Source organism: Lynx canadensis, chromosome F2 (genome assembly GCF_007474595.2).
Source record: "Lynx canadensis isolate LIC74 chromosome F2, mLynCan4.pri.v2, whole genome shotgun sequence".
Classification (NCBI taxonomy): Eukaryota; Metazoa; Chordata; class Mammalia; order Carnivora; family Felidae; genus Lynx; species Lynx canadensis.
The window spans coordinates 36,424,702-36,486,846 of NC_044320.2; the positions used below are offsets into that span (position 1 = coordinate 36,424,702).

General features: G+C 46.7%; 1 long non-coding RNA gene across 1 annotated transcript; it reads left to right on the plus strand.

Annotated features, from left to right (window-relative positions):
- The first annotated feature begins 8,170 nt into the window (after positions 1–8,170).
- LOC115506368 lies at positions 8,171–28,809 on the plus strand. The gene is made up of 3 exons (XR_003966338.1): positions 8,171–8,204; positions 9,407–9,409; positions 28,715–28,809. It is a non-coding gene; the product is annotated as an uncharacterized LOC115506368 (long non-coding RNA).
- The last annotated feature ends 33,336 nt before the right edge of the window (positions 28,810–62,145 follow it).

The following is a 62,145-nucleotide window of genomic DNA, read 5'->3' on the forward strand; positions in this document are numbered from 1 at the left end:
CTTCGAGAAGACATGACCTCCAGTTAACCCGGGAGCTGGACCCTGGCCATCAGGGGCTCCTCACTCCCTCCCCTGTCGCTGGAACGCGGGCTCCTCTTGCCTTTATCCACTCCCAGAGGATGCTTCAAGGACATAGCCTTGAGATAGTGCTGTGATATTGAGAACACCTGCAGGTATACGTGACTGAACCTAAAGCTTCTATATAAACTTGGAAACTTAGGTGGCAGGTGTGGGAATCTACTCTTCAGGCTGCTACCCAAGACACTCCTTAAATGTAAGTTCCCTTTGCTTATTAATGCTGCCAGCCACCAACCTGCAGTGGCCTGCCTCTCGTCTTCTCTCTGTGTCCTTTGTTTGTTCTTTAGTTGGTGCGTGGGGCCAGTCTCAGATTACACCGGGGAGAAGCTCTCTTTGCTATTTAGTTGTGGGGTCCCCACAGGACATACATTTTGCCGGGTTGGGGAAGGCATATCCAGTTTGGTTTCCCCTCGTTGATTTATCTAAAAGGAACATCCAAAGATTAATCCCTTGTCTTAATCTAAGGCTCCCGTAACTTTTAAATCGAGACTTAGTTAACAGCTCCTTAAGTGAGCCATCAGTATGCAGTTTCTCTTTTCTGGCTTCTAATTTCCTTCACATCTCCTGGGGATCCTCCGAAGGGAATTAACTTCCTTTATCTCCTATTGCTTAAGATTGACTATAGAACTCCACAAAGCAAGAGACCCCCCACCCCCACCCCACAAAATACACTTTTAGGCCAAAGAGGAAGATAATTGGCTGCATGAGGACCTCAAATCCTACATGTCTTAACTCTTGTCCCCCAACAACCTGCCCAAAGGAAGCAGCCACTTCTCCGTTAAGCAGACAGCTCCAGATCTGGTTGCCAGCCTCTCAACACCACACGTTATAGAGACTGTGGAATGCAAACCTAAGAAGAGGAAAAAGACTCTCAAAAGTACCTGAAAACGTCCAACAGCTGCCTTCCCCACAATGTGCTACACGAGTACATTTCAGAGAATGATGGCCCGTCAATGGACGGAAGGGACCTCAGAGATCTTCAAGTTCAACCCCTTCGTTCTACAAATGAGGAAACTGAGAACCAGAGAATGGAGGTGATTTGCTCAGGGCCATGCCGCTGATGGACAGAGTGGGAGAAAGTATCCAAAGGTGAGATGAGAATTTTCTGAGGACTGGAATATAGTTTCAGGTATATTCCCGCTCCCCCTAGGCCTATGTTGTCTTTGTGAAGACAACTGCCTTCCAGCTCACACACGAACCCTAGATGTCTTGAGCTGCCTTCATTTCTTGGTCATATTCCTTTACTTCTAAGGAGAGAGTCACAACCTCTCTGTTGTGTTTAATATGTTTAATATTAATATCACAACTGTTTAATACGGCAGCCACTCACCACGAGTGACTTCTAAAACTTGAAATGTAGCTGGTCCAAACTGAGACGTGCTAGATTTTTGGAGAATGCAAAAAGAATGTAAAACATTTCATTCATAATGTTTTAATTTTGATTACATGTAGAAATGATAATATTTGGGGCATATCGAGATAGACAACATACACTTTTAAAATTAATTTCACTTACAAAAACTCAAAAAAAAATTTATTTTAAGTAGGCTCCACACCCAACGTGGGGCTCGAACTCACAACCCTGAGATCAAGAGTCACATGCCTTACCCACTGAGCCAGCCAGGCACCCGTAATTTTACATTTTAATGTGACTCCTAGAAAAGTTTGAGTTACATGTGTAGCTTGCATTCTGTTTCTATTGATGCTGTTCTAAAAGGTAAAAATCACAAATCTCAGATAAATGGAAAGCGAACATGTATCAAGAAGTTTTGAAGACTCAATTAATGAAGGAACCAGTAAGATATTATGACCAGTACAAGGAACATGTGAGAAGCTAAGATATTTAGGGGCAAATTAACAACAATATATTCAAATACATTTGCTTGGTTAGATATGAAACTGATTAATCCAACAGGCTATAAATCTTAGGGGTTTTCTGTTCCTGTCAACAGAAATGATCTGCATCTTTAGTGGACAAACATATACAAATTGGGGCGCCCGGGTGGCTCAGTCGGTTAAGCGTCCGACTTCGGCTCAGGTCATGATCTCACAGTCTGTGAGTTCGAGCCCCGCGTGGGGCTCTGTGCTGACAGCTCAGAGCCTGGAGCCTGTTTCAGATTCTGTGTCTCCCTCTCTCTCTGCCCCTCCCCCGTTCATGCTCTGTCTCTCTGTCTCAAAAATAAATAAACGTTAAAAAAAAAAATTAAAAAAACATACACAAATTAACAAGTGACGTCACTCTAAGGCTGGGACTTTTGGGTCAATAGGAAACAATGAGATGTACTAGGTACATTCCATTGGACCAGTGTTTCCAATAGAATATAATGCAAGCCACACTGGAATGTTAGATTTTCTAATAGCCACATTTTAAAAAAGAAATAAAAAGAAACAGGTGAAATTAATTTTTTTATCCTTTTTAAAAAAATTTTTATACACTTTTTAAAATTTACATCCAAGTTAGTTAGCATATAGTGCAACAATGATTTCAGGAGGAGATTCCTTAGTGCCCCTTCCCCATTTAGCCCATCCCCCCTCCCCAACCCCCTGCAGTAACCCTGTTTGTTCTCCATATTTCAAAGTCTCTTATGCTTTGTCCCCCTCCCTGTTTTTTATATTATTTTTGCTTCCCTTCCCTTGTGTTCATCTGTTCTGTGTCTTAAAGTCCTCATATGAGTGAAGTCATAGGATTTTTGTCTTTCTCAGACTAATTTCACTTAGCATAATACCCTCCAGTTCCATCCACGTAGTTGCAAATGGCAAGATTTCATTCTTTTTGATTGCCGAGTAATACTCCATTGTGTGTGTGTGTGTGTGTGTGTGTGTGTGTGTGTGTGTGTATCACATTGTCTTTATCCATTCATCCATCGATGGACATTTGGGCTCTTTCCATACTTTGGCTATTGTCGATAGTGCTGCTATAAACATGGGGGTGCCTGTGTCCCTTTGAAACAGCACACCTGTATCCTGTGGATAAATGCCTAGTAGTGCAATTGCTGGGTCGTAAGGTAGTTCGATGTCTAGTTTTTCGAGGAAACTCCATCCTGTTTTCCAGAGTGGCAGCACCAGCTTGCATTGCCACCCACAATGCAAAAGAGATCCTCTTACCCCGCATCCTCGCCAACAACTGTTGTTGCCTGAGTTGTTCATGTTAGCCGTTCTGAGAAACAGGTGAAATTAATTTTAATAATGTATCTTATCTCACCCAATATATCCAAAATATTATCGCTTCAACATGTCATCAGCATAACATTCTTACTCAGATATATTACAATTTTTTTTTCCATTCTAAGTCTCTGAAATCCAGTATAGAGTTTTCACTACATCTCAATTCAGACCAGCCACATTTTAGGAGCTCGATAGCCACACAGGGTTATTGCACAGGACGGCACAGTTCTAGATAATCCTCCGATGGTCTTTTACCCGCTATGATATGGAAAGGATGTGCCGTCCGCCTTTTCTGCCTCGTTTCCAGGCGTTGGATGTTTTTTCTGACAGTCCCCAGAGCCTCCTGTGAATTAGGTGGGCTCTGGGAATGTTAGGAATGGAAGAGTTCGTGTCGTGGATCTGAATGTGGGCTGTGGGGCCAGAGCATCGGACCCGAGTCCTCACTGGGTGTTTGGTCGAATAAGCTGATGCACTTTGCAGCTCACACGGTGTCTGGAGCATAGGAAATGCTCCGCAGGTACCCTTTGCCTCTCCCCTCGCCCCCACCCCTCTTCACACCGCGGCAGAGAGGCAGCCCCCCCCCCCCCCCCCCCCCCCCCCCCCCGCTGCCCCAGTTGGCAGGGAGGCGCTCTGATGAGTCATCTGTACACGCAGAATGGCAGTGACTCACCCCCAGGCGGGGCTAGACGCCGAGAAGCCTCATCAGAATCTTCCCACGCGTGTGGTCCTTCCTCACGCACAACGCACAACTCCCTGCAGCCTCCAGTGTGACTCCAACACCAGCTTCCTCCTCCTCTTTCTTCCCGGAAAGGCCGAGAACGGGAAGAGCGGCTTCTGAACTCCCGGGGACAGACCCCGGCAGCAGCCAGAAGGCACAGCCGCGCCGACCACTCCACGGGCGACCTGGAGGTGACACAGGGCCCTGGACGAGCCCCGCAGAGCTCACGCTTGGCCCCGTCGTAGAGCCGTGCGTTGGGTAAAGGAGGAAGTGAGGCCGCAGCCTCCAGTAAAAACACACACGAGGAGGTTTTATCGTCCAGGCAGGCCTGACCTTGAGGCATTTCTGTCACCCCAGATGTTCACAGCCGGTGCCCGTTGGGCTCGGCGGGCGCCCCTGGTGGACCAGTTGAGGCGTATGCTCCTGGTTGGGATCGCACCCCGGGATGAAGGCGGCCCCCGTTGGAGCCTCTCCAGGCGCCTCCAGCGGCCATGAACTCTCCCTCCTCTTCTAGGCTTTCCCGCCTGCTACTTTCTCGCCAGGCATGCCTCCCTCCCTTTCCGACTCTCTTCTTGTCCCTGGTGGAGAACCAGATTAAGTGACAGACCAGCCGCGCACGCCTCTGTAGCCCGCCTGGCTCATGGCCCTTGGAAGCGGGAGCCCCCAAGACGACGTCACTCCGCCAGTGGGACTCCAGGGGGTGACTGAGCCCCCAAATGCGAGCCACCCGCTGGCGAGTGACTTGGGGGCCCTGGACTGAAGAGCTCAGCTGGATCAATCGGGTGGCTGTTTCTTTCTGGCAGTGGAACTGATTCTGCAAATTGTGGCCAGGCAGTGATAAAACAAAGACAAAGCAAAACGGAATACGGTACTAGAAGTGTATCTGGAGTCTAGGCTTGAAGTCTGTGGGTCCTTTACAAGCTGATGAACGGGTGGAAGAAGCTGATGTGCAAAGAAAAAGGAGGAGACACAGAGAGGAGAAAAGAGAGAGGAGGGGAAGGAGGAGAAGGAGGGCTGGGGGGGGCCACTGAGCCTCTAGTCTTTCCAGCGTCCTGTTCGAGTTCAATAACCCGGGGCTCCCTAACTCACTTCCTGAGCTTGGGTTCCGTGAGATTCCAGCTGTCACGGCACTTGTCTTCCTCTCTCAGTTCCAGGCTCCTCCAAGGAGGGGGCTTGTCCTCGTTTCTTTGTACCCTCAGCACCCAGCACCCGTCTCACTAAAGGTCTGTTGCCTCATACGTGATGGTTGACTGACCGAGTTTTCAAGCTCCAGTAAAAACGCCTTCCCTTTGCATGTATTTTCTAGCTTGTGAAACATGCTCATCCCCAGGCTTCTAGCTTATAGATGACCCGAACACCCTCGCCGTCTGCTTGTTGGAACGGTACGAACGTGGCACTGGCTGCCGGTGAGGGCTTTTGGGGGCTGCCCTCGCTTGACAGAAGTGAGCAGTGGAGAAGGTCAGTGACTTGCCTGACATTGAACGGTTGGTGACCTTGCTGGGGCTGTGAGTCAGGTCCCCTGACCCTGAGCTGGCATATTCCTGGACCCAGAGCCTGTATCCTTGCATTTACCTCCGCCTTTATGAATTAGGTTGCGTGATCCCCAAAATACCAAGGCAATCCTCAAAGAAGACTTTTGGTCCCACCTCTGAGAGCCCTCGCCTCACTCTAGGGACTGATCAGCGAATCTAGGGCAAGGTTTTAAAGGACATCGGCTCTCTGGAATTAGGGCAGCACTGTCCTCTCAAAGCTTTGCACCAGCCCTTGGCTCTCTGCTGCTCTCCCCGGGCCTGTATCCCCTCACAAAACCATGGGGCCGGGCCTCAGAACTCCACGGTGTCCTCATTCCCTAGAATTTCCCCTCAGCTCACGAAAGCATTCCCAGTGACTCCCCCCAACTCACAATTTCTTAGCACCGCCGCAGACGCTGAATGCAACATGCAGTCCCCAGAAGCAAACTTCGTTCCTTCCCTGCTTCTATTAGCCACTTGTCTGCACAAAGCATTAACGTGTGGGATGTCTCCTCCTCAAAATGTTATCCTAGGCTCCTAATAAGAGAACAATTCTCTGCAGAACTGTAAGTGGAATCCCCAAATTCTAAGTGTTCACAAAGAATGGATTTTTTCTATGTTTAAGATACTGTTTTTTAATAATTTTTTAACGTTTATTTATTATTGAGAGACAGAGAGATGCAGGGGAGGGGGCATAGACAGAGGGGGCAGAGAGAGGGGGAGACACAGAGAAGCAGGCTCCAGGCTCTAAGCTGTCAGCACAGAGCCTGACGTGGGGCTCGAACTCACAGACCGTGAGATCATGACCTGAGCCGAAGTCGGTCGCCTAACCACCTGAGCCACCCAGGCGCCCCCACATATAAGATACTTAAAACTACTGGGACTATATATATATATATATATATAACCAATATTATTCTGAGTACCTCCCAATAATGAATATGATAAAAATCATTTTTAGCATTCTGGTAACACTTAGAAAGCTATTGAGTTTGTCCAACAACATGGCTTATTCTCTTATTCTTCACTCAGTCCTGTGACGGGCCGGCAAGTGTCATTTTTGACAAATGCAAAATGTTTTTGGAAGCCCTGGATGAGGGGAGAGAAGATCCCCGAATTATGAGAAGAACTTTGTCACGCTCCACAAAAGCAACTACATTTACCTTTTGTGGTTGGCATGAAATTCGCGTAACATGGAATCAACCATTTTTAAATGAACAGCTCAGTGTTTGAAGCGAACAGCCCAGTGGCGTTGAGTACATTTACAGTGATGTGCAAATACCACCTCTATGGAGTTCTGAAGCGTTCTCATCACCCCCAAAACAAATCGCAAGCCCATCAAGCCGTTGTCTCCGTTTCCCTTGGTAACCACCAACCTGCTTTTCGTCCCTGGGGATTTGCCTACTCTGTAAATCACGTGTATGTGGAATCCTAGAACACGTGGCCGTTTCTGTCTGGCTTCTTCCACGTCGAATGATGTCTTCAAGGTCCATCCACATGTAGCATGTGTCAATGCTTCGCTCCTTTTAGGCTGAACGACATTCCATTGTGTGGATGCGCAGAGCCTGTGAAACTCAAGGGGGAGGGGACCCAGAACCCACCCACCTATGGGAGGAGTGTCCAAGAATATGTGGCCATCCTTAAAACACCACGATAAGTAAACTCCAATCCTTTTTTCCTCTTGTGCTTTTTTTTTGGTGGGAGAGGCTGCGCACAGATCGTTGAACTTAATCTCCGGGTGACTAAGTGGGTCTCCCCTGCCCAGCTAGTCATGGCTTCTGTGCATCGAGGGCCTCCTATAAGCCAGGCACCTGCGTGATTTCCCCTAATGACTTCACCTTGAAGTGCAGATTCTATTATGCCCATTTCACAGGAGAGACCCAGAGAGACTGAGGAACTTGTCCAGTGACCAGGTACCACCAAGCCCCTGACCTCCACCTTGCCATGCCGCTTCTAGATCTGCATTCTCTTCTTGGCTCTTGTCTCAGTCCAGTTGGGTTGCTACAATAAAATACTATATGCTGGGTAGATTAGAAACAACAGAAGTTCATTTCTCACGGTTCTGGAAGCTGGAAGTCTTAGATCGGGGTGCTGGCATGATCGGGTGAGGGCCTTCTTCTGGGTGGCAGATTTCTCCTTGTGTCTTTATTCGGTGGAAGGGGCAAGGGAGCTCTGTAGGGTCTTTCACACTAATCCCACTTACGAGGGCTCCACCTTTATGCCCTAAGCGCCTCCTAATACCATCACGTTGGGCAATAGGATTCAACATACGAGTCTGGGGGGTGGGGGAGACACAAACATTCAGGCTATAGCGCCTCCTTCTCTTCCAGGTTGCATCGTCTTGGGTAGTGTTCTACCTGGATTACAAACCTCACCGTGTCCCTTTTTTGTATCCTCAAGTAACAGTCCAAAGCTCTCAGCCCGACCTCATTTCCTGCCCCTTCCCACCCTGAGCGGTGCAATCCAACAATACTTAATTGTTTCTGGCCGACAGAGCATCCAGGGTTCCTTTGCACCTCTGTGCCTTTGCACATGCTGTTCCCTTTGATTGGAAGGCCCTCCTTGTTTTTCTACTTGACAAACGCCTATCTATCCTTAAAGCCTCAGCTCCTCTGTGAAAGCTTTCTGAGGCTCTCGTGTAGACTTCAGAATTCATTTCCGTGGGTCCCAGAGTGGCCGTGGAACCTCTGTGACAGCCTGTGCTGGAAGGCAGAGACCGTGTCTTCCCATCTGTGCATCCCCAATACCCAGCACCACACCACCCCTTGGCTTCCAAAGCCTGCTCCCCAAATGAAGCTGTACCCTGTCCCCCCCGGGCCAGCCCTAGGCAGTTATCCAGATAACGAGGGAGGTCATGGGACCCAGGGCCGGATGAAGCAATTCTGAAAGGCAGAGAGTCTGAAAGGCAGTTGTGCGAGGCCTTGGCAGGGCAGGGAGAGGCTAGAGTGTTCAAGTTCTCTTTTGCTGAGATGCCAGTTGTCCATAATTTTCTCCTTTTTCTGGTAAAAAGGAAACCGCCCCCCCCCCCCCCCCCAGAACTCTGTTCATCATTCTCTGGGCCACTCCTTCCCCTCTGCCTCTATCTCTCCTGTGCATATGCCACCTTCTCATTTTTCTGTTCCTGAGCAGAGGAGCGGGAGCCACTTCTGGAAGGTGAGAGAAGGACAACGAGAGCAGTTCTAGAGAGAGAAAGAAAATCTTACACATTTTTTTTTTTTTAATCCCAGAGGGATTTTTTTTTGTTCTCTTGAATTCTGCCCCCTACACACAAGGACACTGAAGCCATGCCCCACTTTTTACTCCCTCCTGGTGTTTTTACCCTTCCTTGGGAAATTTCCCTGGGATGGGGCCATGGTCAAATGTTAGAGTTTCCTGTGCGTTAGCTATTGAGTGGATGTCAGAGAGAGTGGGCGTGTCCACAAGAGAACAAGTGAGCAGTAGCTGGGAAAAAGAGGATGTGAAGAATGGGAAGACAAAATTTGTTCCAGAAAAGCCTTCAGTGGCGGTCTCCTTACCAGGGTCCCTGCTCTCTGGTGTGGGGATACCGAGGCCCCCTAGTGCTGCAGCTGTTTCTGTCTAGTTGGGGGGGGGGGTCAACATGCCTGCAGGAAATCCCGCTCCTCAAGCTTGTCTCAGATCAGGTAAAAACATTAGAACTTATGGGAAAAAAAAATTGCACTGCCATGACATTCATTAATTCCTTGATCCTTCTATTTAGTCGACAAATATCGGTCGAACACTTTTCATACTCCAGGTGGTATGCTGGACCCTAAGTTTACATCGATGAACCTGCCCCATGTCGCTTCTAGGGGAAATAGATATCACCATACATCACACTACTTCCTGCCTGATTTCTGCCCTCCTGTCCCAAGTCTTAGTGCTGGAGAGCTTAGAAATACCTAGATCAGTGCATGTGCTTTATAGGTGAGGGAAGAAAGTTCCAGAGAGCTTATGTGATTTGCTCAAAGTCACTCAGATGATCTTCAGTGGAAGCTGGGATTAGTACCAAGTCCTTTGAGGGCTTGCTCTGTGCTCTGGGGGTGACCTCAGGGGTGGAGAAAATCCGATATTTTTGCTAGCCTTTGAGATAACATGAATAGTGTAGCAAATATACTTCCATGATGTTGACTGTCACCCTTTAGACCCTCTGTGTGGTTTAGCAGCTTGGCTCGACTGGTTCCTGCACACAGTAGGTGTACAGGAATGGTGTGAGCCCTTGAGAAGCTGGCAAGATTGATGACGGTGACACTTAGCACTATATTGTCCCAAGGTCCTGGGCCTTCTAGGATTGGAACACTTACCTGAATGGGTGCTCTGAAGCCAGAGCTGGGCACAGATGAGGCACAGAGCTCCAGGATTGAGCCAGGATGCCCTGGGTTGGGCCTAAGAGATAGGTGACTTCAGAGTCTTCTACATTGATGGTGGTCAGGAGTCAGTGCAGAGGAAAGAAAGCCAGGTCTGGTGTAAAGGACTTGGTTACAGGTTGAATTGTGTCCCCCACAAAAGATGTTGAGGCCCTAAGCCCCAGGACCTGCAAATGTGACCTTGCTTGGTAATAGGGACTTTTTTTCCCCCACTGCTTCTGCCCCCCCTCCCCATCTTTATTGAGATCTAATTGATATATAACATCGTGTAAAGTTAAGGTGAACAATGTGTTGATGTGGTATGCTTATATAAGGCAAAATGAAGCAATAGAATCTTTTGGACCCTTAGGGGGACACTAACTTGAAAACAGGATCATCGAACACCTGGCCAGGTTAAGGTGAGACCACTGAGGTGGGCCCTAATCCAACATGGCTGTGTTCTTATGAGAAGGGGAAATTTGGACATGGAGACAGACCCACACGCTGGGAGAATGCCATGTGAAGATGAAGGTACGGACTGAGACGATTCAGGTTCAAGTCAAGAAACACCAACGATTGCCAACAAACCACCAGCGTCAGGACGAAGGCCTGGAAGAGCGCCTCTCTCAGAGGGAACCAACCCCATCTCAGATCTCCAGCCTCCCGAGCTGAGACAATAAAGCTGTGTTGTTGAGCCACCCAGGTTGTGGTGCTTTGTTAGCGAAGCCCAGCTCCATCCGGAAGTGAGCTTGACCGAGCGATCATAGTGGGACACGGGACCGTTGAGAAATGCTCAGAGAGGTGGAAAAGCTATCCGGGGTCTCCGGGGACTCACACAAAAGTAAGAAACAGCACTGGGTAAGCCCATGATTCTGGCGAGGATCTCCTGCTGCCTCCAGACCTGAGGGAGAGGCATGGACCCTTGGGAAACCTGGCGTCCCTCACCACCTCCGCCCACAGGGGCCTTGAGCGTCTCTGAAAATCAGAAAGTGGCCTCCACTTTATTGGGGGCAGAATCAATTTAAATTGCTGTCAGCTTGTCTTGCAGCTGTCAGCGCAGGCCAGAACATCACATATTTTCCATCAATAATTCAACTGCCTCAGGAATAGAGGCTCCAGGGGCTCCCCGGGGAGCTGACTAGGTCCATTCATTATTAAGCTGGCACTTACAGCCTTGTTCCTGAGTGCTGGAGAATCCTGTTCCAGGCTGGATGCCTTCCCCTTCACTCCCTTCCCCTCCCCACCTCTGCCTTTCATTTTCATTTTCTTTGTCTGCTCTTTCTCTGAGGCTGCTTCCTGTCCTCTGGTGTGGATACCTTCCCGAGTTTGCGGTCTCCCCCGTCTCTAACTTGCTGTCCAGCATGGGCAGAGATGCAAAAGTCTAAGGTGAAAGATGGGTTTAAGAATCTTTTAGTTCTCTGCCATGCTTAAAAAGCTTTTGCGTGTAGGAACACATATAGGTTTTCGTTCGTTTGTTGCTTTTTTTTTTTTTTTTCCAGGATGCTTATGAATTGTGCAAACAGGGCATCTTGGCTAGACAGCTGGGAGAAGGATCGCAGCGTTCCTTCTGATGGCTGCTTTGCACCCACTAGTTGTCTGGAAGCTACTGGTCTTGTGCGTGGTAGGAGAGGGGGGAGCAGGTGGGTGGCTGTGCATTGCGTCGCGGCCACTAGAGAGACAGCACACAGGGACAGCACGTGTGACAAGGCCAGTGAGCAGCAGCGGTGGTGAGACAGTTTTTGGTGGCGTCTCAGGCAGTGGACAGGAATGAGTGGGATTTGGAGCACAAGAGAAGTAGCCTTGAACACCCCATGGTCATTGCCACTATTTTGAGAGCACATATGGGCTCCTCGGAGTGAGGGGGGGAACTGAAGAGTAAGGATGACAGCAGGGTCCTATGTGGTTGCAATCAAGGGGCTGGAGGCTCAGAGCGATTGTATTTTGACATTGATGTTAATCTAATTTGGAACTCATAGCCTATAGAAGCTTGCAACATGTGACTTATATACTAAAGACAGGGCAATTTAAAAAAACAATTGTTGGGGCACCTGGGTGGCTTGGTCGGTTGGGCGTCCGACTTCGGCTCAGGTCATGATCTCACCGTCCGTGAGTTCGAGCCCCGCGTGGGGCTCTGTGCTGACTGCTCAGAGCCTGGAGCCTGTTTCAGATTCTGTGTCTCCCTCTCTCTCTGCCCCTCCCCTGTTCATGCTCTGTTTCTCTCTGTCTCAAAAATAAATAAACGTTAAAAAAAATTTAAAAAAAAACAAAAAACAATTGTTGGTCACTGTAAAATATTTATTATTCAGTGTTCTGGTGATCTGTAGCTAGGAAACAAAATGCCCCAATACTGAATGGTTTCAAACCACCATTTATTTTGCTCATGATTTTGCAGGTGAGGAATGTGTGGAGGGCTTGGCTGAATGGTTTGTCTCTGTTCTAGACGGAGGACCCACTACCCAAAGGACTTTGTACTCAAATGTCCGGCACATTTAACATTCCTTGGTCTCTTTCTTCCCAGGTAGTGTCGTATCCTCCAGGGCCTGTCATGCAGCCTGACATTCTCACAGCATGGTGGTCCCAGGAAGGCTGCATTTCTTTTTCTTTAAAAAAAAAATTTTTTTTTAATGCTTATTTATTTTTGAGAGAGAGGGAGGGAGAGAGAGTTTGGGGGAGGGGCAGAGAGACAGGGAGACGCAGAATCTGAAGCAGGCTCCAGGCTCTGAGGTGTCACCACAGAGCCCGACGTGGGGCTCGAACCCACGAACCATGAGATCATGACCTGAGCTGAAGTCGGACGCCCAACCGAGTGAGCCACCCAGGTGCCCCAGGAAGGCTGCATTTCTTACGTGATGGCTAGCATCCGAGGAGGTGGAAAAAACAAGACCATCCAAGGGCTGTAACAAGAACCAGCGTTGGGTCATTTCTACCATGTAATATTGATCGAAGGCTGTTTTATGCTGCAGTAACAGGGCCCCCCCAGATCCCAGTTGCTCAATACTGCTAAAGTTTATTTCTTACTCATGCAAAAAGTCCACGGCGGACACAATCATTCTTCAGGACTGCTGTTCTCCATAGGATGGTTCATCTTTCCAGGGCACTTTGGTCTTTAAAAAAAAAAAAAAAAAATTTTTTTAAGTTTATTTATTCATTTCGAGAGAAACAGAGAGAGCAAGCAGGGGGAGGGCAGAGAGAAAGGGAGAGAGAGAATCCCAAGCAAGTTCTGCACAGTCAGCACAGAGCCCGATGCAGAGCTTGAGCTCATGCAGCACAAGATCATGACCTGAGCCAAAACCAAGAGTCGATGTTTAACCAACTTAGCTACCCAGGCACCCCCAGGGCGCTTTGGTCTTAAGGCACCCCTGTATCAGCATGTGTTTCCAAGATCACTGTAGGAAGACAAATTCACATGCTTCCACGCAAAAGTGAAATGTGTCATTTTCACTCACATTTCATTGGCCAAAGCAAGTTAAGTGGCCAAAACTTATTTCAAGGGGGCAACGAAGCACAACGAAGCCAGAAAGACAGGAGAACCTGGCATATGGGTAAGCAGCAGTGACGTCACTTCGTTCCTCCAGAGGGAGATGTGAGGATTGAATGAAATCCCATTATAACTGGGAACCACACAACCACACTGAGAAGGGACCATTCGGAGGCTAGTTAGTACCACTCAACACTAAGTGACTAACTGTGGGGAAATAGGTTCTACTTTCATAAATGGGTTAGGGCAGAAAGCCGCCACCACGGGGCAAAAATGCCCAAATTTAGCTAGTGAAATATTGTAATGAGATCATGAGTAACTTGTTCTATCACCTGCAGGAAATTACTTTCCATCTGACGCCAATGTACCATTGTACTTTGATCACAAACTCCACTTGCCCCCCAGACCCTTTGCTTCTTACAAGTTGATGATGACTGTCTGATTGTCTTCTCCACGTTCACCACGTGTGTAAGATCTTGAAAGCTCAACAAATACGGAGATGAAACCCCTGTTTGGGGCTTTTGTCTCCTCCCAGACATTAGCCTCTCTTGTATTCAATTCTGTGTCCTCTCCCTTGCTGGACAGGAGAGATGTCCAGACTGGTAGTCTGTGACAATTAATCCCTGCCCTCCAGCCTTAGGGAGACAACTTTACTGGTGAGTCATGAGTTACTACAGGTTTTGGAGTTTCCGTGTTGTCTTAATTCAGTCCGGTTGCTATAATAAAATGCCATAGACTAGGTGGCTTATAAGCAACAGAAATGTATTTTTCACCATTCTGGAGGCTGCAAGTCCAAGATCAAGGCATCAACAGATTCGGCGTCTGTTGAGCATTTGTTTCCTCAGAGACCCTTGTCTTCTCACTGTAACCTCTCAGGGCAGAAGGAGCAAGCAAGGTCTCTGGGGTCTCTTTCATAAGAGCACTAATCTCACTTATGAGGGTTCCACCCTCATGAACCACTTACTTCCTGTGGCTCCACCTCCTAATACCATCACCGTGGGGGTTAGGATTTCAACGTATAAATTTTGCGGTGACACAAGCATTTCGAGACCTCACCACATGCTTATCCGTAAGGAGTTGAGACTCTTAAGTCTTCAATTTAAAAACACAGAAATTCTATGTGTGTGAAACGAATAGACACAATGGCTTCAAACAACGCACAAAGTCCATTCCAATGTTTGTTTTGCTTCCCTATGTTTTCACCCCATCCGACTTCAACCCCCGAGACAAAACAATAACCCAGACAGAGCACTGTGTCCTTTACTCTGAAAGGCCAGAAGAGGCTCCTAAGAAGCCCCTTCCTTGTGTTTAGGTGGAGAGCCAGTACCTTCAATTTTCCCTAGGACGGAGGCACATTCCAACCACCTCAAGCTCTTAGGGCGCAAGAGGGGTTGTTTTGGTTTAAATTATACATTTCCCACGCTTGTTCCCTTTGGAGAGATTTAAAACCCCTGACTAGTTTCCAGGCCTGCGTGACCTAATGGGGAGACAGCCGTGTACAATTTTAAAACGACTTCGGTGTTCTCAGGGAAGGCTACTTCGTCATCAGCCAACCACTTGCTTTCCCTTAACCTGGGTAATTACCTTTTTTTGTAACTGAGGCAGGAGGGCTGGGAGCCCAACAAACCCAACAGGCGAAAGCAGCGTTCGGGAGAGAAGGGAAAATTAGCCAATCAGAGGGAGGCAGGGAGGTGGGCGGACCCAGCGCTGCCCGAGCCTTGGGGCTCCAGGGGAGGGACCAGGTGGGGGCAGGCTGGGAGCAGAGATGTTTGGAGTAGTGGGCTTTTCGGGGAAAGTGAGATTTAAAAACGACTTTAACGCTTTTAGTAGAAAGTTCTCCAGGAGATGTATGCTTCCCTGCTGTAGTACAGGGAAAATGCAGCCACTTATGCCGTCACTGATGGCCGACTCGTCCTAAGGATACCTACCGCAGCCTGCGCCGATGCTCTCACTCGTGAGCCCCCTGGACTGGAAGCTCCACGGGCCAAGCAAGGTCTGAGTCGGCGTTTGCTTGGTGTGGTAATCGCAGAGCCTATCGTGGCGCCGGGCACATGGCAAGCTGTGAGTCTTGGCTGATTGAGGAATACACAAGTTTATTACAAACGAGAGTATTGGACCCTGCCCAAGGCCGTTACTCCGAAAACACGTCCTTATTGCCCAGTCCCTGAGTGTGGATGGTAGAGGAGGCTGAGCATGACACTTTCGACCACTGGCTCGGAGCAGCCTCGAGCACTGCACGGGGGTCCAAACCTGGCTTTGCTACTTACTAGCATGCAAGCGTCTAACCTCTCAGTGTCTTCACCTATAAAATGGGGGTGATCATAATGTCTATTTTACAGGGCTGTGGCAAGGATTAAATGAATTCCCGCACACGAAGCCCTTAGAGCAGTGCCTTGTAAGTACCAATGAGTATAAAAATAAGAATTGTGCGCTCCAGCCAGAAAACTGTTTGGGATAAATCTCTGATACGAGTTTGCGTTGCTTTTGCCCTCTCGAAAGAATTTAGCCTAAGCTTTAAACTTCAGCCATGTTTCTGGTTAATTGAGGTTTTGTTGGAGACTGTTGGTACCTAGGAGATACGGTTTGATGCAATCCATAGAAAAATGGTGTGCTTCATTATGCTTTTATTATATTTATGAAGCTTATTGAGGGTTCTTAATTATGACCTTTCCATTGGGAGTCCTTTTCTGGCTCCAAGAAATGTGCTCACAGAATCCCACCAAGTTTTAAACCCTCGGTTACGGTCCTTTCTCTTTTTCTCTTACGGTGGTTTCACACGACATCACATGGCTAAGCTAGAGCTATGTTTGTCACAGTCTCCTTCCCTCTGTGGTTCCAGCTTCGACTTGGCCAAAGAGAAATTTGTATGAGATCTGGAAGGCAGAAGGGAAACAGTGACCAACATTCTCTGAACACTGTGGTGTTTTAAATGCTGAAAGAGACCGAGCAGAGGTGCCGGAAGACTCGAGCTTGTCCTCGCCCTCCCTGACTCTGTGATCCGCTCATTTTCCTGACCATTAGCTCTGCTGACCAATAGCAACTCACTCCCAGACGCAGGCGACAGCCTCCCCGGTCTTCTCTAGTAGCCTTCTGTGCGTCGTCCTTCCCCCGCTGAAGTGCGTGTCTTCTCAGGTTCCCTGCAAGCTCCAACTTGTCCCTCAGTTGTATAAGGTCTTGCTCATTTAACAAACCCCTTGTTCTGTAGCACATACAGAAATTCTGCTTGATTCCGCTTCCCTCATCGAACTCTGTTACAGTTACTGTGGCTGGTCTCCAGGTCTGGCCTAGGGAACCACCTGGATCGACACCTTTTTGTGAAGTCCCTCCACGTGGAGCCTGGATGGCTCCCTGGGTCTCTTGAATCACCAGAATTCAGTGGAAATGGCACAGGCCTCCTCTGGCCCTATGACTCAAGGGGACGGTGACTGCTGCTTGCACACTCATAGGTGCCCCAAATCCCGAGCAAGGAAGTCAAGCTACCTAGCTGGAGAGGCCATGTGGAAAAGCCCTGAGGCTGAGACCCTGACCCCACTGCCCCTCCGAGCCTGGCCCCCCAGTCACTGTCACCAGAGAAGATGAGAGAGGATGAGGGCAGGGGCATCTTGGACATTCCTGTCTCAGCTGACATCCGACTGTAGAGACAAGTGAGCCCAAGTAAGTCCAGAAGGAAAACTGACCAGCTAAACCCAGGCAATCCACAGAAGCAGGAGGAATAAGCAAATGGTTGTGTTTTGTTTTTTTTTTAATTTTTTTTTCAACGTTTATTTATTTTTGGGACAGAGAGAGACAGAGCATGAACGGGGGAGGGGCAGAGAGAGAGGGAGACACAGAATCGGAAACAGGCTCCAGGCTCTGAGCCATCAGCCCAGAGCCCGACGCGGGGCTCGAACTCACGGACCGCGAGATCGTGACCTGGCTGAAGTCGGACGCTTAACCGACTGCGCCACCCAGGCGCCCTGTAAATGGTTGTTTTTAAACCCTTTCTGTTGTGACGTAATTACAGGCTTACAGAAAAGATCTAAAAATAGTACCCCCCCAAATCTCCTATCCCTTTCACCCAGATGTTAACATTTCCTCCCACCCCACCACCCGGCGTTCTCAGTTGTTTGAGAGGAAGTCACAATATCTCTTCACCCCTACACGATTCAGTCGTATCTCCTAAGAACAAGAACACTATCTTCCTTAAACTTAGTATAATTATAATATCAAAAAGTCAACATTTTAATAAATGCCATCATGTGATCTCCACACCTTGTTCACGTTTTGCCAGTTGCCCCCCAGGCATCCTTTTTAGCAAAAGAAAATCCTGGTTCCCACACTGCATCCAGTTGTCCTTTCTCTGTAATCTCTTTTAACCTGGACCCATCCTGTTCCTCTCCCTTCTTTGTCTTTCATGACCTTGACACTTGCAAAGAATACTTACTGGCCATTTAGTTTGTAGAATGTCTGTCAATTTGGGTTTATGCGGTGTTTCCTCATGATTACTCAGGTTATAAATTTTTTGGCCGAAATATGATAGAAGGGATCAGGTGATGTTAAACTTGAATGGGGTTATGATGGTGTCTGAAAGTTGTGTCCATATAAAGTTACTATCGTTTTCTTTGTGATTAATAAGTATCTCACAGAGTGATATGTTGAGATCATGTGAATATCCTGTCTCTCATGACACTTTGATCCCCTCGTTTTAGTATCCATTGATGATTCAATTGATGAACCATGATGGCTGACTTTTGATTTCATCCTTCCTTCTGCATTTATTAGTATTCTACTGAAAGAGATTTCCTTCTTCCTCATTTATTTATAAAAATCAGTTTTAACTAATTATTTGATTCAATAGGTTATAATCTGTTACTATTATGAATTATTCTGATGCTTAAGTTGTCCTAGATTTGGCCTTTGGGGCTCTTATGATCTTTGATATGTTCCCGTCATTCTTTGGGCACTTCCATACCTTTCTGACACGAGATGTTGCCAGTACATCTTGTACTGCCCCTGCCCTGGCCTTGGAATCAACCATTTTCCTAAGGAGCCCTCTTTCCTTTTAGAGGGAAAGTATTTAGAAACCAAAATCGGGCTTCCTGGGATGCCTATTGCTACCAGAGTGTCCTTGCTTTTTGGCTTTGTTACTGGCCAGATCTAGGAAGTATATGTCTGTATACACATGCACACACACACATATACACCCACACTTTATTTTCTATCTCTCCCTTTGTATTAAAAACCATTGGTTCAAACCATAAGTTTATACTGATTTCTCTAATTCCTATCCAACACCACAGAGCTTCACTTTAACTCTCTCCTTCTCCATACTTATGACTTCCTTTTCCAAAAGTGAAAAACCTGGTTCCTATGAACCATGATATATTGTTCTATTTTCTTAATCTTAGGATATACATAAAGTAGTGTCAAAATTGTTAACCCATACCTCTGCAGGAAAAGGAAAAAAAAAAAAGCAAAGTTCAATGTTTACAGATAATTTTCGTGTCTAGCTTCAGAATAGACGGCTCGAATACTTGGTTCAAACGTTACTCAAGGTAGCTATGGTTGGTGTTTTCACCACTAAGTTTGGGGTGGTTTGTTTTGCAAGGGATTGTAGAATGACTTTGGAAATCAGCATTTATCACAGGTCCAATGGGAAGAAGAAATCAGGCAGGACCTAAGTGACATCAAGCGCTGCGGAAAGATGTTTCATCTGACCCTTGTAGAAATAGGCATTAAATTATTATCTTCGGCACGTCTTGGGTGAGTCTGGGAAGAGACGTACCGGCCTTGGGCCTAATTATGAATGAGGTGAAATTCGTCTTAGACATCCTGTCTCTCTCCTCTCTCCATCATTCCCATCTGATGGGAGTCTTGCCCTCGGGATACTCACTGCTCTCTGGCTGCCCTGAACATCCTGCTGTGGTTTCCCAACTTTGCTTTAGGTCTTGCTTTCAACCCTCCAATTAGTCTTTCTACTCTCAGCTGTGAATGACCTGTGAGCCCCTGAGAGGATAGCTGTCTAGTTAAACACATTCACAAGAGAGAGTGAGAATGTTAGCCAGCTAGTTACTACCCTCTCTTAGGGTACATGTGTGCTGCGTTTATTAAACTCAGGCCCTGGGGAAGCATAGAAGGGAGATATCTTGGGACCAGACCTTTCCTATCCCGACCCCTGACTCCTGCCTACTTAAATCTGGGGACTAGAATTGTCCTGCTGGGAGAAGCTGGAGGAAGGGTACCCAAATGTACGCTGGCTTGGAATCCATTACAGGTAATTTCCCACTTGAATGGTTTAATGCATAAATAAATACATTGCATTTATATACCTATGTTACTGGACTAGTGGGTTTATGAGCAATTATATTCCGTAGCTCTCGATTCAATGGAACGTCTTTACCATCTACCATGTGAGCAATACATGAAGCAATGTGTTAGCTGGAAGAACTGGTCCATGGAAACTATTTTTTTTTCAACGTTTATTTATTTTTGGGACAGAGAGAGACAGAGCATGAACGGGGGAGGGGCAGAGAGAGAGGGAGACACAGAATCGGAAACAGGCTCCAGGCTCCGAGCCATCAGCCCAGAGCCCGACGTGGGGCTCGAACTCACGGACCGCGAGATCGTGACCTGGCTGAAGTCGGACGCTTAACCGACTGCGCCACCCAGGCGCCCCTCCATGGAAACTCTTAAGACCCCCCCCCCCCACATCACCGCTGCCACCATCCAGCCACGTCAGCTGGATATGCCATTTCACATATGCCATTTCATAGGGTGGGATAATATTGGTGACCGTTCAAATTAAGGAGCTTGAAGAGAACTCCTCCTTGAGCTACTGGCTCGCTCAAGGGCACGGAGCATTTCATATACTGACCCGCACAACGTCCGTCCAGAAGGTGGTAGGGTGGGCTTCGGGAGCAGCTAGAAGGATTGGTCACAGACTATGTAACCGTTTCTCAGAGGTTTCAGAAATTATTTAGGGTAGGACAACCTTTCAGTAAGAACAGAGAGTTTCCATTACAATCAAGATGAAGATTCAGAGTCCCTTAACTGAAATTTTCAAAGAGATACAACATTAGTCTGTACCCCAGGCTGGCAAGGCAGGGCATGATTCCCGATATAATGCCACGTCGGGTGAGAAATTGTGCCTGCCCATCCGAATCGGTCTCTGCAGCTAATTTCCCAAGTGTCTCAAGGGCAGAGCACTCTAAGTGAGCATAAAAACTTGAGTGTTACAGAGAAATTTCCAGGGAGCTACAGTACAAGTTAGTAAGCTGAGACTGAATTTGGAGGGATGATTAAAGTACCTTGGCTTGTCCGTCTCCTGTGGCAGAGCCGCTTCACTTGGGGTTCAGGGCTGGGCTTCAGGGCATCCCTGCACTCCCCAAACTTTATGGGGTTTTGTGTAACGTCCTCCTCGTGCATTTTAATGAGGACAGAGGCAGCAGCTTTCCCTGGATTCTCAAGGGGGCCCTTGACCTCTCAAAGGTTAAGAATCTTGATGGAGTTAAGCAATTCTGAGACCGGGTCTCCTGAGACAAGTACTGTAGGCAGCCTCCACCTGAGGGGTGATGCCTTATGGGTGTGTTCAGATTTTTATAGCCCCCTGCCCCCACCCTAAATTGTGACAGGAAGTAGAGCCCCAGGATGGCTCAAACGTGCCATGACTACCTCTGCTTCCCTAGCAGGAGTCCCTTTCCTCCTCAAAAGAGAATATTCAAATACACGTGAAGATTGGCGAAGGAGCTGACTGCTCTATTTTGTTTTTAAGAGGGAATCAGTCCTCCCTGAAGTCGTGCTCGACGTTTGTCACGCTGGGCTGAGGCAGGCTTGGGAAGCAATGCAGTGAGACGTCTTCTGGAGAACAGTGAAAAACAAGAGGGTGAATTATGCGGTATTTGTGACTGGATACGCCTGTGAGCTCAGTCTCCTCCTCTGCAAAATGGGGACGCTAGTAATGAGTTCTGACTGCATAGAGTTGGTGGTGAGGATTTCATGAGTTTATGCTCCGTCCAGCCCCAGAACGGTGCTCAACAGGCAGTAGGCAACATAGGTGGCTGTGTTATTGTCTTCACCATCAGTTTGATCGACATAGTCAGATTCATCAGAGTCCGTTGATGGTCAGCACAGACCCAAATTTGGAATCCATTTAGGATTCAGCAGCTATGTAGAGACGAGTTCATCAGTGAAATAGTAGGTAGGTTCGATTAATTTGATTTCCGGAGCCATTTATGGCGGGGAGTGGATGGGCTTGTTTACCAGGGAAAGCCAGCTTCAGGCCTGAGGCGGTGGGTGCCGCATTTCTGCCTGGCACAGGGCAAAGTTCCAGTTCATGCGATGGAGGAAAACAGTCTGATCTTAACGACCACCTCCCGAGGGCCATCCATATCGTAAGGACTCTACAGATTTTATCACACTGATTCTTCACGATAATTCTTTGAGGTCAGCCGGATATGCCATTTCACACATGGGAAAATGGAGCCCCAGGCTGAGTAATTTTCTCAAGCTCGCACAGCTGACTGGCATACACGTTGACCGACTCCAAACACTCAGCTTCCTTCTGATTTCACAATTATCAAGCAAAATGAGAATCATTTTATGACGCCACCCGATTTTCCTATGTTAGCAATGCGGCTTCTTTCAGGAGACCTGGGGAAGGAAGACGGGATGGGAACCATCGGTTTCTTCATCACTTCTCAAATTCAGTGTGCTCTCAACTCGCCTCCCTTTCCCACACTCTGTATTCTGTGCGCCCCCCCTCCCAATTCTTCCTCTTCTGCAGCCCTTGTCCCACTTAGCGTCATCCGCTGTCTTGCCCGTCTTCCCAGGCGGGAAACCGGGGGGTCTCCTGGCTCCTTCACCATCAGCCTTCATTCTCATGCAGTTACCAAGTCCTCACATTTCAGTCCTTAAGAGGCCTCTCCATGCTCACCACCTTTGCCCTAGTTTGGGTGTCATTGTTTTATGGCCTGGATGATCTCAACACTTCCCCAGTGGACTCCCAGCTTTCAGTCTCTCCCGCTGTGATCCATCCTTCATGTAGTCTGCAACATTTCTAAAGACAAATTCGGGCTTATCATTCCTTTACACTTGACCTTAGCCAAAAGGCCAAGAAGCGATGTTTATCATTCCTTTTAGTTCCTCCAGTTGCCTGTAGGATAAAGTCTGAACGTCTGAACTCCTTATTGTGGCTTACAAGGCCATGGTCTGGAGTTTCCAGGATATTCGCCCCAAAATGAGCCACAGATTCCCCCTCCTCTGGGAACTGTTCCCTCTTCCATGCAGAGTTGGGCTGCCAGTCACCATATTTGCAAAAATGTGACCTTACCTCTTAGCCATAGTAGATTCGACCAGGGGTAGTCCCACGACTGGAGCCGTACCAGTCAGAGTTCTCTCCCCAAGAAATTGGATTTGGAACCACAGAATTACTTTCTCTGTGCCTGAGTCTGTCTCATGTAAACTCTAGAGCTATGAGCAGGACAGGTGTTCTGTGACGTGAACTGGATTGTGCAGAATGCTTGTCTGGAGAGAGAGAGAAGGAAAGAGATGCCCGTCTACAGAGAGAAGCAGAGAAAAAGATGGAGAGTGAACACTGCCTGGACTCACCCTGACCTTCTACCTCCAAGTTTGAGTTCTTCCTGGCATCCTGGTGTGCCCCTGCCTTTGGGTCGTGAGAGATTTCCTGTTTCTTTATAGTAAAGTTTTCTCCTTAGCTTAAGCCAGCTTCAGTGGGTATTTACATGCTATTAAAGACCCAGCTAATCTGACCCCGCCTTTCCTCCCCACATCTCCCACCAGCTCTTCCACCTTCCCTCTGTCCTTTCTGTGCTTTCTTCTTTTGCATCAGCCATGAAAGCATTCAATTCCTTACCGTTTGCTCCGCTTTTGTTACGCCGCCTTAGGTCATGCTCTTCCTTCTGCTTGGAATCCCCTTCCCTATCTTATTTGGTCTCAGATACTCTTACTTACCCTTTAAGGCTCTGTTCCTATGCTACTTCCCTCATGAAGCTTTGCGTTAGTCCTTCCTGGGGTCTCAAGGCTTTGTTCATACCCTGTTCTGGAGCTTGCCCTCTTGACTTCGTGTTTATATGCCTGCCTCCCCATTAGACTGTAAGCTCCCTGCGGGCAGGATGCAGTCTTCCTCATTTTCTCAATCCTACTGTCTGTAGCTCAACTTGTAGAATTTCTTACATATGTTGGCCAAAGGAGGGTCTGTGGCTCAAAGTTCTTGGCATAGACATGGTACATGGGTGGGGGGGTAGAGATGCCTTCAGAAGGAGCCCCAAGATGGGACTATTGCGGAAAGGGAAAGATAGGGAGCCTCAAGGAATGAAACCTGTACTCCCTCATTCTGGACTTCCCTCAAAGCACCCCATAGGCTCTGGCTTGACCTTGCTTCCTTTCTGGTCAGTAATTTAACATGGCCCCAGAATATTAGGGCCCCATGGCTGACCTTGGGCACCCCAAAACTTGGCAATGAATGAACATTTGACATTGTTGTTTCTGTTTCCTCCTTTCAGATCCTCTCTCAGGCACCTGATAGGCCCACATTTCCTTCTGCCTATCCTTTCCCTTCCTCTTCTCTCCTCTCCCCTCCACTGCTATCTCCCACCTCTACCCCTGGACATGCCACTCTATCAGAATTCTTTTAGGACCCGTATCTTTGACATTTCACTTTATGAACTAATGAGAATTTATTATTTACTGTGCCAGGCAGTGAGCTACATGCTCCCAGAGAGTTTGAGCCGGAAGGGGGACATTGTGTACCCGGCTCTGGTGTCCGATTCCCTGGGCTTGGATTCTGCTAGGCATAGGATTACTAATGGTTTCTAGGGGGCCCTGGGTGGTTGAGTTGGTTGGGCGTCTGGCTTTGGCTCAGGTTATGATTTTGTGGTCCATGAGTTCGAGCCCCACACCGGGCTCTATGCTGACAGCTCAGAACCTAGAGCATGCTTCGGATTCCGTGCCTCCCTCTCTATCTGCCCCTCCTCCGCTCACGCTTTCTCTATCCCTCTCTCAAAAATAAATAAAAACAGGGGCGCCTGGGTGGCGCAGTCGGTTAAGCGTCCGACTTCAGCCAGGTCACGATCTCACGGTCCGTGAGTTCGAGCCCCGCGTCAGGCTCTGGGCTGATGGCTCAGAGCCTGGAGCCTGTTTCCGATCCTGTGTCTCCCTCTCTCTCTGCCCCTCCCCCGTTCATGCTCTGTCTCTCTCTGTCCCAAAAATAAATAAATGTTGAAAAAAAAAATAAAAAAAAAATAAATAAAAACATTAAAAATTGTTTTAATAAATAAATAAATAGTGGTTTCTACCTCAGGGTACTGTTATAAAATTTAATGCGCGTGAGGCACTCAGAAGAGCACCAAGCATACAGTAAGTGCTCAATAAGTTCTTACTCGTGGGTAAAAATAACATTCCTCCAACTTGAAGACACATGGGCATCCTAAGGAAGCTAAATGATATGGTGACCCTTCAAACCGATATTGTTAAATATCTGTTCAAACTTTATTTAGGCAGTGGTTTGCAACCTTTTGCACACACCAGAATCATCTGGAGGGCTTTAAGGACAGCTGGGCCTCACCCCCAAAGTGTCTGATTCAGTAGGTCTTGTACTGCCTATGGGTTTACATTTCTTTTTTATTTTATGTTTAAGTTGCTAGTTATTTTATTGTTGTAAGAACACTCAACATGAGATGAGATCTACCCTCACAACAAAGTGTAGAATACAGTATTATTTTAGCATCATAGTATAACGTATTATACATTTTTAAATTTTTTATGTTTATTTATTTATTTTGAGAGAGAGAGCACAAGCAGGGGAGGGGCAGAGAGAGAGAGGGAGAGAGAGAATCCCAAGCAGGCTCCACACCAAGAGTCAGATGCTTGACCGACCGACCGAGCCACCCAGACGCCCCATGTTATATGTTAATTATAGGCACAGTGTTGTAGAGCAGATCTCTAGAGCTTATGCATCTTGCATGTGGAGACTTTATGCCCATTGATTAGCAACTCCCCATTTCCCCCTCTTCCCTGCTCCTGGTAAATAACCACAATTCTACTCTCATTCTATGAGTTTGACCATTTCAGATACCTCATATAAGTGGAATGATGCAATATTTGTCTTTCTATGACTACTGACTTCAGTTAGCATAAGGTCCTCAAGGTTCATCCACGTTGTCACAAATTGCAGGATTGCCTCCTTTTTTTTTTTTTTTTTTTTTTTAAGGCCAGATAATCTCATTGCATGTATAGACCACATATTCTTTATCCATTCATCCATCAGGGGATGGTCATTTTAGGAAATGACCATCAATTTAGGTCATTTCCACATTTCCACACCTTGGCTGTTGTGGATAGTGCTGCCATCAACACTGGAGTCCTAATTAATATCTTTTGAGATCCTGATTTCAATTCTTTTGGACAAATACTAAAAAGTGGGATTGCTGGGTCATAGGGTAGTTCTCTTTTTAATTTTCTGAGGAACCTCCAAACTGTTTTCCAGAGTGGCTGCACCAGTTTTGCATTCCCACCACCCGTGTACAAGGGTTCCAGTGTCTTCACGTCTTCGGCCAACACTTGATGCCTTTTATTTTTTTCTAATAGGCGTCTTAACAGGTGTCAGCTCATACCTCATTGTGGGCTTATTTGCCTGTTCCTCATTGTTTAAGAAACTGTCATTTCTCCATTGTATGTTCTTGGCGTTCTTGTTAAAGATTAGTTGACTGTATATGTGTGGATACGTGTGATATTATGTGTGATTTCTGGCTTCTCTATTCTGTTCCATTGGTCTCTATGTCTGTTTTCATGCCAGTCCATACTTTTTGGTTATTGTAACATTGTAACATATTTTGAAGTCAGGGAGTGTGATACTTTCAGCTTTGTTCTTTGTGTGTAAGATTGTTTGGGCAATTCTTGGTCTTTTGTGGTTCCGTATGAATTTTAGTATTTGTTTATTTTTGTAAAAAATGCCATTGGGATTTTGATAGGGATTGCATTGAATCTGTAGATTGCTTAGGATAGTATGGACGTTTTAACAATATTAAGTCTTCTAGCCTATGAACAGAGGATGTCTTTCTTGTATCTTCTTTAATGTCTTTCATCAGTGTTTTATAGTTTTCAAAATAGAAGTCTTTTACCTCCTTTGTTAAGTTTATTCCTAAGTATTTTTTCCTTTTTACTGCTATTATAAATGGAATTCTTTTATTAATTTCCTTTTTCAGATAGTTCATTTTTAGTGTATAGAAATGCAACTGATTTTTGTATCTTGATTTTGTGTCCTGCAACTTTACTGAATTCATTTATTCTAACGTGTGTGTGTGTGTGTGGTCTTTAGGGTTTTCTATATGTAATATCATGTCATCTGCTAACAGACATTTTCATTTCCTATTTCCTATTTGGATATCTTTTATTTCTTTTTCTTGCCTAATTGCTCTGGCTAAAACTTCTAGTACTATACTGAATAGAAGTAGCAAAGAGCCAGCCTCATTGCTTTGTTTCCTGGTCTTAGAGAAAAAGCTTTCAGTTTTTCACCATTGAGTATGATATTAGCTCTGATGAATACAGATGCAAAAATCCTCAGTAAAATACCAGCAAAGTGAATTTAACAGCACGTTAAAAAGATCATGCACCATACTTAAGTTGGATTTATTTCTGGGCTGCGACAATGGTTCAATATATGAAAATCAATTAATATGATACTTCACATTAACGAATGAAGGCTAAAAACCACATCATGATCTCAACAGATGCAGAAACAGTATTTGAATTATGTCCTTTTATGATAAAAACTCCCAAGAAACTGAGCATAGAAGGAAATTGCCTGAAAATAACAAAAGTTAGATAGGATTTGCATTTGTAACAAGTTACCAGATGATGCTGATTTGCTGGTCTGGGGACTAAACTTTAAGAACCACTTTTTTAGGGCTAAAACTAACAACACAGGTAACAACAGTTGGTGAGGATACGGAAAGAGGAGCCCTCTTACGCTGCCGGTGGGAACGCAAACTGGTGTAGCCACTCTGGAAAACAATATGGAGGTTCTTCAAAAAGTTAAAAATAGAACTACCTATGACCTAGCAATTGCACTACTAGGTATTTATCCAAAGGATACAAAAATACTGATTCAAGGGTCACGTGCACCCGGATGTTTCTAGCAGCACTATCAACAATAGTCAAATTATGGAAAGAGCCCGAATGTCCATCAACTGGTGAATGGATAAAGAAGATGTGGTGTACATGTGCACGCACACACACACACACACACACACAATGGAATATTACTCAGCCATCAAAGAGAATGAAATCTTGCCATTTGCAACGATGTGGATGAAACTAGAGTATATTATGCTAAGTGAAATAAGTCATTCAGAGAAGGACAAATACCATATGATTTCACTCATGTAGAATTTAAGAAACAAAACAGACGGACATAGGGGAAGGGGAGGAAAACTAAAATAAGATACAAACAGAGAGGGAGGCAAACCATAAAAGACTCTTAATTGGAGAGAACAAACTAAACTGCTGGAGGGGAGGTGGGGGGATGGGCTCAATTGGTGACAGGCATTAAGAAGGGAACTTGTGATGAGCACTGAGTGTTACATGTAAGTGATGAATCACTAAATTCTAGTCCTGAAACCAATACTACATACTATGTTAATTAAATAATACTATGTTGAATTTAATAATACTATGTTGAAATAAATAATTAAATAATACTATGTTGAATTTAAATAAAATCATGGAAGAAGAAGAAAAAAAGAACCACTTATTTACAGCCAGGGTTCACAACCTTGGTTGTACATCAGAAGCACTCAGAGAACTTTTTTTTTTTTTGAAGTTTATTTATTTATTTTGAGAGTGAGAGCACAAGCAGGGGCAGGCAGAGAGAGGGGAGATCCCAAGCGGTCTCTGCGCTGACAGCACAGAGCCCAACGTGGGGCTCGAACCCACGAGCTGAGCTGTGAGATCATGACCTGAGCCGAAGGCAGATGCTTAACTGCCTGAGCCACCCAGATGCCTCGAGAACCACTCAGAGAACTTTTAAAAACAACCGATTTCTGAGCTGTATCCTCTGGAAATAAGTGAAGAGCAAACAAGTGAGGCCAAAGGCTATTTCTTTGGAGCTTGCCCTAGCAGGAGAATCAAACGTTACCATCCTCTGCATTTGGTAGAGACTCAAAGGCAGGCTCTCTGGGCTCAGACCCAGTTTGCAGCGACACGGCTAAACGCACCAAGAAGGTTCAGATTGTGGGTAAATGCGGGACCCGTTATGGTGCCTCCCTCCGGAAAATGAGATAAGCCAGCATGCCAAGTACACTTGCTCCTTCTGTGGCAAAACCAAAATGAAAAGACAAGCTGTGGGGATCTGGCATTGTGGTTTCTGCATGAAAACCGTAACAGGTGGTGCCTGGACCTATATCGCCATTTCTGCTGTCACAGTCAGGTCGGCCATCAGAAGACTGAAGGCGTTGAAAGACCAGTAGAAGCTTCACCATGTGAAACATTGCTAGCCTATAATAAACCGGTTAATTTAAATAACAAAATTTAAAAGAGAGAGAGAGAGAGACTCAAAGTCAGGCAGAAGAGTGGAGCAAAAAAAGAAGGCTTTTAGGTATGCCGTATTCGGGGTTGTTGACATGGGAAAGCTGGAAGGGGGCTGACCAGAAGTGGGGCATGCAATGTGATTGGTTAGGGGTGCATATTTGACTTCCCCTGGTTGGTTTTCAGTTGGAAGCAGGGGCCAAAATTAGGAAAGCTGGCAGATATTAAGTACTGAGTGTTTGGGGCCAGTTGCTACAAAGGCTGTGTTGGTTTCCTGGGCTGGTTGCTGCAGATAGCGGGTCAGAATTCTATTGTCATATAAAGTCTGGCTGTTGTCCATTTGTATATTCAGTCTCTCAACCTAAACCAGTTGAATCAGAATTGCTGAGAGCAGGCTTAATTAAACACACACACACACACACACACACACACATACACTTTTTAAACTCTCCAAATGATTCCCATGAGAGTCAAGGTTAAGAAGCATGATTTCAAGAGAGAGCCTAAGTGCTCTGCAGGGTAGGGGTGGAGAGTGAGGAAGGACGGTGGTATTGCTTTTCCTTTCCTCCCTTCTCCCCAGGAACAAATCCCCTGGGTGAAGTGATTTGTGTGCTAACAACAGGTTAGTGATTGTCTTTGAACCTGGAGGCACTCTAGATGATGGATCGCCACCCCCAGGGTAGGAACTTACTGAAAATATGACAGCTAACAGTATTTGCCCTTTGTTTTACCATCTCTCATAGATTGGCTTCCACTGAAATTAGAATAAAAACCAAACTCACCGGGACCTACATTGCCCCTGCCAGTTCTCTGGGCCCATCTCCTGCCCCTGTTCCCTCGGTCTCCACACTCCCCCTTTACCACCCCCAGGTCAGCCTGTTCCTGCCACAGGGTGTGGTCCTCTCCATGACCCTTCTCTCCTCTCAGAGAAGCCTCCCCCAAGGCCTCTTGCTGGGATACTTCTCACCTCTCTCAGTCCCTTTTAGTCCTGTTTCTCTATTTGCTTTGTAGCACTTACCTATCTGAAATTAATCAGAAATTAATCAGTGTGTATGTTTATTGCCTCTCTCTCCCAAAAGATCTCTCCCCTAAGGCAGAGATCTTGTCTGTCAACAAGACACAGCTGTATTCTTAGTGCTCGAAACATAATAGGTGCTCAGTAAACGTTTGTTGAGTGAATTAAGGGGGCCAGGACTTTGTTGGCCAGCCTTCTGTCGTTTACTAACTGTGACTTTGGGCCAATTTTCCCATCTATAAGAGGGACAAGTGATACCTTCCTAGGCTTTCTTGCAGAGCTGCTGTCCTGGTGCAATCAAATTTCAGTGGATTTAAGCACAAATGTGCTCTTCAGTGCGGGAGATGCTATCATTACATCTGCGTTTCAAAAGGACCTTCACCCAACATGATGGCTTACATGTCCGAGAGCAAGTCTGGTGAATGTAGGGATGTTTTGAGAGAATCAGGCACTTCCGGGTCCTCAAATGCTGCCACCCTAATCATCTCTGTGCCCAGAGCCAGTGAATGGGCTACCTTCCAACAGAATCTGTATCACCCGTGACAAGGGTGCTGTAATTTTGGGGGGGTGGGGAGTCACTTGGGTGAAATCAGTTGAACCAAGAGTGAGGGTGTGGCAGCCAAGTGTGTTCCCCTCTGTCCTGCTGGGAGAACCCGTGGGGGTGCTTAGGTGGGACGGCCTCCAGCTGTCCACCTGTGTCTCCCGCATGGCATTCGTGCCGAGACCACACTTGGACAGGGCTGCTCCCAGCCAGTGACTGAGCATGACAGAGATTCTGGAGTTGGGCAGTGCCTGCCCCGTGGGCCATCTTTGCTCGGGAGCTCCTCACTGCCTGGCCAAGACTTTCTCAGAGCTGCACTGCAGTCTGAGGTTATTGTGTCTCGTATCCCTCCCTCTCGCTCTCCTGTCTCAGATGTCAGACCTGCACTGTGGTCTGAAACCTCTCCCTGCTTACTCCTGATTTCTCCCCTTTATCCTTTAGAAGCGGTTCCCGTAACATATTGCTGGTGCATCTGATCCCATTTTGGTGTCTGCTTCTGAGGAGACTCACCCTGACACAGAAGAGTTGGAGACAACCCTTTATTTCTCCCTGTAGCCGTTCCCTCCTGGTTTTGATTTAGGCCCTGTAACAGCTTGCAAGGTATAAAAGTTTAATAAAGGAATCATCGATTAGGAACCCCCCCCCCACCTCGCCCCTCCTTTAATGGGGTCTCTTCCTCCTTTAATGGGGTCTGCAGCTTCACTGGTGGGAGTAAATACTACTCTTCCCGTTCAGGGCCGAGGGAGGTGGCCCAAGGGCTGCTGGTAGAGAAAGGTCATGCAAATCACGGAAATGAATGCTTTGGGAAGTCCCCTCTTTTAGAATCCCTGGTGGACATATGCATCATTGCCCTCAAGGCCAGCTCATCCTAGGATGGAAGCAGAACTTGGCAGAGAGGATTGGAAATAAAGGCAAAGTTGCCAAGTAGAACTAATCGATGACAGGGTGCAGGCAGAAGGCTAGGAGGAGGAAGCAGCAGTGCCTGGTGGACATTATCCAGGGACAGTTCCCACTTGTCAACTGAAAGTATTCAGTAAGCACCTAAGTGCAGAAAATACTGCTTGAAGGGGTTTTCCAGAGCAAGTGAGAGAGGGGATCACAGGACGTTCTGGTAGGGGTCTTGGGGAACTTCTAGCCCAGTGGATTTCAAACAGGTCCCTGGAGTTACCTCTGGGATTTCCTGGCAGGATGAGTGGGGGTCCCTGCGGATATGGGTTCCCTTGTCTTCCCATCCTTCAACCCAAACGGCTCCAACTGCAAAGGTTCTGCCTCTCAAAACCGAGTCTGAAACTGCTAATGTAGCGTCCCCTCAGAAAAATGGACACCCAGAGAAGTCGCGTGACTGATCCAAGGTCACACAGCAAGCTAACAGCAAAGGTGGATGGGATTAGAACCCAGGGCCTTTCATTTTAGTCCTGTTCTCTTTCTGCTTCATAATGCCACCCCCGCAAGGAATCTGTAATTTCTGTGTCAGCTTAGTGGCTATGTCAGCTTGGACATAATCTGTCAAACTTATTGGCCAATACATCGAGCAGATGGTCAGGCTGGGGTTGGGTAGATGTGTCAGTTTGCTGTTTAGAGAAAAAAACCAAAGCGATCTCCCTGCTTTTTCCTCAAGTTGTCACTTAGGCATATGTTACTTCTCCTGACTCGCAGATACTTCAATCCGTCATCGGACAAACGTTCCACTGCCGAGGCAGCGTCGAGTGGTGGGAACAGCACGGACTCGGGAGCCAGACAGATCTGGGGTGGAGCGCTGACTCCCACACCAGGGCCTTCTCAGATAAGTTCACGTGATCTTTTGGAGCCTCAGTTTCTGCATGTGTGTGATACGGAGAGCCTATGTTACAGGTTGCTTTGAGGATTCGAAATGATAGAAGTGAAGCACCTAGCCAGTGCCCAGCACATCGTAGGTGCTCCCTAATTGGTAGAGTGTAATAGAAGGGTGGGAATGCTTGTCCTTATGACCCTTAAGGAGGCAGCGTAGAGGGGGACACAATGTATGTGGCAGTGAGGAGACAATGAGCTGCTAAGATGAGGGAGAAACAAATGTGATCAGTGGTTTAGGGGAGGAGGGACTTGCCTTGAAATTTTAAGCGATGGATGGTGGTTGGGGAGGTGGAGGTTACATGAGGAGGGGATAATAACATGAGCAAAGAGGCAGAGGGGGAAGAATCAGAGCCATGGAGTTATGGGGAGCAGACTCTGGTAAATCACCGGAGTGTCGGGAGAAGCCGAAGAAACCCACGTCATTGCTCCAACGGGGAGGAAGATCCTGTGCAGTGTAAGATGGTAAATTCTAGAAACAGTCCATTGTTCTTGATGTGCACTCTGAGATGGTTAAGAGCTGAGGAAGGAGTAAACCCCAGGCTTTCTCATTTTTGTATCTCTGGGCCTTTGCCCCAATCCCTAAGAGGTGAGGAAACCGAGAGCCAAAGGACTCCAGTGACTTCCCCAAAGTCACGCGGCTGGGAGTGGCAGAGTTGGACCTGTACCATCTGACTCCCCAGACCCGTCGTTCCTTCCAGTTGCACATTTCTTTGGTTCTGTAGCGTGAAATGCGGGACTGGGCAGATAGATAAGAAATACTTGGGGGAAAAGCAATAAATCTTGACTGCAGCTCAGATAAAGAGCAGATGCTACAACAGTGCTCTTCACCACTAAGTGCGCATTGAACCCCTCCAGGGAGCTTAAAAAAAAAAAAAAAAAGGAATGTGGAAATCAGGCTCCAATGAACCGCTTGCATCAGTATCTCAGGCAGGGCCTGGGCATCTGTGGGTTTTAAGGCTCCGCAGGTGGTTCTAGCGTGCGGCCAGGACTGTGAGTCATCGAGCTGAACTTGTAATACACCTGGGCCAACCTACGTTGGCGTTTCTCAGAAGGGCTCCTGAATGGCGCGCCATCTGTATAACCCACACGCCCTTCCCCAGTCCTCTCACGGGCAGGCCGCGATCTCCCTCCCTCTCTCTTCTCCCGCCATATTGCCTCTTGATTTGGTCTTCGTACTCCTGGTGGTGACAAATTAAACCTCCCGGAACAATCAAAGGAGACCTGATCGTGGGTGAGCCATCTGGAGATCCTTTTTGGTTAGCTTGGACTTTGGGGAGGCTGAGGGGAAGAAAGTGGGAAATGACTCATCCTCCAGACGAAACACAAAAATGGTACTTATTCAAGAAGGGTTGTGGTACTTGGGCTGTAACTTTTCCTCCTGTTTCTCAGTGATTCCAGATGGTCCGTTTTCTCTTCTGCACCCCCGTGGCCACGCTCGCCGCCACGTGTAGGAGGCCCGGACTCTCTGGGCCACTCCTGTTTCAGTTTACAAAGTGAATCTGGTTTAACAATGCATGTCTGTAAAATGCTTTATGAGGACCCGAGAGAGAATTCGCACGGTGGTTATCTTTTACAGTATTCTCTCTTTTATAGATGGGAACAGTAGAAGGAGTCAGTCCGTCACAAACCTTTATTGAACGTTTGTTTCACCTAAAATGGAGCTAGTGTTACAGTCCTGCCCCGGTCCCCTGCCTGGGTCAGGGTGCTCATCCCACAGCTGCTCTATGCTTGGTGGTTGCAGGTGGCTCTCAGTTGTCACCCTCTCTGGAGTAGTGTCCCTGGCCAACAGGCACCTCCTCACCCAGGAAGGGGCACCCCTCAGGCTGGCCCATCCATGGCTGATGGTCGGGAGTACAAGATGCCAACCCCTTGACTCAAATGGGGTGTGCTTTAAGCCCCTCGCAATCATGGCTAGCATTGACCTGAGCCATATCCTTGCTTAGCCTTTTTTCCCTCTGGGTCCTTCCTTCCCTTTGGGCACCGCCTCAAAAAAATCACGGACTCTGAGGTCCTTCTTCAAAATACCTTCTAGGAAACTGACCAGAGACAGAAAGTTTGCTAGGTGTCGTGGGAGCTGCAAAGATGTTTACGATATGATTCTTATTTGTGACATGCTTCTGGGTCCATTGCAGAGGCAAAGCATTAACACACAAAAAGTTAATGGGGAAAGAAGTAAATAACAAGGAAGACACTTTAGGACAGGTCACAGGCACTACACAATATTTAGATGAGGTGTAGAGGTAGAATGGTGTCAAGGACGGTGGCAGAGACCCAAAGAAGCATCTGAGAGGAGGAAATAGCACGAACGAATTTATAAAGGCAAGAAAAAAAACACGGTGCGGGACGCAGAGCTGTGGTGCAGGGTTCTAAACCTTAGGCTGCCTCGGGATTACCTGGAGGGAGTGGCAAAACACAGGTCAGCAGCCCCACACGGTTTCTGACCGGTAGGTGTGTGTTTGGGGTGAAATAATTGGCATTTCTCCCAAGCCCCCAGGGGATGCTGCTGCTGGTCCGGGGTCCACACTTTGAGAACCACGGCTGTAGTGGGCTAAGATTTGAGAGACCAGGAATTGTTATTTTCTGGCATTTCTAGCAGGGACCCTCCTGCCACCACTCAGATTTCAGAGGAGACAGGGTAGACACTTAAAGATCACGGCGTCAGATTCTTGTCCTCTGATTTTTAAGGAGGCATTCTTAAATCCCAGTAGAGAAGCAATAACCTTAAAAGCCTTGGCTTAAGAGTGCAAGGACCAGGGCTTGAGGGAGAAAAGGGTCCTCGATTTCCAGATTTCCAAAGCTTGGCTCTAAGTAGGAGAAGCTGCAGTTTCCCAGACTGAGATCCTAGGGTTCAGGATAAACCAAGGTGCGGCAAACAAGGGCCTGTCTCCTGCTTTTGTAAATATTTCTTGGAACACAGCCGTTCCTGTTCATTTACACATTGCAGGGACTGCCGTCCTGTCACAATGGCAGAGCTGAGTAGTTGCCACAGAGAGGGAGTGTTTCACAAAACCAGTATTTCACATCCGGCCCTTAGAAAAAGTATGCCACCCTCTGCTACAAACCACAGAGTCAGGAACACGGGGGGGGGGGGGGGGGGGACGGGGGGGGTTGATGAAGAGTAGTTTCCCCATTTCTTTTTTTTTTTTTATTTATTTTTAAATTTTTTTTTTTTTTCAACGTTTATTTATTTTTGGGACAGAGAGAGACAGAGCATGAACGGGGGAGGGGCAGAGAGAGAGGGAGACACAGAATCGGAAACAGGCTCCAGGCTCCGAGCCATCAGCCCAGAGCCTGACGCGGGGCTCGAACTCACGGACAGCGAGATCGTGACCTGGTTGAAGTCGGACGCTCAACCGACTGCGCCACCCAGGCGCCCCAGTTTCCCCATTTCTGAGAAGGGAGATGGATGTCTTACCGGCTGATGGGAAAGGAGAAAGTCATTAAGGTGACGATGAATTGGTCACTTAGCCCAGAAATAAGGGTACGCACAAAGTTACGTTCAGAAAAATAAACTTGCATTTCTGCACTTCTGAGTCATCTGTGAAACTCCTATCGGCTAGGGGTAATTGAGCAGAGTCAGAATGGGAAGGGTGGAAGGTACACGTGGTCACACTGGGCGGCGGGCCTGGGGTGGGGGTGGGGGGGCGCTTTTACACAGGGAGGCAGGGAGTGGGTCTGGCCCTCCTGAGCACCGTCCCTTGCACCGCAGGGTCTCTAACTGTGAGGAGGTGTAGAATCAGGAACAGTAATCGTTCCCAAAGTCCTCTGGAGGCCACGCCTCATGCTTATCAAGCTGTCCTCTGACACTTCAGCTCATCTGAACCCCACCGCTCCTTTGGAGGTGTGGCCCTCACTCCACCTTAGAGACGAGGCACCTGAAGCCCTGAGAGTCCCAGTGACCTGTCTTGGGGCTCGGTGTGTGGGCTTCTCACCCCTCCTCGGGGCTCCCCCGTCATACTGCCCAAGAAAGGGGGAGGCTGATCACCCCCCCCCCCGAGGATGGCTGAACTGGGTCACAGGAGAGGAGAGAGGAAAGCTGTGGAGGACGGTTCTATATGTAATAAAGGGAATACACTCATTCGCTCACTCACACTTTCATTTTCTAGTTCCAGAGGACATATTCCTCCCCGACTGCTGAGAAGAAATAGATTTCGGTTCTCCCTGCCCCTCAAAGCCCTTAAGTCCTTAAAAGCCGTTCTCCAGTCACACTTGTTCAGTAAAGCAGCGCAGTGGAAGGAAGGAAAGCAATAAGGCTTTACAGTCAGATAACTTTGGATTTCAGGCCCAGTCTTGTCACTTAAGAGCCAGGTGACCTGGGATAAGTCATTTAACCTTTCCGGACCTCAGGTTGCCCTTCTATAAACCAGGGGTCATAAGCTCCGCCTCCAGACGTTCCATGGGTAGCAGGTGTATATGAGGGAGGGTTGTCTGCTGAGGGACCAGGTGCCATCGGCATCGCTCCATTGCCCCAGGAAGCCTTGCTGTGCTAACAGGACCGCTGTCTGATGTGGCAATTAACGTGGCTTGATTAAGGCATACGCTTCATCAGAGGGAGGGGCAGCTTGCAGACAACAACAGATAACTGGAGAAGAGGGATCTCGGGGGTCCAGATTCTTCCATCAGCCATAGAAAGGCGTGCCCGGGCCCAGGCACGTTTGGTGTGTGTTCCCATGAAGAGACCCCTCCTTCCACGAGTTTCCCTTCCTGTAGAGTGATCTTAGGAAAGTAGCTTGCTTTTTTTTTTTTTTTTTTTAGGGTTTATTTATTTATTTTGAGAGAGAGTGCAAGTGGGGGAGGGGCAGAGAAAGAAAGAATCGGAAGCAGGCTCTGCGCTGACAGCTCAGACTGATGCAGGGCTTGAGCCCACAAACCTCGAGATCGTGACCTGAGCCGGAGTCGGACGCTTAACCGACTGAGGCACCGAGGCGCCCCAGGAAATAGCTTCATCAGTGGGCAATGCCTAGACAGCTTGGACCAGTAGTCTGGGTGCAGCGGGAGAGGGGCAGCGGAGGGGAGGAGGCAGTGCACAGAGAATACGTTTTCCTGACCTAAGAAGCCACAGTAGGTTCCGGGCTAGCCCTTCCCTATCCTCTGGGCCGGGAGACCCTAGGAAGAGGAAGTGACTCTGTGATTCTGTCACTGCATTAGAACCGCACATGCCCGCATCTTGAACACTTGGGACTGGATCCCAGACCGTCTCCCCAAGGAGGAGCGGAGAGACAGGCTGTCTAATACCAAGTAAAAAGAAGCTCAGGGATGCTGGAAACATTCACAAAGCAGAGTTGGTTCTTAGCAGAACCATGGGTTTCATTTTGGGATGAAATAAACATCTCCCTCCCTGACAAGTGAGTTGAACTAGAAGTGCTTTCTTTCGACTTGTGTGATAGAGTGACGAGTCTGGTGAGATCCGGCGACTACAGGCTGGTTCGCAGAAGGACTTTTATTTGCTTCTCAGTCTTTGTACGAAGCAGAGGGTCTGTGCGGTCGGTGGGCACCGTGACGTAGCTCTGACAATTCTCCAGGAGGAGGGAGCACCAGTGGCTGAGTAAGGCCCGGGCCACAGTCTCTGTGCCCAGCACCCACAGTCCTGCGGTGAGTTAAGGTAAACGACCGTATCCACTCTGGAATAAAATAACTAAACAGCGAGATCCAAGCCTTGTTCTGAAAGGAACGATTTATTTAAAAATAAACCTTTGCCTGGGAAGAGAAGCAAAGGCAACCAGCTCACATTCCCGGTGCCGACGTCTCGATAAAAGCCGGTGTCCAAGTGGAGGCTGTGAGGTACGGGATGGGCTGCCCAGGAAGGTGGTGGGTCTCCTCTCCCAGCAGCCATCAGGATAGGGTCAAAGCCTCAGCAGCCTGCGATGATTAAGTATGGTTCTGTCTAACAGGCCAATGAACCAAATGCCCGGTCGGTGACCCTGCCTCCCCCCTCCACCCCCCCCCCCGTTTCTGCCATTACAAATTATGCGGCCATTAACATCCTTGTACATCAGCCTTGGGTGTGTTCGCTTCTCTGGGGGTAGATTCCCAGGAGTGGAATTGCTGAGTCGAAACTTCAAATCTTTCATTGTAATAGATGTTGTCACACAGCTTTCTCAAACGTCCATAACCATTTGCAGCTCCAGCAACAATGCAGGAGACTCCCCGTGGCTCTTCATCACCGCCAACAAACCCATTCCAGCTGCAGTCGCCCGCCCCCCCCCCGCCACCCCATCCGCAGTTCCGCTGCCCGTGGTTTCTGTTACCCGAGATCAACCGCCCTCTGAAGGCAGATGACACTTCTGCTGCTGGAAGGTCAGAAGGTCAGCGGTGGACTAACGCTACGTCACTGCGCGTGTGTCACTCACGCCACTTCGTCTCATCACGCCGGTATTTTATCATCTCCCATCATCACAAGAAGGGTGAGTACAGAACAATAAGGCGTTTTGGGAGACCACATTCACATAACTTCTCTGACAGCATATTGTTACCATTGCTCCATTTTATTGTTAGTTAACTGCTGTTTATTGTCGATCTCTTACTGTGCCTAATTTAGAAATCAAGCGGTATCATAGGTATGAGTGTATAGGTAAAAACATGGTGTAGATAGGGTTCGACACTTTACACAGTTTCAGGCATCTGCTGGGGGTCTAAATTTTTTCCAGGCTGCTAGATATAAAGTCAGTTCAATCTGCGGTTTCTCTGGTGAGCGTGTGTATCGTTTTGGAAGTTTGTTGCTTTTGAGATCTGCTCTTTTCTGAGTTGTCCCTTCCCCCCACTTTCCCCCCTTTCTGGGGGCTTATCAGTTAGAAAGCGTTCTTTGCACATTGTAAATATTTCACAGTGAGGACTTACCTTCTTCAGCTTGAGAAAATTATTTTCTGTTCATTGAAAAAAATTTCTTTCGACTCTGTTTTCTGTGGTCACCTTGGAACTCTCATCGATGAGCCGGAAGTCCAGAGGGCAGGCCGTCAGGAAGAGCGAGGACACGGTGGAACCACAGCACGAGCCGGGCTTCCCCCCCACCCCCCACCAGGGACAGAGCGGAACCTCTGCCCTTGGTGGTGCGGTGTGCAGGTTGCCTGTGGTCGTGGGGCCGAACACACACCTGGCCCGGGGGTCAGAGCAGCTGAAGGAGGATGCAGGGGAAGTGGGGCAGGTGCAGAGCCAGCAGATAATTTGAGCTGCAAATTGGTTGCCGATTCACTCCCCCCCCCCCCCACACACACACACAAGTCTTGGCTTAAGAATCTCTCTTGTGGCCAAAATGTACAGCAAAGGAAATTCTGGGAAATATGGTTCAGCCTAGCCTGTGGACACATTAGAAGGCCACAACTTCCTTTGAAATCTAATTTAAGGGGCGCCTGGGTGGCTCGGTCGGTTAAGGGTCTGACTTTGGCTCAGGTCATGATCTCATGGGTTGTGGGTTGGAGCCCTGCATCGGGCTCTGTGCTGACAGCTCAGAGGTGGCTTCGGATCCTCTGTCCCCCTCTCTCTGCACCTCCCCCGTGTGCTCTCTCTCTCTCTCTCAAAAATAAATAAATGTTAAAAAAAAAGAAATTTAACACTCAATCTATTTAACGCTCCTATAACACACACATAGCTATGCACCAACTTCTCTTCTAAACATTTTATGTATATTAACTCATTTCATTTTTAGAATGCCCCTATAGGTAGCTGTTATTAATGACCCTATTTTACAGAGGGCGAAACCGAGAACAGAAAGGTTAAGTAAACTGCCTAACGTCACACAGCTGGTAAACGGCAGAACTGGGCTTTAAACCCAGATAGTCTGACTCCGGGGTCTGTGTGTTCTACCATTCCACTCTGCAAAGATCGTGTTGCCCTCTGGCCAAATGGGTAATTACGAGTGAAACACTGGTGAGGTGTAGAACTTTATGTTGGGAATTGCTTCTTTGGTTGTGTTTTTATTTTGGACTCTCCCAATGGAAATGCTCTGTCGAATTTTTTTGCGCTGAGGAATCTGTTCCAGTAAATAGAGGGTCAAGATTAAGACAGACTGCTCAGAGAATCTGCATTCTGCTCTCACTTGATTTCTCTGTTTTAGCATCATGAGTGCTCGCCCGGCCCTCAGAAGGATGAGGTGGGCTCTCTCTGGCGGAAGTGTGGGTGCTCCCTCCGTGCTCCTCCTGTCTCTCTGCGGGCTCTGGGCTCCTGAGGGCTGAGTCCCAGAGAGTGTGTCTGCAGCCTGCGCCGTATAGACAGGAGCTAAGAAAGTCTGCTTTGCCCCCAGCACCATTCCCCTGGCTCATAGGCGGAAGCCCAGGGTGCCTCCATGTCTTGGAAAAGCCTGGGGTCTTTAACAGTGAACATTAGTCCTGTCTCAGCCACCGGGAAGTCACAGAAATGTCAGGCCACCTTCCCTGTCCCTTTAACCTTGGAGTAGTTGGGCCACCAGAAAGCATAGATACATACATACATACAAGCAACTACCACTGCTGGGAAGGCCCCCCCGCCTTGGAGGGCCACTGCCTTACTGAGCGTCGCCTTCTCCTCCGGGGCACGTCACCATTCCAGTACTGACAAATCATTGCTGTCCACCGGCCAGGGAGAAGCCTGGAGGCTGTCTTTCCTGCCCAGCCCCCTCACTGAGTTGGTCAGCATCAGCAAAACCACCTGGACGCTCGAAGCCAGACAGCCCAGGAGGCCCCGGCCCTCTGGCTGTTGATCCTGACGGTCTACACAAAGTGTTCACTGTGGCGTGAACTTGCTGACAAGCACCACCCTGTGTTTGGGGGATGAACCAAACCTTCATCATGTTAGACCCGTGGATTCCTGGCTCTGAAAGCTGACACGAAAGCTCCCCCTGCGCCCTCAGCCAACCCACCCCTCGGCCATCCTCCCCAGCCGGGCCGGAGGTCTACCAGCTGCCTCCTGTGCCGAAGCTCCCCACACCCCGCACAGTAGAGCCGTGACTCAGTGTGCCCCGCCGCTTTCCCAGCATGATCCTCCTTGGCCCTGAACAGCTTGTGCCCTGACCTAGTATTTAAAGAAGAGACACGTGCACCGACTGGCAGAGGAGAGTGGCTCAGGCCTGCGTCCGGGGACGGCAGCACATCAGAGCATGCGTGGAAGCTCGGAGGCAGCCCTACTTGACATGAGTCCCTTTCTCAAAGCCTCCATGGAGGCGTAATGAGTTCTCTGTTCCTGGCTTGCAGTCAGGGTCGCGATTTTCCTATTGTTCTCTCCCCTCCCCAGCCCGTCTTCCCATCACCATGAGCTTCAGGTAATGAGTGAGGTATTTGCATATAGGAAGAGCTCCCCGCGACCTCCTTGGTGTTTAAACCCAACCGTCAGTCCCAGGGGTCTTAACCTGAGCCCTGAACCCAACTGTGGATTAAAGGGTGGGTAGGTCATCAGGTGCTGAGGTATCTATCTATAAAGTGCCCCAGACAGCATGAGAATAAATCAGAAAGACGGTACCTTCTAATTAAGGTTTTCACAGGCAATACTTGGCCTAGTGGAAACACTTGAATTGCCCTTGCTGTCAGCCTCAAACAAACAAAGAGAACGTCCCTCACCGGAGGTCTTTCTGTTGAGCATTTTTGCATGGTGCTCAGCCAGCGGGCAGCTGCTCGCTGTTCACAGTCAATAGAATTTTCCATGGGGTTGTACTGACTACCAGAAATTAGTCCTTTATTTAACTAACTTTTAAAGAGGTTCCAGAAGTTCAGAAAACTGCATGGATGTGATAACTTCTAATCTCAAAGAGGAACATGAGTTTTATGAATGTAAAGTTTGTTTTTCTCTGCTGCCAGCAATAACTACTCAACAAGTATTTGTTAAAAAATTAATTTGAAAGGGATGCGAAATTATCGCTTGCAACACATCTCAGTCTGACCCCGTGCAAATGCTTGAAAGTGTTGTGTTCACGTGTAGTTTTCTGGGTGAGTATTCATAGCTTTTGTTGCATTTTCAAAAGAGCTTTGAACGACCCCAGCAACTGGAACAGAGGAGGACCCACTGGCTAAGAGGAAGCTCCCAACGCCTCACCTCTCTTCCCCACCCCCTTCCCTCTGCCCAACTCTCTTCATTCTTGGCTTTTCCTTGTCATCTGATGTGTGACGAGCCTGGAGCCATGTGTTTCACTAATCACCATCATCCTCTGGATTAAAATAAACTGGAAGGGTTTTAGGATCCAAGTAAAATAATAAATATAAACAGGCTCTACAAAATTATACAGAAGCGAGGAGTTAAAGAAAAGTTAGGAGTTGACAGTATCGTGAATGTAGTGAATGGCAGATACCCAATCCCTTGACCACTCAGTCCGCAGGCTGTTTACTTACTGTTGTAAGTGCTGAAGTGCGAGGATGATATTAGTTAATATGTGTTGGTAAATTTCCTATGTCAGTTACTCCCTGTACCAACTCCCCCCTGTTGAGCTAAGTAGCTTTATCCCCACTTTACAGACAGGAAACTTAGGCCTGGAGAGTTTATGTAATGTGTCCAAGTTCCACAGAGACAGGTTTGAACTGGAGGCATTCTCACTTTGGTCCCCAACTTTTAACCACTACTGAGCGACTGCTGTCAGCGACAGATAAGAATTGACTTCTGGGGGCGCCTGGGTGGCGCAGTCGGTTAAGCGTCCGACTTCAGCCAGGTCACGATCTCGCGGTCCGTGAGTTCGAGCCCCGCGTCAGGCTCTGGGCTGATAGCTCAGAGCCTGGAGCCTGTTTCCGATTCCGTGTCTCCCTCTCTCTCTGCCCCTCCCCCGTTCATGCTGTGTCTCTCTCTGTCCCAAAAATAAATAAACGTTGAAAAAAAAATTAAAAAAAAAAAGAATTGACTTCTGGAATCTTCATAACAAATCTATGAAATGAATAAATACACTGTCATTATGCATATTTTATGAAAGTCACAACCGAGCTGGAGATTGCCAGTGTCTCTTGCCACAAGGCCACAGAACTGGCAAATATGGAGGCTCAGGTTTACGCCAGACAGTCCTACCGTAGGGTTCACACACTTAACCTTCGCACTGAAACGATAGGTTTAAGGACCCGCATTAAGTCAGCTTCCAAACAACCAGGGGAGGGCCATTCATTAAAGGTGATTTCTGTCCTTAGAGGCTTTGGGTGATTTTTTTTTTTAAGATTCAAAAACTCATCAGTGGTGAGTAATTTCACCGGCCTTCTCACACCCTCTGTGACCGCGCATTGGTTGCAACAGACATTCACTGTATACCTTTTGCAGAAAGTACTGGATGTGAGGCTGGGGGTGGGGGGGGCTGCAAAGACGAACAGGAGTGGTCCGTGCCCTCTGGGAGCTCCTGTCGAGGCTGGCAGACAGACACATACAGGAAAGCACCACAGAAAACAGACTGATGAGATGCCCTGACGACAGGGCGGGGGACATTGTCTGGGGACAGTCCTGTGGCATTTGCTGGCCGTGGGGTTCCCTGGTGGGTCAGGGGTTTGGGGGCAGGTGTGGCCGACATGAGGGTTTTAAGCAGTGCTACAGCCTGGGGAGAGATGCAGGGCTGAGATATTACTCGGCCCGCTAGCTCCTCTGCTGGTTCCAAACTGTAAGAAAGAGGATGAGTTAATCTGTGAATCCAGCCAGCTGGTCACATACCACAGGCAGCTCTTTGCTTTCCCTGCCCACGCGTTCACTGCCCAATGCATGGGCAAATTTCAGAATCTTGGGGATCTGTGTGGTCATACAGGCACAGACCCCCCCCCCCCAACAGCTCCGGCCCTGTCTTGGGGGCACAGAGCCTTTGGGATCCCCCCCCCTGCCCATTTCCCAACTGATAATCAACTGTAGCTGAAGACCCAGCATTACATAAGAGGATTATGAAACTCTAACTGGGGGGTAGGTGATGTGCGTATATAAATAGACACAAACCTCATTATTGTGCTACTTTAAGACTTAGAGACATCTAGTGGCCGAAAATTATATCTGCAGGCCTAGCCTCTGCAAGGGACTTCTAAAAAGTCCTAAGTTGTGAATTTTTTGTACATGCCCAAATTGGAAGACCTTGCATTAAACTCCTTTGAAAGAAAAGGAAGGTACAGTATTATCTTTCATAAAAAGTACTGTACCGCCTTTCATAAAACGTACCGCCTGCCTTAAGCCTGTTCTTCCCAAAGTTTTAAATGTACATGATTGTGTACAGTTTGTGAAAGAGAAAATGAGGATATAATGACTCTAGCATCCTCTAGATACTCACCTGTCACAAAGCTCAACTTCTTTGATGTGATGAGGTTTTGTACCAACGTCCTAATTATTACCAATTAGCCTTCCAGTTGAACCTACATAGCATGAGCAACTATTAAACCAAATATTTAGGAGAATACATCATGAGAAAGCTTCCCCACGATGGAGACTAGAAGTTTCTCTGGCTGGAGGGGAAATAACGCTGCAAGGGAAACACTTTAAGGGTGGGCATTGCTGGGTCTCAGAGAGACCACAGACTGAGACCTGGGGAGACACCGTAGAGTGTCAGAGTGAAAGCAGCCATGGGACTTGTGTCATGCTCCCCTGGCTGGCAGAGCACGGAGGAAGTGGCAGGACTAGAGAAAAAGTGGCTGTAACACAGGACCTGACGGATGGGGCTTGGGCAGCCTCCCAGAGTTTCCTACACCCCAGAATAACTCAAAATCAACATAGAAGTATGTGGATAGCATGGAGGTAGGAGGGCTCACCAAAACTCTTGAATTGCTCACTGAGAATAGCGTGGGGCATGGGGTGTCCCGGCAGTTGCCTGTGTGGCCACGTGACATGTCACCCACCAGTGCCTCCGCACCAGGGAAGCTCCCCATTCCTTAGATATGAAACTGGGGGGAGTAGATGGAAGAGCAAGCCCCAAACTGGGTGACCTAAATTTTGCCACCCCAGTAGAATGGAGATGCAAAATAGGAATTAAACTGAGCTACAGGAAATGATGAAAATATTTTTTTTAATATCTGTATTTATGGACTGAGCTGTATGTTACGTATTGGCTGCATATTTGTAGAACAAAATAGGACTTTTAGATATGACTATAGGATATTTGGAAGAAAACTATTACACACACACACACACACACACACACACACGTCAGGATCCCAGCTGGAAGCAGCACGCTCAAATTGAGTAACTTACAAAGTTATGGGTAGAATTCCCAGAAACCAATGGATCATACGGTACCCTGGGGTTAACCAAAGCAGGAAACTTTACCACCGCCACACTTGAAGGGAGTAGAGGGGGAGACGTGGAGGGGACGGCTGCATGGACAGGGCATCCAAACAGGAGCTGGCATTAATACGGGGCATTGATACGGAGAAAGAGTTTGGGGCATATACCTTGATCTCACGCTCCCACTCCCTAATCTCTGCCAGTGCACTTCCTTTGGAAAACCCAGGTGGAAGCCAAGTGCAAGGAGATCATCAATAGCATCCACGTCGGTCAGCCTCCCCAGGCACAGAGTAGAAAGGAAAAAGGGATAAAGTGGAGTTAGTGGGGCAAATAGGAGATACCCAACATTAATGGCTTTGTTCAAACCTCATCACATAAAATATCTATGTCTCACCCCACCCCGCCCTCCCCACTTTCTCTCCCTCCCCTCTTCTCTCTCTCTCTCTCTGTCATACACACATTTCTAGCCATTCATTCATTTGTTGCTCATTGTGTTTCAGTGTATAACCAGATTTTTTTCTGATTACAAAAGTAATATGTATTCATTTTTAAAAATACATAAAGGTATAAAGAAGAAAAACTCATCCTAATTGTGCCACACAGAGATTGGCCTCTGTTAATGCTTTCATCTAATATCTCTTTATACATCTTTTCTTTTCTTCTTTTTTTTTTACAGTCATTGGGTTTTTCTATTATTTTCTATGTTTTAAAAAAATGTATTGAAAATTTTTTAAAATTCCAGTATAATTAATGCATAGTGTTGCACTAGGTTCAGGTATTTAATGCAGTGATTAAGCAATTATATATGTTATTCACTCCTCATCACAATATCTCTATAGGTAAGAGGCTATTTGTTTTATTTCTTTTTTCTTTGTTCATTTGTTTTGTTTCTTAAATTCCACATAAGTGAAATCCTATGGTATTTGTCTTTCTCTGGCTGACTTACTTCACGTAGCATTATAACTCTCTAGATCCGACCATGTCATTGCAGATGGCAAGATTTCATTATTTTCCATGGCTGGGTATTATTCCATTGTGTGTGTGTATATATACCACATCTTCTTTATCTGTCCATCGATAAATGGACACTTGGGCTGCTTCCGTTATTTGGCTCTTGTAGATCATGTAAACATAAGGGTGCATATATCTTTTCAAATTAGTTCTTTTATGTTGTTTGGGTAGATACCCAGTAGTGGAATTACTGGATCATATGGTAATTCTATTTTTAACTTTTTAAAAAATATTTATTTTGAGAGAGAGAGAGAGACCAAATGTGAGCAGGGGCGGGTAAGAGAGAGACACACACACACAGAATCTGAAGCAGGCTCCAGGCTCTGAGCCATCAGCACAGAGCCCGATGCGGGGCTCGACCTCGAGAACGGTGAGATCATGACCTGAGCTGAAGTCGGACGCTTAACCGACTGAGCCACCCAGGTGCCCCTTGACTTTTAACTTTCTAAGGAACACTTATACTGTCTTCCACAGTGGCTATACCAGTTTGCATTCCCACCAACAGTGCATGAGAGTTCCTTTAGGTCTACATCCTCACCGGCACTTGTTTCTTGTGGTTTTGATTTTAGCCATTCTGACAGCTGTGAGGTGATAGCTCATTGTGGTTTCGATTTGTATTTTCCTGACGATGAGTGATGCTGAGCATCTTCTTATGTCCTTTATACGTCTTTCCTATACATGTCTGTGTAAATAAGAGATGAATCTTACCATGCAGAGATATTTATAGATTATTTTCCCACTCAATAATTTGCATAACTCTTTACATTTCAATACGGATGTATGTCATCATTTTATTTATTTATTTTTTTTATTTCTTTATATGTCATCATTTTAAATAGGTACATAGTTTTGTATACTATTTATAAATAAACTATAATAAGTTAGCCACTTTTTGGAGGGGCATGGAGGTTGTTTCTAATTTTTTTTTGCGATTATAAGCAATGCTGTGATAAACATCCTTGTGTGTTGGGGTCTTTGGGTTGCTTGTGTAGTTATTCCCCCAGGACAGTGGTTCTCCAAGTGTGTTCCATGGAGCCCATGGGAATACCTGAGGGGCTCCTGTAGGGGTGAGGTAAAGGCCAAGTATCAGGGCTGCAACCCCTAACCCTGCTTCAGCAGTCACAGGCTTACTTCTCTCTGCTCTTTTTGGTGTGAAGAAAGAGATCCACCACTCAATGCAGCTGGAAACCCAGTGCTTTAGGATATAGCCAAAGAAAAAGAAAATTGTTAGGCCAGGGTATGCATGTTAAAGATCTGATACATACTGCCAAATGACTTCTCCCCTAAAAGGGCATCCTAACACGTTCCTACAAAAGCATGTGTGCCTATATTCCCCTACAGCAACACTTCTCAGTTATAAGGCTCTAAAGGCAAAAATATCACTCTTTTAATTAGTATTTCTTTGATTAGTAGCTGTATTAGTTTTCTACTGTGGCAGTAACAAATTACCACTTGTTGGCTTAAAAGAACACAGATTTATTATCTTACACGTCTGGAACTCAGAAATCCAACACAGGTCTCGTCAACATGCTGCAGGGCTGTGTTCCTTTCTGGGAGCTCCGGTACAGAATCTACTTCCTTGTCTTATCCAGCTTCTAGAAGCCACCTGCATCATTGGCTTGTGGGCCCTTCCTCCATCTTCAAAGCCATCACTTTTGTTGATGGACAATTTATCGTTCTTTCATAAATTATCTCTGTGTCCTTTACTCATTTTGCTGAAACAATATTTGTATTTTTCTATCTGATTGGTAAAATAAATTTTAGACTATAACCATGTTGCCTATTACATATGTTGCAATTTTTTTCCCCACATTTCTGGGTTTTTTTAATTAAAATTTCTAATGCTTGTTTATTTTGCGAGAGAGAGAGCGCACGAACATGGGAGGGGCAGAGAAAGAGGGAGAGAGAGAGAGAATCCCAAGCAGGGCTTGATGCAGGGCTCGAACTCCCAAACCATGAGATCATGACCTGAGCTGAAATCAAGAGTTGAATGCTTAACTGACTGAGCCGTCCAGACGCCCCACCATGTTTCTGGTTTTTAAATTTTCCTTAGGCTGTGTTATTAGTTTTCTCAGGCTGCCATAACGTAAGACCATAGACTGGGTGCTTTAAAAAACAGAAATTTATTTTCTGAGAGTTTTGGAGGTTAGAAGTCCAAGATCAGGGTGCCAGCACGGTCAATTTCCCGTGACAGCTTTCTTCCTGGCTTGCAAACAGCCACTTTCTTGCTGTGTCCTCACATGACAGGGAGGAAGCAAGCTCTAATTCTATCATGAGGACTCACCTTCATGACCTCATTCAACCCTGGCTACCTCCCCAAAGCCCCATCTCCAGATACCATCACACTGAGAGTTAGGGCTTCGACATATGACTTTTGTGGGGGTGCAAACATTTGGTCCATAGCAGGAAGATTTTGGACTTTCATGCGGTCACATCTATCCATCATATTCCTGAGGCTTTTTGGCTTTAGGGGCATGTTTAGCTTAGGAAGTCCTCTCCCACCAGGGATCCATAAACATGTTATATACACTTGCTTCTTAAACTTATAGAGATTTGCCTTCTTTTACATGCAAATTTTGATCATTCTGGAATCTAGTTTGGGGTAAGGTCTGACTCTGTTTTTTGCCCACTTAGAGTACTTCGGTTAACATTTTATCCTTTGAATCCAGTTTCAAAATAGTCTCTAAGCACATAAGCCTTTGACCAGAGACTGGAGTTCTGGATTTGCCATTATGCGAAGATTGGCCTGTTGAAATTTGTTTCTCCTCCCGTTTCTGTGCTCGTTGAAGAAAAACTATTTTTTGTCTCTCTGGAAAATCGATTCATTAGGTAAAGGAGCAACAACTAAAGCCAACTTTTTTTTTAAGGAAACAATGAGTTTCCTTAATATTTCAAGCTTGAACAGCATTCTGTGTATAGTCATTTACGATCAGCTCATCTGAACGTATACTTACGGCTTTCACATTCCTTTGAATCCTAAAGTTATTTGATCTTCGAAACCCATGGCAAAAACCTATCTGTGGAAGAAACCTATCTAGATATTTGGACTTTAAAACACTTGGACTTCATCTGATAGGGCCACTCAGTGTCCTGCACAAGGCTGGCATGAAATGTCTGTGCCTGGGAGTGAAGGTTTGGGGCAAAGCTTCATACAGCAGAAGAGTGAGTTCTAAATGTTGTAAAACAGACTCAACGATTAATAGCTACATGCAATACTGGCATATCATACATTAATAATTATCGTTATAAAACAGTAACACTAATAATATAACAAGTACAAGTGTAAAATAATCTTAATGATGAAAGATTCAACAGGATTAAAAGTTCCATTGGATCCAAAATCTTTCGTATGCCCTACTCTGTGCCTTTGCCCTGGGTTTCGAGGGACTAAAAAGTGTGCATGGCCACAAAACAAGTATTTGTGATGAAAGCAGTTTGAGAGACAATACAAATTGGTGACTTAATACGTAAATTTATGTGTTTTGTATATGTTGTGATGCTAACATGATACATTTTAATTAACACTATAAAAGCAATTTTTAGTATTTCACTGTCAGACCTTGAAAAGGAGCAGTTTCCGAGCCACAAGTGTGTTGAATTTGGAATATTGGTTTTTAAATCAGTTGTTCCAAAGTCAGGAATCATGTCACTATAAAAATAAGATTCTAAGTAAAGGTGAGAGCCAGGCTAACTAGAGGCGTTTTTTGTTTGGCTAAAATTATATGTGGTTTCCATGAGGAGTTGAAATTGTATACATTTGTTACGAGAAATACTTTCCGGATATGACACTGGCACTTACAAGAGAAAAGCGATACTACTAAATAAGACCTGGTTGATTTATCTAGAATGATAGTTCTTAAGGAAGCTGAACGTTTAGTACGAAGAACAGGCCTGTTTTGGAAATTTCAGAAAGGTTTGGGGACCTTTTCAAGAAGCTAGAGGTGGATGGTGTGGGCCTGAATGATGTCACATTCGTTCCCCTCCTTTAAGACAACGTGTTGCCTCACGGTTCAGCCCATATTTATAGTTGTGTTTTAATTGATAAATGGGATGCCAAGAAGCCAGGAGGGCAGTGAGTTAACGACAAAGAGGGCACGGCATTTGTGAGATGACCTTTGGCAGAGAAGACTCCATGAACTGGCCCCAAGGCCACTATGGGGAATCCTGCTGAAGAGGCATAAACGTCCTCAAATCACAACAGTGCTCTCTGCTGCCATGTGTCCCTTCCCTAACTGTGAACCTGGCGCCAAAGGTTGCCAGAATTAGGACTGAGACTCTTGCTGCCCTGTGGGAGGGGAGATTTAAATCACTAGGGAGAGAGTTTTGGGGACTGATGATAATTAAGGACATAAAAACAACAAAGTCAATTATTAATTCAAGAGGAACCCGTAAGTCAAGTGGGGAAGGGGATTGCCATATATGCTGCATGGCTCAGCTGTCAGTAAGACGTTCCCAATCATAAAAGATGAACACTTTTCCTTCTTATTGCTCCCACTGTTTGGTTCCCAGCAGCAGGTGGGTTGGGGGAGACGTCCAGGGTGGCGTTCGCCCCCATTAAGTTTCAGCAGCACCTCACGGAGAGCCTCCCATCAGGTTTCCACTGCACTCCGGTGAGCGGATTCCCAGCGAATAGTGCCAGCAGCGCAGTGGTTGGCTTCTCAGCCTTGGCCTGCCAGCCCCGCCTCAGGGAGGGGTGTTCCTTCCTCCAGTAGCCTTGCTCATCTCTAGGGCTTTCTTTAGAGTTCTCTTTCTCCTCTAAGATAACCTTATGTTGTGTTAATAGTTCCTATATTATACTTCCTTATATTATATTCTTATACTTTCCCTCTACAAATGGCGGCATGGTTTCCATCTCCTGGACCTTGATGAATTCAGCATGGAATATTTATCTAACCAAAATCGATGCAATTATTTGGAGAGGAGGGGAAATTGGAAAGTGTGTGTGTGTGTGTGTGTGTGTGCGCGCGCGCGCGCGTGCGCACGTGCACGCGCAAGTGCGAGAGAGAGAGAGAGAGAGAGAGAGACAGAGAGAGAGAGAGAGAGAAACAGAGAAAAGAACTGAACCCTTATCTTCCATAGTAGGAAGTGGATAAATAAGATCTAAAACTGATCAGGAAATGGAGTGAGACATCACTGTTTTTTATGATGATAAGTCTTGTATTGGACTCTTTGTGATCGTAGATAACTTTGATAGGAATGAAAACTGATAAAAAGAAAATCACTGGGGCTGACACAAATAAAAAGGGAAGGAAGGAAAGGGCATTATGAAGTTTGTAGAATATCAAAAGACGTGTCATTGGGGTAATTTATTATTTTAGTTAAACTCAGAATATGTGATCAAACTAACTGGCTGGCCTAATTAATTAATACATATATTTTTATTTTTAAGCAATCCCTACACCCAACTTGGGGCCTGAACTCACAAACCTGAGATCAAGAATCGCACACTCTGATTGCGCCAGCCGGGCGCCCCCGGCCAAACTAATTTAATGTGATGGGAAAACAGGCTCATTTTCTCCTACATTGCTTTTTCCCTGGAAAGAAAAGCATAGAGATTGAGGAAATGCATGCCTCTGGGTACATGGCGCTCCAGGATGGCGTGTAGAAGAGCCCACGGAGGTCTGTCTCTATTATGGGAAGGGGTGGAGACTCCAAATAATTGACTAGGATTATTTTCATCTTCAAAGGAAAACCTTATCTGCTGCCCTCTGAGGCTCTCTCCACGGCCTCCCTAGGGATTGCCCCTCATAGTCAGAGAAACAGCAGCTTAAATGGATTTCCACTGTTAATGAGCGGGCATGCACAGAAACACCTCTTTTTCCCCCCTATTGGCACAAATGCACATGATCATCTGAAATACAGCGTGGTGTTCGTGAATTAGCAAACCACGGAAAGCCGTGAATATTTGTAGTTTAGAGAACAAGTCTGGGTAAGCTAAACAGAAATGCCAGTATCTCCTGGGCCGGGTCGGAAGGCTGGACGGATCTTGCTCAGAATCGTGAATTGGAGCGGAGGGGAGGGCGGCAGGACAGCAGTTGGGTGGCAATTTTGGTGCTACCGACAGAGCTAGATGGTTGCTAGTGTTGAAAGGGAATGTAGTGACTCTCTCAAGAGACTAACGACAAATAAATACAAAATAGGTAATAGATAGCTAGGAAAACGTACGGCGGCCATCGCTCTAACACATTTACGCAAAGGAACGCGCGAGTCTAACACTCTTCCTTGTCCCTTGGTTTCCGTCTCTCTAACATGGGAATGTAAACACCAGTGTTTCCATGAGAATTAGGGAAATTTGTGGGCAATAGCACTAGCCCAATGTCTGGTTTGCAGTAGGCATTAAATAACTGGTCGTTACTGGCGTGCCTGGGTGGCTCAGTCCATTGAGCGTGTGACTCTTGGTTTCAGCTCAGGTCATGATCTCACAGTACGTGGGTTCAAGGCCTGTGTCAGACTCTGTGCTGGCAGCTCGGAGCCTGTTTGCGATTCTCTCTCTCTCTCTCTCTCTCTGTCTGCCCCTCCCCTGCTTGTGTGCACTCTCCCTCTCTCAAAAATAAATAAACATTAAAAAAAAAAAACTGGTCATACTGATACGTTCATTATTTTTAATAATGTTATTACTGTTTTTGTTATTATCATTGATATTTGAAGGCAGAGATGGCACCCTAAAGGTTTTTAGGAGCCAGCCCAGGAAGGTAAATGAGGCAGCTGGGCTTTATGGGGACTGTGGCAAAATGGAGCGTGCACATCCTTCCCAGCAGAGCAGCCCCCAGGCACTTCCAGCAAGTTCCTGTGAAAAAAAAATGCCAGACTCCTCCTCCTCCTCCTTCTTATCCTTGCTTCAGGAAAAGCTGGAAATCAAGATTTCCGAGTGAAATCCTCCAATTTTAAATACTGAGGATTAAACCAATCCTGTCTGTGGAGAGGACTGGGCCCACAAGCCTTGCACACAACACTTTAGAGAAATAGGTGTCCCCCAGCTAGGAGATCCGACTCCCTCTTTGGGATCCTCAGGCCGTCAGTTTCCTTAGCGTTTCCCCCAGTGTCCTCCCTGTCACATCACACACTGCTTCCTCTGGTAAGCTGGCAACCTGGGTTCTGTCAGTGTTCCTGAAGGCTGGAGTGAAGCAAGTTCTTGCCAAGGGTCCTTCCTGGCCCTGTTGGTCCCAGGATCATCCAAGAGACCTTAATTGAAGCCCTTACCTCCTCATTTCGGGCCTCCCCCCCCCCCACCCTCCAAGAGCATGGCTAAGACAGTTATTCACACTAAAGTGTTAACGACTTAACAGCTCCCACCTTACAATGGGTATCTACATTTTCAAAGAGAAGACTCATAAAGGAAATAGAGTTAGTTACTAATACCGGGATGTCAGGGCTCTTGGCACCTTGGCTTTTCAGATCACACCAGGGGGGCAAAATGAAACTCTGTCTTTGGGGGAAGCTAGCCAGGTGCCAGCTTCTTTGGGGGCCTGGTTTAAAAGTCTCCAGGGACCCGGAAGGAGAAGATGCTTGGACGTCTTCCCTGCCGTTGAGTAGCCAGTTGACTTTTGTTTAACATCCGTTGTCAAGTCAGGGACAGTTCAGCATCTGCTAGATATTGGTGAAACAACTCACCGAATCACTGTCAGGTGGTCTGGAATGATCAAGTATTACTTTCGGGTAAAAAAGAATCAGCAAGCCGTTTGCTGTAAGCTCAGGTCCTTGGTTTTCTCCATTCTGCCAAGGGATTCTTCTCGGGCTTCTAAAAGCAGGCCTTGCAATTCAAGCGTGTGGTCACCAGGTGGTGGAAGTGTGCCATGACCGTGGAGTCTAAGTGGTGTTGGGGTGGGGGGGGAGCCGAGCTCACCTTCAAACTAGGGACGGCTCTGCCTGCCTTTCCTTTCAGCCGTTTCCAACCTGGAGTTCGTCAAAAGGTGTTCGCCCTTCTGGCAATTCCTGGCTCTAAAGGTCTACGTTGTAACCCAAAGCATTCTGGCCGAAAACCGTCACCTTCGATCCATCCCTGAGAAAGTGAAGAGTTCCTGCCCTTGGAAAAAGTGTCACAACCTCAGGACCCGCCTCAGGACCCGACTCTCCGTGGGCTCTCCACATCCTTCACTGCTTTGCCTTCTCCTCCAAGTACAAGACGGTCTCATCATTCATGGTAGCTGTGTTCCATAAAGCTGCCGGGAAGACAGGACTGTAGCACCTGGGGAAGTTCAAGTGTAGGTCTCTGCCAGCCCCTGGTCATAGCAGTTTCATCAACTGGCCAATAAATAACTTTGTTTTATGTGTTAATTTCTGTTCAGAGGCCCCTTATTTAAGATACTGATTTACATGTGACCTGTTATTTTACACTGATTTATATTACATGTAATATACTGTTAACACTGAACTCAGGGCCAACAGCACTGTAACTCGTGCCTGAACAAAGCTCGTCTAAAACAAGTATTTTCTCCAGAAGGCACATCGCCATCTTCTTGTGCTTGGGATCACTAGACAGCCCTTCGGCGCCACCCTTGAGGGCTATTTAAGCAGCACGATCACAAACAAAAAGCACAAAAGGGTGAAAAAAGTGGCACTAAGTAGACTCAGAAAGGACACTTGCAGACGGGATGAGAACAGAAAACAAGGAAGCAAGGATTTGCCTGGTGTGACCTCAGCTGGGAACATGTGCATCAGGGGACTCAAATTTTCTCTTATCTGCACGGTGTTTGGGAATGACCCCAAAGTGTCACACATATTGATTCTGGGGTCACCAATAGCAGATAGGCAAATCTGCAGATACAGAATTGGTAAATACTAAGGACCAACTGCACAAACGTGCCCAACGCTCAGACGCTGGCTTTAGGTGCTTTTCTCTTTCTCTCTTCTGGCCAGAACTCTGACATCAGCAATTTGTATCTCTGGGCAGAGACCTTCAAAACATGCCTCTAAAGCCCTGACCTGTCTCTAGACCAGCAGTTCTCAAAGTAGGATTCCGGGATCCTTGAGGAGGGAGGAGACCCTTCCTTTTTTGCAGCTAAACACCTGCACGAATCCGGATTCCCTTCATATACTTGAGCTGAAACAGTTTGTCACAACAATTGAACGTAGAAGCAGACCTGAGAGGCCAGCCGTCTTCTTGTAAGCTGGACACTAAAGAGATTTGCAAAAATATGAAGCAATTGCCACGATTATTCTTTTTTTTTTTTTCTTTTTGGTTAGGTAAATATGGTAATGTTACTTATGCTAAGGTGGCGTGGGTTTGTCATTGTTACTTTTAAACAAATAACTAAATATTTTATATGTCCCAGTTCTCACTTCTAATACAATGAACCCTGATAGATAAAACCCACTGGCTCAAAAGTTCTTCAGGCCCTCAATCATTTTTAGGAGCGTGAAAGAATCCCGAGACCGAACGTTTGAGAAACGCTCCTGGGGACTCATAATCCCTTTTTTCCATAGTGTTCCCGATATTTCTACGCGGACGTGCCGTCAGCACCTTAACTCGGCTGGACTTGAGAGCGTAGTCGTCCGTGCTACTGGCCCTGACATCTCAGTTTCCACCGTCCTCATTTTCTCAGCCATCTCGCTCAAAATCCCGGTCTTTTCTACCTTCTCCCCTCCGTGCGTCTCCTACAGCTTTCACTCAGGAATGTCTGCAGAACCCATGTCTTCCTGTCCATCCCCACCAGCGACGGGGTCCTTTACCTACAGGATCAAGTGCAGTCTGTTATATCTGAATCGCGGTGAACCCTTGCAGCAAGGTCCTTGCTATTCCTCTGACCAGAATTCCTTCTTCCCTTGAGGAGAGCATGATGGCAAAGGAGGGTGGCGAGGAGGTGGGGGGCGGGCTGCTTCGTTGCACGGGCCAATAGTTCTGCATCTGTTTCCGTTCCGCGAGGACAGACCTTTGCAGGTGTAGCAGGCAGGGCTCTCTTCCGCCCACAAACTTCACGCAACTACGGGATTCAGCCTCTCCTCTTCCTTCTCCCTGCGATTGGTTCTACCCCTCGGGGCCCGTGCAGTAGCGTGACGTTGGTGGCGAAGGGCAAAGTCTTGTTGGTTTGATGTGTCCGCGGCTGGTCTCTGTCGTGATGTGTGGGGTGGGATGGGGGGGTTCCTCCCCCCCCCCCCCCCCCCCCCGCGGTCTCTAGTCCCAGCTCTCTGGGAGGCCTTTGCTCCCAGAAAGGCCCGGCGCTGGCCAAATGCACATCGAGTGCTCCTTCCCTAGAAGTGAGTTCCTGATGATTTTCCTACTAATAATAACAATAGCTCATGTTTCTGGCGCTCTCACTGTGAACTAGTCTCCATACTGGTTCTATCTCACTTAATCATCACAGGAGATCTAGGAGATAAGTACTCATGTTATCTCCCCGTGACAGACAAGGCTCTGAAAACCTAAGTAATTTACCTAAATTAACAGTGAAGTAGCAGAGCTGAACTTGATGCACAGATGTGTTTGAGTGCAGCGTTCACACTCTTAGCCCCTCGCCGGGAAACGCTTCCTCCTCTGGAAGGCCCTGGAATGTTCTCTGTCTCCACTTTGCTTAGATGATTCTTGTGTCCCCGTGCTGGTCAGGGGTTAAAGTTAAATAGTGTGCGTGCTCTGCTGTACTGCAGCCAACTGTTTATTCCCTCAGGCAGGAGAGAGAGGAACCAGACCCAGGCCTTGCCCTCCAGAAGCTACACGAAGCTACACTGAGCATTTTGCTCTGAAAGCTTCAGGACGGCCAGGGTGGATGCTATGGGACTATTGAAAACAAAAACTACCACCATTATTGCTGAAGGCCATGAAGTCTATGAGGCCTAGCTAAGAGCCAAGCAGAAGGGTTCTGCAGACTCTGATCTGAGGCCTTTGAGGAGTCCCTGAGCCTTTCCCAGAGAGGGGACCTCAGTCGTCCAAAAGTACAGAGAGGCAGAAATAGATCCTGGAAGAGGGATAGAGGCAAGAGGGAGGGAAAGGCGGGCAGTGCGGGTCCCAGACAAGATGCCTGACGGTCCCTGTGAAAGGGCTCCGCAGGGCTGCCTCACAAAGCCTCGCTCTGTGCTAAAAATGTCATCCCACTGGGAATCCTGTCTCTCACTGTTTTGTGTCAACTTCACCCGAAGGTCACCTGTTGTCAGAAGGAGCCCAGGTGGAAAGCAAAGTGGGAAGGACTGTGGTAGGCTCATTTCATTCTGGTTTAGCTGGTTTTTCTTTAAGTCAATAAACAGAGCTAGAGTTCCAACTGATCTCCAAATGGCAGCGAAATGTAGCCCGTCATCCCCGGGTGAGAGCCGATTTTAATGTAAACGATATAGTTCCACATCTCCCCAAGAAAATGGTGCTCAAGAGAAGCGAAGGAGGGTGGTCAGGTGTCTGGAAAGGAGCCGGTGGAAGTAGACTTAAGAGACCAGCACCCTGGTGGCCAAGGATAAAGATCCACACCGATCTATGTGGCAGCAGCAGAATCTTGGATGACACACAACAATGAAGAAACAGAGGAAGCTCTCAAATAATTGCAAACACTTGTATCACTTGTGGCTCTTAGGTTGCCAACAACAGAGATAAGCTCTGGATAACTGAAGACAAAAAGAAGTGTCTTGAAAGACTATCAGCAGCCCAGAGAATCACAGGGAAAAGCCCCAGCAGGGACAGGAAGTAGGGCAGCTCCAGAGATGCAGGGACTAAGAACTAATGAGCAACCCTGCCCTTTGGGCTGAACCTGTTTTGCCATTTGGGGCCCTTGTGTCACATAGCTCGAGCTCTAATTTCTACAGGGCAAGATCCTCATTTGCTTCCTTCAGATCACGTGTGCATCTTTGGTTGGGTGTGGGGCCCCTTGAGTGACAGCCCCAACAAGTTTGTGGACAGCGGGTGGGGGCAACGTCTCGGTGAAGGTTGATGGGAGACACGGAGGCTGTGCAAGAGATGAACACTTGTAGATTTTCTCACCTGGGCTTTCCCTGTAGGCTCTCACTGGAGTGAGTTTTATAGCAGCACTGGTCGTTAGAATTAAGATTGGAAGTATTAGAAATCGAGAAAGCACTGTGAGTAAAAAGAGGTGGGAGGAAATGTCAGGAAGAGCCACCTGAAGGCAGAAGGTATGTGCGTGAAGAGGGGGGGAAGTCACTTCTCTTCCTGTTCACCGCTCTTCAGAGTTTCCGTCTATGATTTTGGAAAAATGCCCCAATTAGCTATGCCCAAGGGAAGGCACTGGCGCTAACCATAGATAAAAGATAACTACGGAAGAAATAAATTTCAAAAATGTGCGAAGTCAATCTGAGCTCAGTCTAAGAGCTGGCCTATGTTAGGTGTCTAAAGAAAAAAAGAAATTTCTTCAATCATACATAGTCCCTTTATTCTTGTGCATTTAAAAACAACCCCACAACTGCATATGAGAAAATGATGTTGAAGCTTCTAATAAAGAGTTATTCAAAAAAGGTAAGATCCGGGACGCCTGGGTGGTTCAGTCGGCTAAGGGTCTGACTTCGGCTCAAGTCATGTTCTCATAGTTCATGAGTTTGAGCCCTGCATCAGGCTCTCTGCTGTCAGCGTAGAGTCGGCTTGGGATCCTCTGTCTCCCTCCCTTTCTGCCCCTCCCCCATGCTCATGCACGCTCTCTCTCAAAAATAAACATAAAAAAAAAAAAAGAAACCCACATTTACTATCGCCTTACCCTCTCATCCCGAAATTCCTTAAGGACCTAGCAACAAATATAATGTTCACCAAGTTAAAAATTTTCTGTGTAACTGCTTGAACTCATCACTTAAAAAAAGAAACACAAAACTTGGGAAAACAGTACGGAACCTCAAATTCCACGTAAGTGTTTAACAGTGTTCTGGTTACCAAAAGAAACTCTTGAAGCTTACCAACTCCTTTTATTATTCTTTCAGCAGTGAAGATAGAATCTGTCTTTAGAAAGTCATGCTTCCATCATGGTAATAAAACACTTTTTAAAAAATTATTTAACATATTCCTCTACTCAGTTGGAAAAATATAACAAAACATGAAGCAGGTTTAGAATTCAGAAAGATCCAGGCTTATCTTGTGGGTTGTTTTTGGAGAGGAGGAATAGGGTGGGAAATTTTCTGGATTTTGTCCAGGTCAGATCCAGTTCAAACTTCAAAGAGAGAATAATATTATTATTTGAGTTCAGTTTCAATTCAAATTAAAATATCAGTTTCCTACTTTGGGTTTAGTTCAACTCCCTGCTGAGAGCTGAGAAATGTCATTTAGCAAAGGAAAAGATGCCAGAGCAATTATTTTTTAAGTCATTTTGTGACCCCCTACCCCTCTGTAAATTGAGTATAGCCAACAGCTTTCAGATTGGGAAACACTTTGGAAATCCCACAGTCCACAGAGCTCCTTGGGCCCTGGGACACATGTGGCCAGAGAGCCTTTGTGAGTTCATACCCTACTACGATGAGCGGCGGGAGGGACGTCAGGGTCTGAGGGGTCCTTGGGTATGGGTGGGCCATGGGCCAGAAGGCTTAGCAGGTGGGAGGTAGGCTATGGGAAAGCTGACATGCAGCCTAGAGAAGGAAGCCAGAGGTAGGAAATGGACTCAGTCCTACACATGGGGAAAGGTCAAGACCTGCGTGAAGATGTCCTGCTTTCTCCTCTTCATTCAGTGCCGGAGACCCTGACAAAGAAACTCAGTGTCCAGAGGGAAAACTGAATAATAGGAGAAGGTGATGATACAAGGGAGTGTCACGAAAAGGGCAGTCGTGACAAACACCTGCTCCATTCTCCTCCTTCCTTGTCACATGCTAATCGCAACCTTGCTGAGAGGGGGGGGTTGGCCTGGCCTGCTGCCCACCTGCCCACCCTCCCCAGTATTTTTGCCATCAAGACCCACAGTCATTCGGTAGAGACGCAGCCCGAATGCTGCTCTAGGTGACCGCCCCAGAAGCCCCTTCTCCACCCCATCTCTGCCTTTAGAAAAGCAACTTCAGAGACTCCCTGGGGAAATCTTTAAGCAAAAACGGGGAAGGGCTTCTCAGTATGGTACTAGATCCCATCCTTACATCCATGCCCTCCCGAGCCTTAGCATTTGCTGTCTGTGCCCTGTTAACGATACTTCGAGGGATGAAAAACGAAAACACGGTCAATCAGGCGTCAAGAGGACTAAATGAGATGATGCAAGAAAAGTGCCTTAAAACAAAAATCACGGTAGAAATGCAAGGCTGCATTAAACATTTGGGGCTTGTTGTGGCCTTCCAATAGCCTACGTGCATTAAAGGAAATAATACATATCACATGGTTTGGCTCTTACACTATTCTTGTTTGTAGTTCTAATCACAGTAAGACTGTTACACTCCTCGTAGTATTTGTTAAGTCGGGCACTTTGCGTAGTACTTCATACTTCATCTCATTAATCCTCCCAGGAACCTCGTGAAGGTTAACAGAGAAGGGACTAAGAGTTCGATATTTACGTAATATTCCATTCTTTTACCCGTTGGTTTAAATGCTTCCTTTATCATAAAGCGACCTGCCAGATACACGAGGCTCTGTTTTTAAGTCTTTATTCTCTCCATTGGCATGTCCAACTATCTATACCCTCGACACCAAAGCCTTTATTATTGTACTTTTTCCTATTTGGTATCATTGTACTTTTTTTTTTTTCAAACGTCTTAATGTTTTTGAAAAAAAATGAGATCTCCCCGTACATTTTAATTTTCTTTGGTTTGTGGTCGAGGGAATAAACACACGTGGTAATTTACAACAAAGGCACGGGAGGGTAAATAGGGAATGAGTAAGTCTTCCTCCTCCGTATTTTATCATTCGGTTCTCCCTCAAGAGACAACTGATGTTATCAGTTTCTTATCTGCCCTTCTAGAAATAGCCCAGATATATGAACTTTAAGATAAACTATTAAGTGCTATCAAAAAAATTCAATTAACATTCGCATTAGGCCCGGATTGACCGTATAGATTAATTTGAGGGGCAATTGACATCTATGTAGTAACAACTCTTATTCAGCAGCCAGAATGTGTTCCTGCTTCTTTGGTCTTTCTTTACGCCCTTTGATAAACTTTATAATTTATTAGTATCTTGCATACTTCCGGCAATATTTATGCCTAACTAGATTAGTACTTTTGTGTGGTGTCTGGCAATCGTGAATGGAATTTTGGGGTGGTGACTTGCATATTTCTTACTAGTCTAATAATTTCTAAACATTTCTCATTTGATTATCTGCACTTTGTATCGAGACAATGAACCTGTTTACAAATAGCGACAGTCAAATCCTTTTCTTCAGTCTTTATGCTACTTTTCTTGTACAGTTTTATTGATTTAAAAAAAATAAATTTTCATGTTATTTATTTTTGAGAGAGAGAGAAACAGAGTGCAAGCACGGGAGGGGCAGAGAGAGAGGGAGACACAGAACCCGAAACAGGCTCCAGGTTCCGAGCCATCAGCACAGAGCCCGACGCAGGGCTCGAACCCACAAACCGTGAGATCATGACCTGGGCTGAAGTCGGACGCTTAACGGGCTGAGCCAGCCAGGCGTCCCCGGTTTTACTGATTTAGTAAGACTTTTAGTAGGCTCCAGTGAACGGTAGCACAAGTAGAAGATAACACCATCTCTTCTCTGTCTTTGTGGAAATATTACTTCACACCCCTAAGTATCACATTTGCTCTGTGTTCCCAGTAGCTGTTTCCAGTTTTTAATAGCAGTAGGTATTTGCTTCAGTCAGAAGCTTTTCAACATTTACTGAGATACTCAAATGACTTCCGTCCTTTAATCTCTTAACATATTGAATTATATATAGAGTTCCTGATGTTGAACATTTTGCGTCCCTAAATTGAACTTACTTGGTCATAATGGTTATTTAAAAAATATTTAATTTAGAATTTTTGCATCTATGCTCG